General features: G+C 35.9%; 1 protein-coding gene across 1 annotated transcript; it reads right to left on the bottom strand.

Annotated features, from left to right (window-relative positions):
* Window positions 1-54,219: 54,219 nt before the first annotated feature.
* Window positions 54,220-70,361, bottom strand: LOC131152906 (replication protein A 14 kDa subunit B-like). The gene is made up of 3 exons (XM_058104860.1): window positions 69,951-70,361; window positions 55,833-56,091; window positions 54,220-54,593 (listed from the first exon to the last, which is right to left on the bottom strand). The coding sequence occupies exons 2-3, from the start codon at window positions 56,086-56,088 to the stop codon at window positions 54,529-54,531; spliced, it is 321 nt and encodes a 106-aa protein (XP_057960843.1). The 5' UTR covers window positions 56,089-56,091; window positions 69,951-70,361; the 3' UTR covers window positions 54,220-54,528.
* Between the last annotated feature and the right edge of the window lie 1,728 nt (window positions 70,362-72,089).

Here is a 72,089-nt window from a genome sequence, read left to right as displayed (position 1 = left end):
CTTCATAATAATAAGATCTATAAGCTCAGTGCAAACAATATTACAACTCTCAAGATAATCTCAGTGTGGCAATCAGAGTGTGAGAGTATGCTATGATAATATCTTTGAAACAATATATATAAATATATCAACCACAAATAGAGTTTCAAAGATTTCAAAAGTATAATTAAATATCTCAAAAAGAATTCCAGAAACTCAAGCACAAGAGATATTTAGAACACAAGCTTGTCAAAAATATTTTCTTCAAAGAAAACACAAGATAAGCTCAAAAGTCTTGCAATAAAAATGTAAAGACTCACAAGCTTATAAAAGTTTCCCCACAAAATAAATTTATGAATTAAATCAATGGGTAAAAACTTTTGGGCTTAACTTTTTTTAAAAATCAACAAACAATCACAAACAAGAGAGTAAAAGCTTGCAATAGAAATGTAGGTAATCTCAAGATACTCTCACTCAATATGATTTTGCAATGGAATGAGTAAAAGGTAAGGTATATAGGCTTGTATAAGAATGTGTAACTAAAAGAATTTCAGAGAAAAATTTTCTTAATCGCGGTGCTAATTAATCCTTAATCTTTGCAAATGAGGGTATATATATAGCCTATACCAAAAAATTGATCGTTGGGACATAGAGGAAATTATTAAATTTGTTTAATATACTTTTAATCCAATTTATCCTTAATTAACCTCAGTTACGTGGTAAAAAATATGGCAACTCAAGAGTTTCGGTCGATTATATTTTAAGTTCGGTTGATTCAATTGCTAAGTTCGGTCGACCGAGGCACTTTTGAACTATAGATATAGTTGACTGAATTAAGACAATTTTGAAAGCATTTGAGGTTCTATCGACTATATTTGACATTCAGTCTGCTATTCATATGGTTCGATCGACTCAATCATAAATGAACTAGAGGTTCAATCGGCTGAACAGTTGGGTGTCAGACATGAGGCAGTTCGGTTGACTATGGAAGATACTTTCAAAACCATTCGGTCGGCCGAACCTTGGTCAAACTATTGACCCCTGAGTGGTTCGGTTGACTGAGCTGAATATAATCAACTATGTTCGGTTGACCGAGTGACTTTTAATTATTTATTTGGGTCTTGATTTTGAGTGTAGTTTACTCCTGTTTGCATAATTATAATTTGTAAGATAGAGGGGATATGTGCAAGTGATGTGTAGGGACCTAGGGTCGATCTAAGGTCATTGAGCTTATAGTCCTACCATGCATGTAATGCATTAATTATTACAATTCTTTTAATTATTACAATCCTTTGATTATTATAGACTTGAATTAATTTAAACATAAAATACAAATGTAAACAATTTGGTTTTCATTTCCTCAGAGTCACCATGCGCCACCAAGTGATATGATTCTTTTCCATTTCATGCGTAGAGTGATCCTGCACACAAACTCATGACATAGGTTAAATATAAAGATATTTGTCATTATCAAAATGGGATATGACCAATGAGGTCAACATTCTCCCATTTTTTGATAATGACAAATACTTTGTGCAAAAGTGGGTATAGCCATAAAAGGCTCCCCTTGAGAGTATACATAAATGAATTTTAAAACTCAAGCATATAAGGAAAGGAAGATTTGCAATCAAGATATTTACCCAGTTTTACCTATCTCTCCTCCTTTTGGCATCAACAAAAGAGTTAAGGAAGAAAAGATAAAAGCTTATAGGCAAGCAATGGATAATAGTCATCCAAATACAAGATATGGTTTTGGAAAAATAATTTTTAGAAATTTCGGTAGCATGTCGTTTGAAAGTGGAGCATTTCCAAAAAAAAAAAAATGTATATCAAGGACTTGATTGATTTCAAGTTTACGATAATCCATAACAATCAACTCAAACAGTCCAGTATGGATCAACATAACTAATTATAAGTATAACTGTCAACATCCAAAAGATAGAATAATCATGTAGTGCAAAATGAATAACACAAATAATCTCAGAAAGTATGAAGTATAGCAAGGATAGACTTAAATTTTTAGAGCCGTAGTTTTCTAAGTTAAATAGCTCCCTCTCAGTTTGTGCACTCTATCATATTCTTAAGTGGCATCTCTACTATGCATTAGACCTAAGTCACGTTTAATCTGTATAAATCTATCCTCCTAAAGAGGTTTTGTGAGTATGTCAGCTCACTATTGATTAGTGCACACGAACTCAAGTGCCACATCCCCCATTTGCACATGATCACAAATAAAATAATGTCTAATTTCAATGTGTTTGGTTCGTGAATATGAGATGAGATTCTTTGAAATATTGATTGCACTTGTGTTATCACATTTGATTGGAATAGTGTCATAGTGCAACCTAAAGTCCATAAGTTGTTGCTTCATATAAAGCGTTTGAGCACAACAATTTTCAGCCACAATATATTCAACTTCGACTGTGAATAAAGCAACAAAGTTCTATTTCTTGGAGAACCAAGAAACCAAAGATTGTCCTAAGTAATGGCAAGTGCTGCTAGTGTTTTTTCGATCTACTTTACTACCGACAAAGTCAGCATCCGTGTAACTGACAATCTCAAATGAAGTATGCTTAGGGTACCACAAACCTAACTCAATAGTCCCAACAAGGTACCTGAGTATCCTCTTAACTGCTAACAAGTGAGATTCCTTAGGTGCAGCCTGAGACTCCTTTTATGTTAAAAATATTATTTATTTTTATGTCTCACAAGTTAGTCTCTATGTGTATTATATATATATCTACGCGCGCATATGCTGACAGAGAGTTTTGATGTATCTTTTTTTCTAGCATTGATTGTTCCAAAAATGCCCATTTATCCATAATTAAAAAAAATTAAAATGCCCATTGATTGCAACTAGAGAGCTTTGAAGCTAAGGAAAGGGTAGTTTGGGGAAAAAAGAAAAATCGTAGCAGCCAGCAAGAGAAAGCTAGAAGTCAAGGGTAGAGCGGGGGTCAGAATTGTCCAGGTCATGTCACTAATAAATGCCAATAATTGGGCTTGCATAGGCTATCATGACAACTTTGGGTGGAGAGCTATGATGTGAAATTTAAAAAATTCAAAATAGCTCAACTAATTTATCACTTTTATAAATTATTAAAAATTTCCTCATTATCGTCTTAAATTTTTATAAAATTACTAACATTTTTATCAAAATTATTTCACTTTTTATAACCTTTTAATTATAGAATTGAATGATTTTTGTCTTAAGTCAAATTTTATTTTTTTAAAAAAATTTAGTAATATTAAATCAATATTTATTTCATAATATTTTATTTAAGAAACATATAATATATATATATTATTTATATATATATATATAAAAAGAAATGTAGAGAATAGTGGAACTTTCGTCCATTTTATTTTTGTTTTTTTGGCAATTTATTTTTTTGACGAAACTTACTTATCAATCTCATTGGACTACAATGACATTTTTTTTCTTACTGATTTAGCATTCGCTTCTTATTTATTAAATATATAATTATTAGTTTTGTAATATCTGTCTTTCTTTTTTGCAACTTTAATTTTATTTTTTGTTATTTACTTTTTTCAAAAAATTAGTTTAAGTCTCACTGGATTGTCGAGCGAGATTTTCTCGCCACGTATCAACACCTGAATTGCCCTGACCCTTTAAATCTCACTGGACGGTCCAACGAAATTACATAAGGATCAAAATGGGAAATGTTTTCCTAATCAAACTATTTAATATTTTATTAAAAAATAAAAACAAAAATGGAAAAAACTCATAAATTTTTTCATCCAAAGGTTTCATTTATAGAGGGGATAAATATTACTGTTTCTGTGATACCCAGATTTTCGTACAATTTTTTTTACAATAATAAATAAATATTCACTCGTCATCAACAATATTCACCAATCGGCCACGTCAACAACCCTATTACCATCCATGTGACCCGACCCACATTGGGTACCGGGTAAAATGTCATTTTATTTATACAACCTAACAGCGGAAGACGGTATATACATAACAGTCAGAATTCAATACCTAGAGTATCAACATACATATATATACATCACTATCACAAACTCAAAAACAACTCAACTCTAGGGGAACTACACCTCCCATAGTCTAAAAACTCACCCTATGTGTCAGGGACTCAGCTTCCTATGGTCACTGAGTTCTATCACCTGGCCTATCCCTGTTTCCTGAAAAATTTAGATAATTTAGGTGAGACACATTTCATTAAGAAGGAATAAATTATTTACAGTATGTGGCCATATGAGTTCAGTTATAATAAACTTTACTTTTCATATCCACATTTCATCTAAGAAAAATACACTGATAAATATATTCTCATAATCATGCAGATATACAACACAAGCTTTTATAAGCTTTAAAATCATTTCTCAAATTCAATCAATCCAACACATATTTACTTACGAAATTCCTGAGAATAAGGAAGATTACCCACCCATATATGTAGCTTCCCTTTGCCCTAACACGTCATGCAGACAGGTATAGCCACATCTGACACCTATTAGGGCACTCACCATACTCAGTAAGCCCTTAAGCGACGAGTTTCACTTCACCTCAATTATTTATATTATTAACTCACATGGTTTCATTTCTCAATTCTACCATTCTTTATTTCTCAATTTCCATTATTTCTTTCATTTCTCACTTTAGCTCATTTTATCATTCTTTTACTTTCCATTTCCATTTTACTATCCAGCTCATGAGTATCCTTGGTACCTAGTACCAACATCGCGTCTGTAACTCATGGCTACCCTAAGGATCTTTCTTTACACGCCATGCTTCCCCCCATGGTTAAGGTTGTGCGACCCGAAGGTTGGATCTAACCGCGGTTGGCTGACTCGGTTAGATCAAAATATCATATCACATACATCTTACGTTTGTAGTACGACTGGTCGGCCTATACCCTGATCCGGACTCAGGGGGCACAACAACTCTACAAAACAGCTCAGTCATCTATCACGCTACATGCTCCAAGAGTCCGTGTGGTTGCACTACACCACTAGCAACGGTACCGTGCTCAATATTACAACCCATCATTAGGGTTTCCACAACCATCCATCAGGATTCACTACCACATACCCGCAATCATTATGCGGTATTGACATTTCATCAATCATATTTTCAGTATATACGTTTCAGAATTCACGTTCTCATTTTCACGTTTCAATATTTCCATATCAATATACATCATTAATCTCATATAAGTATATCTCAATTCATCTTAATATAAATGTTCTCATAATTTTCTGTACAATCATTTTATAATAGTATATATCGTGTTTCACGTATTTCAATATTTCTCAAAATACCCATGTCAGTAATTTGCAAAAATCTCATTTTTCATGCAAACCATTTCTACTCACATAAAAATACCATATTTTATTATTTTCCACTAATCACAACAATAATTCTCATTTCAATATTTTCTCATGAATTACTCATCGTTATATTTCACATTTTTCAATATATATCATATGCCACACAATTTTCATCTAATATTCATAATATATTAATTTCACACTCCAAAATATCACAATTTAATATTACTCAAATGTCATACAATTTATCTAATATTTATATCATAATAGTTTACAGACAAAATACCATATGCTCATTTTTCACATATAAATTCAAATAGTAGCTCTAAAAATACTGTTATAATTTATTTCCCTTACCTGAGTTATTGAGAGTCTCATTAGGACCCAAATCCTACGCCCTTGGCGCCTAAAACTCAAATCCTGTAATTTGCATTTTTCCTAAATTAATTAACTCATTTCCCTAAAATAATACCCAACTAACCTTCCTTAGGCTCCACATACCCCAAATTAACATTTAAACTATTATTTAACACTCTCACTTAATTTTTTGAACTACGCCTATAGGTCCCGAAATTACACCCGCAGGTCCCGAAATTACACCCGCGACGATCACCTAGGCCCTAAATTCTGAAAATCCTACTTCAACCTTAGATGCTTAATATTCTAGCATTTCTAAATCAATACAAATTAAATAATAAGTCCCTTAATAATCCCCTCATCCCAAATTTGGGGTTATGGCCTCGACGACCCCACGAGAAATCCTGTCACGCCCCGAACCCGGAAATGGAACCCGAGGGTGAAAATGTAATCTAACCTGTCTGTCTCCGATAAAACATCCAATGATACAGTACAAAGGATGAGGGTCCGATCCCGTGGGGTTCCCAAGCACCCTAACACAATCATATAAGCAGCGGAAAAAGGTCATTTTGTATATACATATGCAGTACCATACCAGAGTCTATACAAGAGCAGAACACGGCTCTATAAAAAACTACAAACGGGTGCCTAAATACATCTTAAAATGGCAACCCACAAAAAATCCCGTCCTAGCATTTACCCAAGCGCTAACCATAGTACACCGGCCACTATGCTCCCTACACCAGGACGTTAGTTCCGGTTACTCGAAGGACCTGTAAAAATGTACGCTAAGCAGGGGTGAGACACCTCTCAGTAAGGAAGAACACAGGTTATATCAGATTGTGGCATTTGAGTGTTTTCATGATGCAACATACACGCAGTTAAATGCAATCCAGTACTAGTTTACACAGTACATATATGCACACATACACATGATCAGCAATCCTGGTGTCGTCACACTCTTCGGCCCGAAGCCAACCCGTGACATAAGGCATTGGCCCATAGCCAACTCGTGAACACGACGTCGCCGGCACATGACTAGTCCTTGACTCCCATGGCATCGTACCGGCGCTAACTGGTGGATCCACACCCTTCGACTTGATTTGCCGATATAGGCTCACGCCCTTGGATATAGAGCCGGACACTCTTGCCTACGTGGCAGGTGATAAAAACACGCCCTCAGATATAGAGCAGGACACTCTCAGTACCTAGAACAATTCGGAACCCCGTTCTTACTAGCATTTCAATAGTCACACAGACATACATGCTCATATAACCAAACAAACCACACCCATTTGGTAATCTAAATCATGGTTTTCCAAACAAATACAGTTTAAACAAGTCAAGGCATGACCATCCCAATAACACAATACAAATCACCATATATGCTCGGTTTTCAACAAAACCAGGGATGCAGCTCGTCGTCCCCTTTTTCCCAAAACTGTAACAATGAAAAACCCATAGTTTTCCCTGTTAGATTCCCCTCAAATGAGTAGCCAAAACACACACAGGACCGTGAACCACAGTTCCACTGAGTCCGATTTCAAAAATAACCAATATAAACACAGTTTCCCTTACCTTTTTCCCGAATAGGAAATCCTGAACTCTTAGGTCCCTAAACAGCGAACCGAGTTCCAAAACCTACAAATCACAGTACAGAATATGCTCACAAGACAATTTCCTACAAAACTACTGGATCAGAAATGAAATCCGAGCCTTACCTCGATTTTACGCCGAAACCCAAAAATCTCTGAAACGGGATTCCGATCCGTAGAACTTGTAGAGAATCCTTCCACGATCCTCGTGGTAACTTTAGATTCCCAATTCCAGGAATGATCGGCGAAGAAATCTAGAGAGAGAGAGAGTAGGGAGAGTTTTAGAGAGAGAGAGAGATAGAATTTGAGTTTCTTAATGAAGAAGGAAAGGAAAATGATATTTATAGCCCTTTGACCTGGGCAAACTCGTCGACGAAATGGTGTCCTCGTCGACGAGGCTCTATAGTCCTCTCGTCGACAAGACGGGGAATTCGTTGACGAATCCTGATATTCCCGATTTCCGAAACTCCTCGACTTCTCCTCATCAACGAGTCTCTAAATTTCGTCGACGAGAAGGACAAAACTTTGTCGATGAAATATGACTTCGTCGACGAGGCCTACTCTTTTACCAAAATGCCCCTCTCTTTAAATATTTAAAATCACTTATCACGGTTTGGGTTATTACAATCTCCTCTCCTTACAAAAATTTCGTCCTCAAAATTTGTCATCTCTTATTCACAGACTCACACATACAATTGAACACATATACACCACTCTAGAGAAAAACTGGCGACCACTACAACGTAGCCCCATCATACACATACACATACATACCCTCACTTATGGCGAAGGAATACCATGGTCACATATACAACTGTCTCAGGAGTTCACAATACATACACTCCCGACGACTAACCACCTATCCCAACCCATAGTAGGATCATGTACAAGTGCTTAAAACAACTGTAGATACTTCAAGCGTATTTCCGTTTCTAGTTCCCAAGAAGCTTCCTCAACCTCGTGTTTCGCCACAATACCTTCACTAACAGTGTAACGACCCATAAAATACTGATATTTAAATATTAAAGAGAGAGGAAAATAGAAACAGGAACAGAAGGAGGCAGTAGACTTCGTCGACGAACGTGGAGCGTTCGTCAATGACATCACATTTTTGAGATAATAATAATATCAAGAAATTGTCAGAACTCGTCAACGAATACAGGGCTTCGTCAACGAGTGCATAAGGAAACTTGTCGATGAATACAGGCCCTTGTCGATGAGTACATAAGGAAATTCGTCGATGAATACAGGGTAACGTCGACGAGAAAATACTGAGAGCGGTTATGGAGCAGCCTGAATTTCGTCGATGACTACAGGGACTCGTCGATGAATTTATTGAAAGACTCGTCGACGAGGAGACGTGTCTCGTCGACGAATCTGGCAATATAAATAGCGGGAAACCGGGATATTTTGTCATTTTCAGCATCCCTCTCTCTCTCTCTCTTTCTCTACGTCTCCCTCTCCCTTCTCTCTTCGATTTCGGCCCCACCATTCGTCGGATCAACTATCCAAAGCTACCACGACGTTCTTGGCGGAATTCTCTACAAGTCTGCTGGAGCGGATCGTCGGGAAAACGAAGTTGGATTTCATCCCAAATTCCGGGTAAGGTATTTTATTCAGTTTTTGATTTCTTGGCAGTTATAGGAAATGATGTAGGCTAAGAAATACTGATGTTTTGTTCTGGGGAATTGTGTTTCCAAGATGTTGAGTTAGGAACCCTGCGGGTATAGAGCCAAAATTTTGTAGGGGCTTTTCAGAGTTAAGGTAAGGGAAATATGCTATGCTAGGAGTTTTAATAAAGTTAATAGCAATTTCATAAATATATGTTCATACCAGTTTACTATACAGTTTTCACAAAATATGAGTTTAAATGATTGTGTGGCCTGAGTAGATTTTCATGAGATGGAGGAATTTGTATAACATTTATAATATATATATATATATATCATACTATACTGAATGCATAGATGTAGACAATATGTACAGTTTGTATAATTTTTCTTAGTATATGGAATCATATAGAACATACAGATATAGATATATATTCACAGAGATTATACAGAGAAATGTACTTGTATATACAGTTTTTATATGAATAGTTTCATGGAATAGATATATACATATATACATATACATGCATACAATTTTATTCAAATTAGTATTTATATCACAGTTTCATACAGAACAGTATATGTAAAGTTATAGTATGCCATGTTTTCGATTACCATAACATACAGAGTATACAAACAGAGAATATAGACAGAGATACAAATAGATACATATATATATTGAGGTAGCATCAAGATGATACAGATACAGTATACAAAGTTTATAGTATTTATAGTACAGAAAGATAGCATTATGGTAATTTTGGAAACATGGCGAAAATAGTAAAAGAGTATATATGAATATATATATATATAGTATCAGATCCCTGTGGAAAAATTACAGATAGTTACAGTACAGATATAGATTACAGAGCACGGTACCGTTGCTAGATACAGATAGAGTGCAATCATATATCTCAGACAGTGTGTGGGTACCGTCAACCGTGCTCGGAGAGTTTGCAGCTCCCCAGTTCACTGGGTTGAGGGGGCTGATTTGACGAGGTAGCAGCCAGTCCTGCGCCTAGGAGAGTATGCAGTTTGGCCGGGCTGAGGTAGAGTAGAGTATATTGACTTATCTGAAGGGCCGACCAGAAGAAGTCCCGCCTACAGGCCGCACAACCCTATCATGAGGGGTCAAATCATGACGTACAGAGTCCTAGAGATAAAACACAGTTATGTATATGTATACAGTTTACAGTATATGACGAGTATAGTATGATATTATCAGTATGAAAAGTAGAAAATACAGACGATACAGTATATTTTAAATTGAGAAAGATAGATATGCTTGAAAGATGTATTTTACAGATTGTTGCATTACAATTCAGTTGCCATTTTTTTAAAAGTATTCTTAACTTAGCTGCCACACACTAGTAATAGCATATTTCCACTTACTGAGCGTCGACTCACCCCATTACTCTAACATTTTTCAGGTGAGCCAGTTAGGCGAGCAGATCAGGCTCGTGGATAGAAAGAGTGTTTGATCACCCTGGTTTAGGGTGAGTTTTTGACAGAGTTGGGTATATTTTTGAGTAGATGATGATAGAAGGGCATTTTTGTATGGCTATGGTTTGTAGACACTGGATTCTGGTGTTGTTTTGTATATATATGTAAATGGTTGCATGATTTGTGTTTCTGCAGCTTAGGTATGAATGTTGATACAAAGATATATTTATAAAAAAAAATGGTAAGAATTTTGAGGTCGTCACAAACGAAATCTCTTTGGTACGAATCTTTTGAACTTTACGGTCCAGAACCTGAACAGGTATCTCCTCATACGCTAAAGTATCCTCAATTTCCAACTCATCATAGCTAATAACATGTGAAGGATCCAACACATACCTCCTCAACATGGATACGTGAAACACATCGTGGGCCCTCGAAAGTGCTGGAGGTAATGCAATCTTGTAGGCTACCGAACCCACTCGCTCAAGTACCTTGAATGGTCTAATATACCTCGGGCTCAGCTTGCCCTTCCTCCCAAATCTCATCACCCCTTTCATCGGAGCAATACGCAGAAATACTTTACCTCCCACTTCGAACCCTAACTCACAGTGGTGAATATTTGCGTAACTCTTCTTCCGACTCTGAGCTGATCTAATCCTCTCCCAGATCAAACCCACCTTCTCAGACGCCTGCTGCACAAGTTCATGTCTTAACACCTGATGTTTACCAACCTTATCCCAACACAAAGGAAATTGACACCTCCGACCACACAAAACCTCGAACGGTGCCATCTCGATGCTAGGCTGGAAGCTGTTATTATAAGCGAACTCTACAAGTGTGGCATAAAATGTATCTAGCTACCACCAAAGTCTAACACACACGCTTGCAACATATCTTCTAATATCTATATCGTCCTCTCCTAGGGGTGAGCAAACAGTCGGTTCGGTTAAATTCGGGTAATTAACCGAATTAACTGAAAAATTCGGTTAAATAATACCATTAACCAAACCGACCAAATTGACGAAGGACACCAAACCGACCTCGACCGAATTACCCATTCGGGTAATTCGATTAACCGATTTTAATTAAAATCATTTAAAATTAATTGCTAGAAACATAATACAATTATAATTTTTTTTTAAAACCAAATCTAGCTTAATTAAATACCTTATTTATTAATTTTATTAATGAAAATAATACTTTACCATAGAACAAAGAATCCAAAACAAGAAAAACAATGACAAAAAATAATAATAATAATAATGCCGAGTATAAGCAAGCTTAATTAAACTCCTTAATGCACTTGCATAAGCAAAAATTATATTCATAAATTATATTTAAAATCTAATTAATTAGTAATTCGGTTAATCGGTTAACCGAAATTTTTTTTACCCTTAATCGAATTGAAACCGATTAATCGGAATTTTGTAGAATTATAACTGAATCGGGATTTTTACCCGAACCGAACCGACCTATTTTGGCCGGTTAATTCAGTTAATTCGATTTTCACCGAATTATGCTCACCCCTATCCTCTCCGACTGTCCATCAGTTTGGGGGTGAAACGCTGTACTGAAAGTAAGCTTCATCCCCAATGCCTCCTGCAAGCTCATTCAGAATCGAGAAGTAAACCTCGGTTCTCGATCCAATACTATGGACACCGGTACTCCGTGCATTCTCACAATCTCATGCATATACAAATATGCTAGCCTACTCAATGGATAGCCAACTTTCATCGTTATGAAATGAGCAGATTTCGTCAATCTATCCACGATCACCAAAATAGCATTTTGCCCGTGAAGTACTGGCGGCAATCCAGTCACAAAATCCATGGAAATATGCTCTTATTTCCACACCGGAATAGGCAAAGGATGCAACAGCCCTGCTGGCCTCTGATGTTCAGCTTTCACCTACTGACACGTCAGACATTGCTCCATGAACTGAGCAATCTGCCTCTTCATACCAGGCCACCAGAAGGTCTCGCGCAATTCTCGATACATTTTTGTACTACCCGGATGTACCGTATATATAGAACAATGCGCCTCCTCTAGAATCGTCCTTCTGATCTCATCGTTGTTCGGAACACATACCCTAGTTCCAAATCTCAGCACACCTCCCTCAGAGATGTTAAACTCCGTAGCCAGTCCCTATTGTACCTTTTCCATAACCTTTGCCAACTCTGCATCACTAGCCTGTGCGGCTTTTATACGCTCAAATAAATTCGGCTGGACCACCAAGTTAGCAATGAAAGCCTGATGATCACCAGACACCAACTCCACGCCAAGGCTTTCTAGATCTCGCCTGACATGATGCTGAGCTACAATTGCAATTACTACTGCATGCTCTGACTTCCGACTCAACGCATCTGCTACCACATTAGCCTTTCCTCGGTGATAATTGATCGTGTAGTCGTAGTCCTTGATCAACTATAGCCACCGCCTCTGTCTCATATTCAACTCCTTCTGAGTGAAGAAATACCTGAGGCTCTTATGGTCTGTGAAGATCTCACACTGCACACCATACAGATAGTGTCGCTAGATCTTCAGTGCATATATAACAGCAGCCCACTCCAAATCATGCGTAAGGTAGTTCTTCTCATATTCCATCAGTTGCCGAGAGGCATAAGCTACTACCTTACCCTACTGTATAAGCACACATCCCAGGCCTTTCAAAGACGCGTCGCTATAAATCACAAACCCACCATCCCCCGAAAGAATAGTCAACACTGGAGCAGTAACCAGCTGGTGCTTTAATTCCTGAAAACATTGCTCGCAATCACTAGTCCAGTCAAACTGTACTCCTTTCCCGGTCAATTATGTCAGAGGTCCAGACAGCTTAGAGAAACCCTCTACAAACCGACGATAGTAACCCGCCAGTCCCAGAAAACTTCGAACCTCCTACACATTCTTTGGCCTTACCCTATCGACCACAACTTCAATCTTGCTAGGATCAACTAATATACCATCCCCAGTAACCACATGGCCTAAGAACGCAATCTAACTCAATTCACTTTTCTTCAGTTTAGCATACAACTTCTTCTCCCGCAGAATTTGTAGCACTAACTTCAAATGTTCCACGTGCTCTTCTGTACTCCTCGAGTATACCAGAATGTCGTCAATGAATACCACTACGAATCGATCTAGGTACTCTTGGAAACCTTGTTCATCAGATCCATGAACACCGCCAGAGCATTCGTCAACCCAAAAGGCATGACTAAAAACTTATAGTGGCTATATCTGGTTCCGAAAGCTGTCTTCGCTACATCCTCCAATTTAACCCTCACTTGATGATATCCTGACCGCAAGTCGATCTTCGAAAAGACCCGCGTCCCCTGCAGCTGATCAAAAAGATCATCTATACGAGGTAAAGGATAGCGATTCTTCATAATTACTTTCTTAATCTCACAGTAATCAATGCACATCTGCATCGACCCGTCATTCTTCTTCACAAACAATACTGGAGCTCCCAAGGGCGAAACAATAGGTTGAATGAATCCCTTGTCCAATAATTCTTGAAACTGCTCCTTCAACTCCCAAAGTTCTGCTGGAGCCATCCGGTATGGAGCTTTAGAGATCAATGCCTTACCAGGCAGCATCTCTATCGTAAACTCGACCTTATGATCCGGAGGTAAACCGGGCAAATCATCTAGAAATATATCCGAAAACTCCTGACTACCCTAATGTCCTCGAGCCTCAACTCATTTCGCGACGGTTCCTACACACAAGCTAGGTACCCATAACATCCGTTCAAGAGTAGCCTCCTCGCCTGTAGTACCGACAAAATCTGTGGCGCTGAACGCACACACAATCCCACAAATTCGTACTCCTGTTCCTCAAGAGGTCAGAAAACTACCACCTTCCTACGACAGTCGATCATAGCATAACTGGAGAACAACCAATCCATCCCCAAAATGACATCGAACCCCAACATGTCATATACAACAAGATTTACTGGTAGCAGCTTTCCCTGAATTTCCATTGGGCAGTCTACCAACATCTTCTTATAGAAAGATACACTCCCAGATGGCGTAGTAACAGATAACACCTCATTCATGTTTTGGGTCTCAACCCCACACCGTCTCACAAAACTCACAGATACAAAAGAATGGGTTGCACCCGAATCAAATAAAATTGAAGCCTTATTCGAAAGCAATAATAAGGTACATGTCACCACGTTCCCTACATGCTCAGCGTCCACTGGAGTAAAAGAATATAGTCTGGACGGAGCTGTATTCGTCTGAACGGTTCCCCTAGGTATCTGATTGCTCCCTCGGTTCCCACTAAATGTAGGCACATCTCGCTTCAGTGCACGACAATCACGAGCCATGTGACTAGGCCGACCACAGTTATAGCAGTTACCTTCAAAAGACCGACACTCACCCTCGTGTCGTCTGAGGCACCTGGTACAACGACCACCAGTCTGGATCCCTTGAGAATCTTGGTGCTTGATATTTTGGCGGTAGCCCGAGCCTTTGTTCCTTTTCTTCCACAATCCCTGACGTGATCCTATATGAGAACTAGAAGGTAATGTCCTTTTCCTTGATTCCTGATCCACCTCGTCCTCTCAGATACCAGTCTCAATCACTGTGGCTTTATCCACCAACACCGAGAACTCACGGATCTGAAGCATACCCACCAATCTGCGGATATCCTTCCTTAGGCCCTTCTCGAACCTCCAAGTCTTCTCATACTCTCTCGAGATTAAACATGGTGCAAAGCGGGACAACTCCATGTATCGAATCGCATACCCCTGCACCGTCAAACTCCCCTTAGTCAGAGCAGAAAACTCACCTGCCTTCACATCAAGTACAAAAGCTGAAAAGTATCTGTCAAATAACACCTCCTTGAAATGGCTCCACGTCATTTCCTATGAACCGATTCTCTACTTCTCCAGTAGACTCACCGCAGTTCACCATCGACTCACTTCCCTAGACAGCTGGAAAGTAGCATAGAGGACTCGCTACCTATCCCTGTAGTGCAGGACTTCCAGAATCCTCTCATTTTTCTCCATCCAGTCCTCTGTTGTTGTTGGGTCAAGTCCTCCAGAGAACATTGGAGGATGCATGTGTGTGAACCTCTCAATGGTGCACCCCACAGCAGTAGGAAAGTGCTCACGTCTCCTCACACTCCGCCCAATCTCTTGTAACACCTGCCTCATCAAACCTCGAGGCACAGAAGGAGATTCATCACTCGCAGTCTCCTCGGAGCCACTTCCCAGGTCATTATCCTTGGGCTCCATTCTGCAGCACAATAGGAATCTATCAGTATCCTTACGACACATACAATTGACACCATGATCTACATTAATTGTGTCAACTACTTCCTGCCAGGTCTAGGCCTATCCTATCACACCGACACGAAAGTCATTAATGATCTGCCCTGCTTTTACTGGAATCGTCATCCTAGGAAAAACACGGAATACCGTCGACAAATCCCGGTCTAGCAACCGAACAACCTTCAACCAACTCTACCCATATCCACATCCTATACTCTAGTATGTACTCACAACTAAGCCTAACCAAGTCTACAAGATCTAGTAACCTCGTTAGCTCTGATACCAAGCTGTCATGCCCCAAACCCAGAAATAGGACCCGGGGGAGAAAATGTAATCTAACCTGTCCCCGTATCCAATAAAACATCCAAAGATACAGTACAAAGGATGAGGGTCCAACCCCGTGGGGTCCCAGGCACCTTAACACATTCAAACACAATCATATACGCAGCGGGAAAAGGTCATTTTGTATATACATATGCAATACCATACCAGAGTCTATACAAGAGCAGAACACAACTCTATCAAAAACGTACAAACGGGTGCCCAAATACATCTCAAAATGGCAACCCGCCAAAAATACAGTCCTAGCACTTACCCAAGTGCTAACCGTAGTACACCGACCACTATGCTCCTTACACCAAGACGCTAGTTCCGATTACTCGAAGGACCTGTAAAAATGTATGTACAGCAGAGGTGAGACACCTCTTAGTAAGGAAGAACACAAGTTATATCGTTGTATGGCATTTAAGTGTTATCATGATGCAACATACACGCAGTTAAATGCAGTCCAGTACTAGTTTACATAGTGCATACACGCACACAAACACATGATCAGCAATCCTGGTGTCGTCACACCCTTCGGCTCGAAGCCGGCCCACGACATACGGCGTTGGCCCGTAGCCAACCCGTGAACACGGCGCCACCGGCACATGGCTAGTCCCCGACTCCCATGACATCATACCGGCTCTAACTGGTGGATCCACACCCTTTGGCCTAATTTGCTGGTATCGGCTCACGCCCTCGGATATAGAACCAGGCACTCTTGCTTACGTGGCAGGCGATAAACACACACCCTTGGATATAGAGCCAGACACTCTCAGTACCTGGAACAATTCGGAACCCCGTTCCTACTAGCATTTCAATAGTCACACACACATGCATGCTCATATAACCAAACAAACCACATCCATTTGGTAATCTAAATCATGGTTTTCCAAAAAAATACAGTTTAAACAAGTCAAGGCATGACCATCCTAATAACACAGTATAAATCACCATATACGCTCAGTTTTCAACAAAACTAGGGATGCAACCCGTCGCCCCTTTTTTTCCCAAAATTGTAATAATGAAAAGTCCATAGTTTTCCCCGTTAGATTCCCCCCAAATGAGTAGTCAAAACACACACAGGACCATGAACCACAGTTCTACCGAGTTCGATTTAAAAAATAACCAATATAAATACAGTTCCCCTTACCTTTTCCCCGAATAGCAAATCTCGAACTCCAAGGTCCCTAAACAGGAAACCAAGTTCCAAAACCTACAAATCACAGTACAGAATATGCTCACAAGATAGTTTCCTACAAAACTACAGGATAAGAAATGAAATCCGAGCCTTACCTCGATTTTACGATGAATGCGTGAGTATGAGATCAAGTTAACGCTTGAGGGCTTACTGAGTAAGGTGAGTGCTCTGATATGCTTTAGTTGTGACCTTAGGGTTACTTATGTATCAGAGCCAAGGGGTGCTACTTGTAAAGGCGAGTAATCACCTCTATCTTTGGGTAATCTCGTGGGTTAAATATTTGCATGTGGTTGTTTAGGTTTAGAAAACAATTTCAATGTTAAGAGATGTTTTGCAAATGTAATTAAAATGATATCTATTTACCTCATGTTGGCCACACGCTGTTTTAATATGTATGTTTCTTCCCTTAATGAGATATGTCTCACCCGAATATGAATGTTTCTTTTTCAGGACATCCTCGAAGTCGGGCTTAGGAGTTTGAGGGTATTTTAGCATTTTTGAGGACTATATAAGAAAGGGTATAGGTTGAGCATATTTTGGGGATGTATATGTTTATATTTTATGTCTTTATGTTTTATGGCTGTTGAGTAAGGATGGTTGTAAAAATATTGAAATGTTCTAGAGATGTATGTATTTATGGAAATGTAGGTGATGGTTGGTTTTTATGGATTTATAGATAGAAAATAGAAAACTCTGGTATTACGGTATTATGGTATATGTTGTATGGAGATTATGTTTATGTTTTTCGCTGTGTATGTATATTATGGATTATGGATTATTAGGATTTTATCAGGTATAACGCGCCGAACCCGGGTTTAGGGGTTTAGGGCATTACATAAATACTATCACAAACTGATCCAAGTACTGATGAAAGACCCTATTTATTAAATTCATAAATACTGTAGGAGCATTCGTCAACCCAAATGGCATAACCAGAAATTCATAGTGTCCATACCGTGTTCCAAATGTTGTCTTCGGAACATCTTCCGCCCTAACTTTCACCTAATGGTACCCGGAGCGTAAGTCTATCTTCGAAAAGATTTGTGTCCCTTGTAACTGATCAAACAAATCATCGATACGCAGGAGCGGGTAGTTATTCTTGATAGTTATTTTGTTTATTTCCCTGTAGTCAATGCACAACCTCATCGATCCATCCTTCTTCCTCACAAATAAAACTGGTGCTCCCCAGGGCGAGACACTGAGCCGAATAAACCCTTTATCTAATAGTTCCTACAATTGTTATTTCAATTCTTTCAGCTTTTCTGGTGTCATTCTATACGGCGCCTTCAAAATCGGCGCTGCCCCCGGAACCAGATCAATAACAAACTCTACCTCCCAATTAGGAGGTAGTCTCAGCAAATACCCACTGGGATATCCTCCACCCTCAGCTCCTCTTTTAATACTACCTTCACACAGGCTAAATACCCCTGACAGCCTTCTAATAGCAATCTACGTGCCTGAATAGCATATAGTAACCGAGGTGGGGTGCACACACGTGATCCCACGAATTAGTTCTCCTGTCCCTCTAGAGGTCTGAACACTACCTTTCTTTGATGGCAATCAATGCTGGCATAGTGGGTAACTAACTAGTCCATTCCTAAGATTACCTAAACCTATGCATGTCTAAAACCACCAGAGTAGCTAACAAAAACCTCCCCTTAATACCCACTGGACAGTCCCTGAGTACCTTTCTGCATATCCCTATAGCCCCAGTCAGCGTAGCAACAAACAAACTAATATCTAACTGCTGAGGTTCAAACCCACACAACTTTACATATTCTCGGGCGATAAAAGAATTAGTTGCCCTAGAATCAAACAAAACAATAGCTTTAAATGACAGTATTGAAACAGTACCTGTCACCACATCTCCCACCGTCTCAGAATCTCTTGGCGTTAGTGCATAAACTCGTGCCGGAGCAGTATTCCTCTGCTATTCACCTTGAGCTGCCTAATGGCCTCCTCTATATGGTTGAGGAGTAGCCGCTACTGCTGGCGGTGCCTGACAGTTTCTCGCAATACGCCCAGGCTAGTGGCACTGATAGCAGATAACCTCCCTCACTCGGCACTCTCCTAGGTGCCTCCTTAAACGTCTGGGACAAGGAGGGGGCATCTGTCTGCCCTGTACTGCTCGATCTCCTTCTCCCTATCGTCGTCCCCCTATGCTATCATATCTCCTCCATGACCCTCGACTAGACCTTGCTTGAAAATCAGAAGGCGCGAGCCTTTTCCTCTAGCTCCGTGCTGCTGCGCCTCTCTGTAGGCCGCTCTCAATCACTACAGCCCTATCCACTATCTCTGAGAAGGTTTAGGCTCGAAAGCCTACCACCTGCTCATACAGGTTCTGCCTTAGGCCCTCCTCAAACTTCCTTGCCTTCCTCTCCTCATTTGGCACCAAATACGGGGCGAATCGGGACAGTAAAATGAATCTCATTGCGTACTACTGGACCATCAAACGTCCCTGTGTCAAATATAGAAACTTTGATGCCTTGGCACTCTTGACTGTAGCGGGAAAGTACCGCTCGAAGAAAATCTCCCTGAAGCGATTCCATGTCATCGCTATATTGTCTAGCCTCTGCTCATCCAATAACCTCACCGACCTCCACCAGGGCTTTGCTTCACTAGTCAACTTAAATGTGGCAAATAACACCCTCTGCTCGTCTGTACATAAAAGAACTGCTAGTATGTCCTTTATATCCTAAACCCAGTTCTTTGCTACCAGTGGGTCCACTCCTCCAGCAAAAGACGGGGGTCGCATACGCGTGAATAGCTCGATCGTGCAGCTCCGCTCACTTGAGCTCCTGGCCATATTAGCCATCACCTGTTGGGTGATGCTATGCAACACTGTGTCAGGGTCTCTACCACCCATACTGGAAGGTCCTACTCCATTACCTCTCGCACTCGTGTTACTGTTTCCAGGATCAATCTTGCAAAGAGAGCAACTAATCTCAGCATACAATTACTATCACACATCCAATACACTGCTATAATTCATAAATTACTCTTCCATAACCATTTATCTCCACACCCTTAATCCCCATTTAAGATTCAGTCCTACAACTCAAAAACAAGACCCAGCGATAGTATCCATGGTTTTCCTGAAATCATCACCTAAGTAAAAACACAGAAACAACCACGATACTCCTGTCTCTAGGCCGCAAAATAGAATCCCAAATTCTCACCTCATCCCTTAACAACCATTAACTCACATTTTAATCTACCCATCTCTTATTTCCCTCAAAATCCACTCTTATACTCTGGTATTGTATTCCACTGTTTACTAAAGTCTGCAGAACCTAGCACCCCAGGCTCTGATACCAAATTGTGACGCCCTGATTTTTGTATAATTTTTTTTTACAATAATAAATAAATATTCACTCGTTATCAACAACATTCACAAATCGGCCACGTCAACAACCCTATTACCATCCATGTGACCTGACCCACATTGGGTACCGGGTAAAAAGTCATTTTATTTATACAACCTAACAGCGGAAGACAGTATATACATAACAGTCAGAATTCAATACCTAGAGTATCAACATACATATATATACATCACCATCACAAACTCAAAAACAACTTAACTCTAGGGGAACTACACCTCCCATAGTCCAAAAACTCACCTAGTGTGTCAAGATTTCAGTTTCCTATGATCATGGAGCTCTATCACCTGGTCTATCCCTGTTCCCTAAAAAATTTAGATAATTTGGATGAGACACATCTCTTTGAGAAGGAATAAATTATTTACAGTGTGTGGCCATATGAGTTCAGTTATAATACACTTTACTTTTCAAATCAACATTTCATTTAAGAAAAATACACTGATAAATATATTCTCATAATCATGTAGATATACAACACAAGCTTTTATAAGCTTTAAAATCAATTCTCAAATTCAATCATTCTAACACATATTTACCTGCGAAGTTCCTGAGAATAGGGAAGATTACCCACCCATATATGTAGCGTCCCTCTGCCTTAACACGTTATGCAGTCAGGTATGGCTACATTTGATACCTATTAGGACACTCACCGTACTCAGTAAGCCCTCAAGCGGAGAGTTTCACTTCACCTCAATTATTTATATTATTAACTCACACGGTTCCATTTCTCAATTTTACCATTCTCTATTTCTCAATTTCTATTATTTCTTTCAGTTCTCATTTTAGCCCGTTTTATCATTCTTTCACTTTCCGTTTCCATTTTACTATCCAGCTCATGAGTATCCTTGGTACCTAGTACCAATATTGCGTTTGTAACTCATGGCTACCTTGATGATCTTTCTTTACACGCCATGCTTCCCCCAATGGTTAAGGTTGTGTGGCCCGAAGGCTGGATCTAACCGCGGTTAGCCGACCCGGTTAGATCAAAATATCATATCACATACATCTCGCGTCTGTAGTACGACTGGCCAGCCTATAGCCCTGATCTGGACTCAGGGGGCACAATAACTCTATAAAACAGCTCAGTCGACTGTCACACCACACGCTCCAAGAGTTTGTGTGGTTGCACTACACCATTAGCAATGGTTCCGTGCTCAATATCGCAACCCATCATTAGGGTTTCCATAACCATCCATCAGGGTTCACTACCACATACTCGCAATCATTATGCGGTATTGACATTTCATCAATCATATTTCAGTATATACGTTTTAGAATTCACGTTCTCATTTTCACGTTTCAATATTTCCATGTCAATATACATCATTAATCTCATATGAGAATATCTCAATTCATCTCAATATAAATGTTCTCATAATTTTCTGTACAATCATTTCATAATAGTATATATCGTGTTTCATGTATTTCAACATTTCTCAAAATACCCATATCAGTAATTTGCAAAAATCTCATTTTTCATGCAAACCATTTCTACTCACATATAAATATCATATTTTATTATTTTCCACTAATCACAACAATAATTCTCATTCCAATATTTTCTTAGAAATTACTCATCGTTATATTTCACATTTTTCAATATACGTCATATGCCACACAATTTTCATCTAATATTCATAATATATTAATTTCACACTCCAAAATATCACAATTTAATATTACTCAAATGCCACACAATTTATCTGATATTTATATCATAATAATTTCCAGACAAAATACCATATGCTTATTTTTCACATATTAATTCAAATAGTAGTTCTAAAAATACTGCTATAATTTATTTCCCCTACCTGAGTTACTGAGAGTCTCGTTAGGACCCAAATCCTACGCCCTTGGCGCCTGGAACTCAAATCTTGCAATTTGCATTTTTCCTAAATTAATTAACTCATTTCCCTAAAATAATACCCAACTAACCTTCCCTAGGCTCCACATATCCCAAATTAACATTTAAACTATTATTTAACACTCTCACTTAATTTTCTGAACTATGCTTGCAGGTCTCGAAATTACACCCGCGGCACTCACCTGGGTCCTAAATTCCAAAAATCCTACTTCAACCTCAAATGCTCAATATTCTAACCTTTCTAAATCAACACTAATTAAATAATAATAATCCCCTTATCCCAAATTTGGGGTTATGCCCTCGACGACCCCACAAGAAATCTACTCCGCTATACTTGTAGAGAATCATTCTTAGATTCTCGTGGTGGTGTCTGATCGTCAATTGGACTTATAATTTTCAAGAAGTTGAGATAAAAGTGGAAATTAACTTACCCGAGGAGATACGCCTACGCCGCTCCCACAACCAATCCGCTCCGGTAAAAATGACGACAACGAAAAATTGAGTCCAGTGGTATCTTTTGATTTTTGATCGGACGAGTATCCGTCACGGAACTGAGAGAGGGAGAGAGAACGAGAAGAGAGAGAGAGAGTACTGCGCGTAGAAGAAAGCAAGAAAGAAAATGAGGGGGGGGGGGAACCTGCGTAGCTCTGTCTGCATCCCAATACTTTTCCGGAAGCTTTGTGAAGCTTCAGGAATGATGGTATATAATAATAATAATAATAATAATAATAATAATAATAATAATAAAAATAATAAAAATAATAATAATAATAATAATAAATTAATATTAATAATAATATATTTTATTAATAAAAATAAAATAAAATTTTAATTATTATTATTATTTATAAATTCAATTAATTAATTAATTAATTAATATTATTTTTTGGAATCACCCCACTAATCTTGTATAGTCATTTTTACGGTTATTACAGTTTCAATTAACTTTTTTTTTTTAACAATTTTATTCTCTCCTTTAATAGGTTGATTTGTATAATAGTTTTTTCTTATAATAGGATGAAATTTTACCGTTATTTCTTATAATATAATAAAATATATTAAAAATTTTAAAAATAGTAGTAATTGTTTATATATTTCTCATTATTTTATTTAACATGCAATAAGAAAGTAATATACTTTCTCATAGTTAAATTTAAAAAATAATTGTTTTTTATTTATTCCTTGTTATGGACTCATAAAAAATTTTTTGTCGTTATTTGATTTTTCTATGATGTAATTTTTTAATTAATTCTAACTAATCTATTATAACTAATCTATTTCTAAAAATATATGTTCCGCAAACCAAACTCAAGATAAGGCTATTATGCTCAATTATCTTAAATACTTCTATAAAATTATTTTTTAAGGTTACATTTACTTTGCAGAATGTCTATTTTGAAGAATAGATTAATTCTAGTAGGTTAATTACAATTAGATACAAAAAATTATGTTAGTATTATAAAGAAAATAAAAATACAAAATATTTTATGAGTCCATAATAAGGAATAAATAAGGAATAACTATTCACTGATTTCGTCATGGAGATGCTTATTCATTTCTTATTACATGTTTAATGAACTAATTAGAAATATATAAGAAATAACTATTGTCTTATTCTCAAAATTTAAACTATATTCCATCTTAATTTAAGGAATAACTATTCCGTTGAGCCAAACAAGTAAGTATCTTATATTTAGGAATGTAATTATTACTCTTCAAAATATTGGTACTTAGTTTGATTATCGCAATTTTTAGAAAAAAAAAAAATTATAGTACTTGGCATAACATAGCAGCATATTTTTATGTTGCTTTAATGAAATTATTAGAACATATCTCCAAACTTGTGATAACGACACTATGTACATTTGTGAAATGTAGCATATAAAATGAAAGTTCATTATAACACTATAAGATCAAATATGCTACATGGATTTCTAGGAAAACTAAAGAGTGAGCACAATATAAGAAGTTAAGTATAATATGTACTCATACAAAATAAGATAAGAGAAAGGTAGTTAAGAGGTTTCAAGACATGTAATATTTTAGTCGAATAACGCATTAATCACGAGGGGAATCTAAGTAATGTTTGTGATAAAAAAAAGGGTCAAATCTAAAATGACTCAGACTAAAATCATGAATAAAGATTTGACAATCTTTCATTCATGCATAATAGGGGAAAAGATGATTCATGTAGTAACTCTACCTAATGGGACTTAAGTTTCAGTTGCTATTATTTGTTATTGTATTTTTTTTTCATAGACAATGTTGTGTATTTCAAGATTGACCTACTAATCCATGAGGTAAGGGTATTCTCTTAATTCCCACCTTCCTCCAAGTAGATTTATTATTGTTGTTTTTATATTTATTTTTATTAGGTATTTTATATGAACAACAATTATTATTTAATTGTAATAATGAAATTTGACCACAAAAATTTAAGGCAAGAAATTTGTCATTGAGAATAGTAAAAAATAGTAACCTTGGCCAAGTTAGGGCAACCCGAAGAAATATAGAAGACAAACAATCCAAAAATATTGAATTATCAATGAGAGAAGGAATATTAAAGTTTAACAAAATTCAAGTCACCCAATCACTCAGTGCACATTCAAACTCATTTTATTTTATAGGTGTCTTGCATGGCCGCGGCATAATAAAGCTTAACCTTTTATTCCGATTCAAGCAAAACACCTACAATAGTTAACATAGTCTATGAGAACTACAATATAATTATATATATACTGATACAAGCCCAAGTGAGGTTCCTTATATAAGAGATACTAACCCTACAAGATAAATATGAATAAGAAGTTCAAGCCATAATAAGGAGATAAATATAAATAGGGAATTCAAGCCACAACGAGGAGTCACCAAAACTCACTACTGACCAACCATGGCAATCGGCGCTTAGAGGGAGCAAACCTATAGATTCCCTAGTAACATAATGTAACGATCCTGTAAATTCTACTATAAAAATACTTAAATGTCATAATAATATCAACAAAGTCAACTCAGACCCAAAGTGGGGTACCGGGGATACACCTGTCCATAAATACATCCTATCAATGCAGCGGAAAACATAACACATCTCATCCTTATATACAATACCATAATTCTAAAGTCTCCATAAATATACATATAAACTCCTAAAAATCCATAAAATATCCCTAATTCCAAAAACACATACTCTAAACTACAGTAACTAGGCTTCCTCTACTTCAGAGCTCGCTTCGCTCGGCTATCTAGATTTCCTGAAATGTTTAAGATTCTTGGAGTGAGACACCTCTCAGTAAGAAGTTTAAATTATTATCAGTGTCTGGTAATATGAGTTTGTGTTCCAAATATACATCCATTATTTAATTAAACTTAACTGACGAAACATGTAACTTGAACTCACACCTATATATATATATGAAAACACATATTTCCTTTTTAAAACACGTCGTATCAAAAACATAATTCTCTGCAATAGTTAAATCATCATATATATACATATACATAAGGAATTTTCCTCTGAATGGACGTTCATACATCATCATGTAATAACCTCACATGATCGGGTTGTGCGGCCCGAAGACGGGACTTAGCCATGGCTGGCCTACCACCAGACTAAGTCAAATTGTATGCATCTGTAGTACGATTAGCCTACCGCAGCCTGGTCCGGACCCAGGGGCGGTAAACATCTCTCCGCAAGCCCAATCGACTTCTAATACCAACACTCTCCCTGAGTAGTGTGGTTGCACTGACTATCATTATCATAGTTACAGTACCGTGCTCCAAACATCAATGAAACAGTCCATCAGAACTCTACTACCATATAATATAATTCATATAATATAGTCATATAAAATCTGACATGTTCTCAATTTATTCTGTATATCATAGCATATCTCGGCACACTGCCATTTGTACATCATATCTCGGCACACAGCCATATATACATTATATCTCGGCGCACAACCATATATATATATATATATATGTATATCATATCTTGGCACACAACCATATATCATAATTCCATAATTTTTATACAAACCATATATCATAATTCCATAATTTTTATACAACTTTTCTAAAAATCAGTACATACTCATGACACACAATTTGAGTATTAAATCATAGTTTAATAACTGTCTGGAAGAATATATATACATTTTACTAAAAAATAAAATGAATCATCTTCCTTTAGGGTTTAATCAACTAATAATAATAATAATAATTCAAAATTCAATTTCCATATATTCGAATACCTAGAAAACATATATATCAATTTCTGTAACCACATATTATAATTTAACTAGTTAAATTCTAGAAAATGTCTGACATAATTTATTCCCCTTACCTATTTACTAAGAATGTGCCTACAAGGATCCTAAATCGATGCATGCGGCGTTCGGAGCACAAAATCCTGTAATCATATATTTTAGTTTAATTAGTTAAATCCCCCAATGATTACTATCCTAACATCCCTAGGCTTTCACGCTCCCATTAACCAGTTAAATTCTAAAACGGCAGACATAATTCATTTTTCTTACCTTAACTTTGGAGTGGTACCTAAGATCCCCAAACCACGAATCTGCTCTGATTAAAATGATGAGGATCGAAGTTAGGACCACGTGGTGGTGTTTGTTTTTCAATTTGATCAAAAATTTGAGAGAAATTGAGGAGAGAGAGAGAGGAGAGAGAGACGGATGGAGAGAGAGTGTGTTGGCGACAATAGGGGGGCTCTCTGTATAAATCAAATTCAATCCTTCCTGAAGATTGTTTATATATAATATTATTATATTGTATTAATACATTATTATATTATATTATTTAATCAATAATAAATATTTAATTAATTAATTTAAATTTTTTTTAGAATCACTACATTCTCCCCTCCTTATAAAAATTTCGTCCTCCAAATTTGTTAACTTACACTTATCTCAACTTCCTTTGGGAATCACTGAAACGTTTATCCGAGTCTAGAAAGAGTTGGCGACCGCCTAGTACAAATATATTAATTACCTTCAATTATGGCGGAGGAATACCGTGGTTACATAAACGGCCTCTGGAAGATTACAATTAGTAAAACAAAACTCCCTTATAAACCAATCATAACTTAAAACTAGAAACAACTGAGTTATAACTAACTATCCTACACTATGCAAGTCATGTCACGCCTCGAACCCGCGGATGGGTCCCAAGTGTGAATATAGTAATCTAACCTGTCTCTGTATCAATTAAACATACATGATACAATACTGAATGAGGGTCCGACCCTATGGGGTACACATGAGCCCTATACACATTCACATACATATCTGTTGACTTTATGAGTCCAATCTGGTTTTGATAATGACAAATCACTTAGTATTTGATCAGTGCATTGAGTTTGTGAACAAGAACTATATTAAGCATGCACAAAAGGATAACAAGTCATGGAAGCCATAAAGTAAAACATGCATATTTTGACAAGATCCATGGAACTCAAAGAATACAAGAATGAAGATGCAAGCGAAAAGTTCAAGAGCATCACAGGAATGGGTACTTAGAACTCATGTATTTACATTTTCATATGATTTAATTTGAGGCTCAAATCATAATTTATAATGACCTTAGGACTCATGCATTTCATGAACATCATTAGGGGACATTCATGAACTTAGAAAGATTCTTAAAACCTTGAACTGAAAAGAAAAAATTCAGAAAAGAGGAACTTCAGACGATCGAACTCAATGGTCAATCGCCTAGAGTTGCCACTTTAGAAGACCGAAGTTAACCTCAGTCATCTGAAAAATTTCTTTAGAAGACTAAAGATTAAGTTCAGTTGCCTGAAGAATTTCTTGTAAAACACAAAACTTGGTAGAAGCACCTCAGAAGACTGAACTCAAACTTCAGTCGTTTGAACTACAAACTTCAGTCGTCTGACCCTGTGTCCAGGTTAATTTTCTCAAAACTTTAAGGGACTTCAGTCATCTGGGCCTTTAACCTCAGTCGTCTGAACTTGCAGGAAAACTTAAAAATCTAATTTTTAAAAAGAGAACTTGCGAGATATTTTTTGATCCAACAGTCAAGATTGATTTTAAAGGTAAAACACTTATATATTGAACATCTAAACCCTAGTGTGCTAGCTAAGATCAAAGAGAAAAGAAGAGAACATTGCTTTTGAAAGAGAATTGAGAAACTTTAGCATATAGCTATATGATTGCCTGCTCTCTAGCTCATACTCATCAAGCTTGGGCAAATCAACTCAGAAAATCAAGGGGATTCATTTACACATCTTGATTGCAACTTGGTATTGAGGTTTGGTTAATCCGTTTAGTGTTTTTTGAAAAGATTCTCATATCATCATCTGTTATTGAATATCATTAGAGAAGATTGATATTGAATTTTCATATACATATAGATAGTGTTTTTGAATAGTTCATTACTTGAGAAAGTTTTTCTTTGTCCATTGATTAAAGAGTTATCATTAAAGTGTATTCTTAGCTAAAGACTTGATATTTTGGATACTTCTAAACTATTTGATTAGATATCCTTAGAAGTGCATAACTATATATATTAAGTTTTGATCTTTGGTAATATATATATACATTAAGTCAAATATTACAAAGATCATATTGAAATTGAAATCTTGAGAGAAATATTGTTTTGACAAAGTGTGTTTTCAAATCTTTGTAATCTTCAAAGCTGTTTGTGTATTCAAAGATTTAACCTAAGTTCACCAAAGTATTGATTTATATAAATATTTTTGGGAGATTTGATAAAAGGGATAGTTAGTGAATCATACTCTTGCATATAACGATTATATCGTTACATTCATTCTGAGCTTCAAGTTTCATCATATGATTATGTATTATGAATTTGAATTGTACTCACTAGCTTTGTTGGAAGCAACTTTGAGTGTTTTTCAGATTTTATTGTAGTCACGGTTCGGGTTGTGAACTGGGTTTGAGGAGAGAATTGTATCTCTTGTAAGCAGCGGAGTAGGAGGAAGTTGTACCTCTTGTAAGCAACGGATTGTAAGGGAAGTTCTGTCCCAATTTAAGGAGCAGAGATTATAGTTGAATCCTTGAGTGGGTTGCTCAAGGTGAGGACGTAGGCTGGGTTGGCTAAATCTTGTAAAATCGCGTTTTCCTTCTCTCTTCCCTTATCTTTTTTATTTCCGCAACGCTTCATTACTTACATTGCTTGTATGTTTGTTGAATAATTTCACACGAACTTGATAAGTAATTGGTTACATTTAGACATAGGGACTAAGTGGTGAATAAGTTTCAAAGAATTTTTAAAATACCCAATTCACCCCCTTTTGGAATTATACCTAAATCAATAATATCCATACTCATCAAATACGCAGTGGAAAATGTTCTTTTTATACATACATCATACCATACCAGAGTCTATACAGAACTAGAATATACATTCCCAAAATTACAGTACATACCCCGAGTGTCTACAAAATCCAACAATGACAACCCGGTTACAAAACTCGTACCTACACTGGTACTAAATGTAGCTAAATGACACCTCTGTTTCTGGACGCTAGGATGCTAGTTTCGGCTACCCGAAGGACCTGAAAAAACATTTGTATATTCGGGGTGAGACACCTCTCAATAAGGAAGAAAGCATGTTATATCAGTGTGTGGAATACGAGTGTTATTTCAGCGTAAAACATAACACAATACAATATAATACAATACGATACAATTCCATATAGTTCAATACAATTCTAGCATTTTCCACAAATTTGTTTCAGTGCATATAATACCAAACATACGGTCAGTGCTTGCAATAACCGAAACCTCACAGCGATATCATTGCCAGTACGGTGTAGCTCACACCCATCGATGACCATCCGGAAAGAATAGGCGATATTTCACACCCTCGGATATAGAGCCGGACACTCTCACCCATGGTAATTAGCCGAGACATGGCATTAGCGTATGGTAATTAGCCACCACTAGCTTCAGCGTACGGTAATTAACCGCTACTAGCTGATTTCGCAAAACCTAGAACAATTTTGGAGCTTGTCCCTATACTCATCAGTGTACGATAATTAGCCGCTACTAGTTGTTTTTACAAAACCTAGAACAATTTACATACAACCATTTATTCCACACTTATTTGAGTATACAACAAATCGTATCGTTTTTCATTTCAAGAATATAATTTAGTACAAATATGGGTACGGTCATCTCAATATTACAATTTTAATACAACATACGTTTTCTCCAGCAAAATAGAGATGATACCCAAAACCCCCAAATTTTTCCGAAAACTGTAACCCAAAGATCTTGCATTTTCACGTGATAGATTTTCCTAAATAAGTAATCAAAACATATATATGATTGTAACCTACAGGTTTATCGATCCCGATTTAAAAAATAACTGATATAAACATAATCTCCTTACCTTTTTCCTGAATACCAAAATACAAACTCTACGGCTCCAAAACTACAAACCGTGACACCAAAACCTAAACATCCAAGCACTATACTTCACTACAATTCATACTACTACATATATTCCAAAACGAAACTGAAATCGGACCCTTACCTCGGTTTTGGATCAAAACCTGAAAATCCTCGAAATGACTTTTCGATCTGCTAAAAACGTAGAGATTCCTCCCCTGATCAATGCAGTAGCGTCGGATCGATGAATCAGGCGACAAACAACGAAGAATTGAAGAGAGAGAAAGAGAGATCCCACTAGTTCTAGAGAGAGAGAGAGAGAGAGTTTTAGCTTACTTAGCAATGAAGTAATGAAATAGAATATTTATAGCCCCTTTGACCTGGCCAACCTCGTCAACGAGATGATGCCTTCTTCGACGAGTCATCCATACATTTCGTCGACGAACTGGCTTCTTAGGCGACGAACCCTATTCCGATATTTTACAATACGTTCGGTATCCCTTCGTCGATGAGGCTCTGAATTTCGACAACGAAGAGTACGAGGGCCTTCATCAACAAGAACAATGGCTTTGTCAATGAAGCTTGCAAAATTTACCTTTTTACCCTTTCGCTATTTAGTCAATATCTTGGGTCGAGTTCTTACAAGTCAATAACTAAAATAGTTATTTACCAGAACTATTGCCTTTATCTGGCTAATGCTGAGCCCCGCTGAACAAGTGTGGGTGTCTCTGACGCATTTTCTCCTCGAGTTCCCATGAAGATTCCTCAACCGCATGGTAACGCCAGAGTACTTTTTGGTGCGTAGTTCCTATTCCTTCCGATCCAAAATCTGAACTAACACTTCTTTATATGACAGGGTATCTTTAAGCTCTAGTGACTCATGACTAATCACGTGTGAAGGATCTGGGATGTACTTCCTCAATATAGACACATGAAATACGTCATGGATCCTAAACAAAGCCGGAGGTAATGCCACCCTGTAGGCAACTGGACCAATTCTGTTAATTCAGGTGTAATCCCAAGAGGGGGGTGAATTGGGTATTTTAAAAATCTTTAGAATTATTTTACCACTTAATTAATCCCTATTTCTATATTTAACAAATTAATTACAGGGGTTTGAAATTAATTCAAATTATTATCTCAATAAATTCTATTTTACCCAATTAATTATCAAGTGCGTATGAGGTTATTCAACATACACACATGCAAGATAGGTAATGAAATGCGTTGTGAAAATTAAAAGGTGTAATGGAAGAGAGAAGACAAACATAATTTTTACGAGGTTCAGCCAACCCGGTCTACGTCCTCGCCTTGAGCAACCCACTCAAAGATTCCACTAAATCCTTGCTCCTTTAACTAGGACGTAACTTCCTTTACATCCGCTGCTTACAAAAGGCACAACTTCCTCCTCACCTGGTTCACAACCCGAACCGTGATTACAATATAGAATTTCAAATCTGCAAAACAACTCAATATTGCTTCTAACAAAGCTAGCAAGTACAATGGAAAACATAACACATATCCATATGATAAAACTTGAAGCTCAGTATGTATGTAACGATGTAAGCGTTATATGAATGATATGCTTCACAAAATTTCCCTTTGATCAAATCTCCTAAAATAATTATATAAGTAAATGCTTTGGAGAACTTAGGGTTTTTGTTCAACTTACTAGATGCAAGAATACCGAATGTGATCTTATTATAAAATTGGTCTTGAATATTATGAAGATCTAATTTCTTGCTATCAAATAATTTGTGAAGTTGAATCTTTGAATAAATAAAAGACTTTGAATATTGTAAAAATTTAAATACTACTTGTCACAAAAAAATTTCTCACAAATATATATTGAGAACCTTTAGACTTTTCAATCAAGTAGATTTCACAATAACAAAATATTGAGTATTTGAATGAAAATAAGAACTTGAAGATCTTCAAATATTCAATGTTTAGAAAATCCTTTCACAAATAAATTTTTATGTATAAACACAAGATTTTTCTTTTTTTCTTTTTCAATAAGAGTAATAGATGTATGAATATAAGGTATGAAAAATCTTCAAGATATCTATATATTGAAAACACAAAGCAATCCTTTGTTTACCAAACCTCAATCACCAGAGCTTGCTTTCAAGATGTGTAAATGAAATCCCTTCGAAAAGCTAAGATGATTTGCCTAAACTTGATGAATATAGTTGGAGTGCAGGCAAACGTATTGCAATATGTTCAAGTTTCTCAATATTATCCAAAAATTTGGGGCACTAGGGTTTAGAAGTTGATTATATAGGTAATCTTGGCCTTAGGATAAGTCCTGACCGTTGGATCAATTTGATCAAGTGTATAACCCGCATGTTCTCTCGCTAAAGATCCAATTTTAGAACTTTTCGCAGGTTTAGACGACTGAAGATTAGGGTTCACACATCTGATGTTCCCTAAAGCTTTGAAAAATTAAACTGAACACAGAGTCAGACGACTGAACTTAAGGTTCAGAATTCTGAAGGTGTTCTGTTTGTTCTGAGTTTCAGCAATTAATTCTTTAGACGACTGAACTAATTCTTCAATATTCTAAGGAAATTCTTCAGACGTTTGAGGGTAATCCCCAGTTGTCTGAGCAGTCCAACTTCAGTTTTCTTTTTTTTTTCAAATTTTTTTTTGCTTTCTTACTTTGCTTCTTTATCAAATATTTTTCGGGGTTTTAAATAGAGTCTCTAAGTCAATGAATAATCCTTAAAATATTTTCATTAGATGCATGAGTCCTAAGGTTAGTTTAGAATATATTTTGAGCTTCGAAATAAATCATTTGAAATATGTAAATACATTCAGTTCTAAATATCCATTCCCATGATGATCTTGAACTTGCCGTTTGCATTTTCATTCTTTTACTCTTTTATTTCCATGGATTGTGCCAAGTTGTATATATTTTAATCCTCATGGCTTCCATGACTTTCTAACCTTCCGTGCATGCTAAATATTGTTCTTGTTCATAATCTCAATGCACAGATCAAATACTAAGTGATTTGTCATTATCAAAACAGGATTAGACTCATAGAGTTAAAAAAAAAATTTTCAATATCTTAAACGACCCAATATACCTAGGGCTCAGCTTACCCTTCTTCTCAAATGTCATCACTCATTTAATTGGTGCAATTTTCAAAAATACGTTATCTCCTACACCAAATTCTAGTGCTCGTTGGCGAATATCTGCGTAACTTTTCTGTCAACTCTGAGCTGTTTAAATTCTTTCTTGGATAAGATGACTTTCTCAGAAGTCTGCTGTACAATTTCCGGCCCCAAAATTTGTCTTTCACCAACTTCGTTCCAATAAAGTGGAGTTCAGCACCTCCGACCATATAATGCTTCATACGGTGCCATTTCAATATTGGTCTAGTAGCTATTGTTATAAGCAAACTCCACCAATGGCAAATACTGAATCCAGCTACCCCCAAAGTCTAGCACACAAGCCCGTAACATGTCTTCTAGTGTCTAAATGGTCCTTTCTGACTGTCCATCGGTATGGGGGTGAAATGTCATGCTAAAAGTCAACTAGGATCCCTAGGTTCTCTGTAAGCTCTTCCAGAACTGAGATGTGAACCGTGGGTCCTGGTCTGACACGATGGACACTAGCACACCATGAAGTCTAACTATCTCTTGGATATACAGTTCTTCTAATCTACTCATAGAGTAGTTAACTCTAATTGGAAGAAAATGGGTAGTCTTCATCAATCGATTAACGACTACCCAGATGGCGTTTTGTCCATGAAGTACTGGTGGTAATCCTATAAAGAAATCCATAGAAATATGCTCCCACTTCCACTCGAGAATGTGAAGTAGTTGCGCCGGTCTCTGATGCTCAGCCTTCACCTACTGGCATGTCAAGCACTGATTTATATATCGAGCAATTTCTTTCTTCATATTACTCTACCAAAAAGACTCCTGTAGATCCCTATACATTTTTGTGTTTCCCGGATGCAATGTATAAAGGGAATGATGCGCTTCCTCCAGGATAGTTCTTTTAATCTCAGTATCAGTAGGTACACATAGTTTGGTACGGAATCTCAACACTCCATCATCTAAGATATTAAAATCTGTCCTTTGTCCACTCCGCATCTTATCCACAATCTTGACCAATTCCACATTTTCATCTGAGCAACTTTAATTCTTTCCTATAAAGTGGGCTGAATTACCAAATTAAAGATGAGTGCCTCGTGATTTCCCTCTACTAGTTCCACACCAAATCTTTCTAGGTCCATCCTGATCTAGTGTTGAGTTACCATTGTTGATACCGATGTACTTTCTGACTTACGACTCAACGCATTAGCTACCACATTAGCTTTCCCTAAGTGGTAGCTGAGGGTACAATCATAATCTTTAATCAACTTTAGCCACCTCCTTTGCCTTATATTTAACTCCTTATGTGTTAAAAAGTAGTTAAGGCTTTTATGATTTGTGAAGATCTTGCATTTTCCATCGTACAGGTAGTACCTCCAGATTTTCAATGCGAAAACTACTACTGCCAATTCCAGATCATGCATTGGGTAATTTCTCTTGTATTCCTTGAGCTTCCGAGAAGCATATGCAATAACCTTCCCTCGTTGCATCAGTATGCACCCAAGCACTCTCCTAGATGCATCACTATAAATCACAAAATCACCATCTCCTGATGGGATGGTCAAAACTGAAGTAGTGACGAGTCGCTGTTTTAATTCCTGAAAACTTTGTTCACATTCAACTGTCCATTCATATTTTACACCCTTCCTGGTCAACTTTTCCAGAGGGCCTGACAACTTAGAAAAACCTTTTTTGAATCGGCGGTAATATCCTGCCCATCCCAAGAAACTTTTGACCTTGTGGACATTCTTCGGTCTAGTCCAATCAACTACTACCTTTATCTTGCTCGGGTCCACTGAAATCCCATCCCTAGATACCACGTGTCTGAGGAATGTGACTTGTTCTAACAAGAATTTAAACTTCTTGAAATTGGCATACAACCTTCTTTCCCTCAGCAATTGAAGAACTATCCTCAAATGATCCTCGTGCTCCTCGTGGCTCTTTGAATATACCAGAATGTCATCAATAAAAGCCACAACAAACTGATCCAAATACTGATGGAAGATTCTATTCATTTGGTCCATGAATGCAAAAGGAGCATTCGTCAGTCCGAATGGCATAACCAAGAACTCATAATGGCCATACCGGGTTTGGAACGTTGTCTTCAAAACATCCTTTGCTTGACCTTCACTTGATACTTGGATCGAAGATCAATCTTAGAGAAAATCAATGTTCCCTGGAGCTGGTCAAATAAATCATCAATTCGGGGTAGCGGGTAATTATTTTTAATCACCACCTTGTTGATTTCTCAGTAGTCAATACATATTCTCATCGACCTATATTTCTTTTTAACAAACAATATTGGTGCACCCCACGGGGACACACTGGGTCTGATGAACCCCTTATCCAATAACTCCTGTAATTGTTCTTTTAATTCTTTCAATTCTGTTGGAGCCATTTTGTACGGGATCTTAGAGATCGGCGTCGTCCCTAGAGGTAGATCAATAGAAAATTCGATTTCACGATCGGGAGGCAACCTCGACAAATCCTCCGTAAACACATTAGAAAAATCCATCACTATCGGGATATCTTCTAAATTTAATTCCCTTTCTGGCTCTTCCTTCACACAAGCTAGGTACCCCTGGCATCCCTTCAGAAGCAATCTCCTTGTTTGAATAACTTCTAACATCTGTGGTAAGGAGTGCACGCCTGTCCCAACGTATCGGTACTTCTGCTCATCTGCAGGTCTGAAGACTACCTCTTTCATATAGTAGTCAATACTGGCGTAGTTGGAAACTAACTAGTCCATCCCCAAGATCACCTTAAACCCATGCATATCGAAGACCACCAAATTAGCAGGTAGTGACCTCCCCTAAATACTGCTTGGACAATCCCTAAGTATTATACACACCACTACGGCTCCTATTGGTGTAGCCACTGATAAATCGACATCCATTGGCTAAGCTTCTATTTCACATAACTTAATAAACTCTCAGGCTGTAAATGAATGAGTCACCCTTGAATCAAACAAAATAATAGCTTTACATGACAAAATAGAAATGGTACTTGTCACCACATCGCCTGCCGCCTCTGTGTCTCCCAATGTGAGAGAGTAGACCTGTGGCTAAGTAGTGTTTCTCTGCTGGCTGTCTCAGGGTGCCTGGTAGTTCCCCAGAATTATCTAAGAGCAAGAGCATTACTCGATGGTGCATGAAAATCTAGCACCATGTGGCCGAGTCGGCCGCATCGATAGTAGGTAATTACCCTAACCAAGCACTCCCCTAAATGTCTCCTATAACACTGAGGGCAAGTAGCGGGTGCTGGATTACGCTGAGGAACTCGATGTACCACTACCTAGCGCTGGCCCATATCGTATCTCCTTCACTGCCCCTGACTAGTACTTGCCTGAATTCCAAGAGGCGTGGACCACTTCCTATGACTCTGTCCACCTGTACCCCTCTACCGACTGGTCTCTACTACAATGACTTTATCCACCAGCCCTAAAAAATCTCACACCTACAAAACTGTTACCTGCTCATATATTTCCTGTCTCAACCCTCTCCCAAATCTCTACATCTTTCTGAACTCGTCTAGGATTATAAATGGTTCAAAATGGGATAGTTCCATGAACTTTACAGCATACTATAGCATTGTTAGATGACCCTGGGTCAGATTAAAAAATTCCTCCATCTTAGCATCTCTAATAGAGGTGGGGAAGTAGCGGTCGAAAAATATCTCTTTAAAACTTTCCCAAGTCAGTGATTACGCGTCTAAATTGCGTAATTAGGTGTTTTAATTCATTCATTAAGGATTATATTTTTAATTAAAGACCTAATTATTCTCAATATTTTAACATTGTGTTATATTTATAATATTTGGGTTTTATTGAGTAATTTATGAATTTTTTGTATTTTTTTTTATTGCAGGACGACTATTGGAAACTAAAACGGACATTACTTCGAAATCTAGGCGTAACTTTCTCATTCGAGTTTCGATCGAGGCAATTCAAAATGTTGTGAAAATCCGAGAAGTGCTCTATAATTTTTATGTTTTGAGATTTGAGAGATACGAGCTTTAGGAAGGTCAAAATCCTCCTTGTGTGCTGGGAAACAAAAAAAAAAGGAAGAAACAAGACAAGAAAAGAAAAAAAATTATGATTTGACCCAGCTATGCAGCCGGGTGTGGGTTCCTTTTGGCGCTGGCATGTAGGGTTATTTGGTGGGGGCTTTTTATATTTTTCTTCCTTTTCTTTCTTCCCAGGCAGCCTCCTCTCTTAATTCGGCTATTTCTTTTTCTTTCCTCTCTTTTCTCTTCTCTTCTCCACTCCCCATCTCTAACTCTTCAGCCCCTCTCTTCTCCAGCCCCCTCTTCTCTTCCTCTTTTCTTGGCATTCTCTCCCTCCTCTCTTCTCTCCCCTTTCTCCTTACTCTCCTCTTCCTCTTGCTGCAACCCGAACTCCCTGCTGCCCTCCTCCTGAATTGCCGCCATCCTCCATAACTGTTGCTGTGTGCTGAACTTACCTGCAATCCGAGAACTCCCTGTTGCTCTTTCATTCCTCCTGCTGCCCCCAGTTGCCGCTGCGTGCTGCCACGCTGCTGCTGTGCTGTTCTCAACCCGAGCCCACCACGGTTGCTGCTGCCTCACTCCAAACGGCCAGCCACCTTATTATTTTTGTTCTCTCTCTCTCTCTCTCTCTTTCTCTTTCTTTCTCTTTTTCTTTCTTCTCTTTTCCTTTAGTTTTCTTTTGTTCTTGCTTTTAAATATTTGAATAATTGTTATTATTGTTTAGTAGAATTTTACTTAAAGTTTTAATTTTTAAATCTTGTTTGGGTGTTATTATTAAAGTTTATTTAATTTCTTTCTTTCTTAATTAATATTAGCATTAGATTTAATTTTTACTTGATTAAAGTTCGATTGGGTTTCTTAAAAAAAAAAGAGAGAGAAAGAATAAAATACAAAAAGAAAAAAAATCTTCTTTAAGAATTAAATTTTGTTGGGTTCTCTTTAATTTAAGTGTGGTTTGATTAAAGTCCAAATTTTTATCATATTTTTGTTTATCATTTAATTGTTAAAGAGTTAAATTTTCATTCTTGATTGTGTTAAAGTTTATTTCTTTTTGTACTGATTGAAGTTGTTAGAATTGCATGCTTTAATTACATAGGAAAGTTATCGTCTTTAGTGTTTTTGTCCAAAGTTCAAACGTGGATTTTAATTTTTGCCTAGTTGATTAAATGTAGGGTCATTTCCCATATTTCGTTTTTAAATTTAGTTTGTGTTAGGATTTATAATTTAAAATTGCATGTTCTTTTAATTCGTCAAAAAAAAAAAATATCAAACATCTCAGAAAACCCGAATCTGAACTGTGTTCAGTAACCCTTTTTGTTTCTTATTTTATGTTGGAATTGTGTAAAATTTAGAATTAAATTGCATTCCCTGAAGAGACAATCTGGCCTTTGGGCTAAGTATTACACAACTGAACTCCTATACTTGGGATAACTTTTGAGCTGCTCATTTTTCAAGTGAGTCAGTCAGTGCTATAGGTACTGACCTCTGCTCCTCCAGGAGTTTCACCGCTGACCACCATTGTAACGACAAAATAAATAAATAAATAAATAAATAAAATAAAAAAATTATTAATTAAAAAAAATTTATTATTATTAATTAATTATTATTAAGAAAATTAATTAAATTAATAAATTTAAGGATTTTGGATATATATATATATATATATAAAAGTATATATGTTTTTATATATATATAAAAGTATATATATTTAATTATATATATTTATATATATATATATATATATATATATATATATATATATATTAAAGAATGGATAAAGGAGAAAGAAAGGATAAAGGAAAGAAGAAAACAAAAAAAAGAGAAAAGAAAAGAAAAAAAAAAACGAAAACTTAGTGTGTAAGTTTTCTCGCTGGAACAAAACAGAAGGAAAGAGGAGAAAAAAAAATTCACGCGCACAGAACAGATAAGAAAGGAAAGAAAGAAAGAGAAAGAAAAAAATTAAATATATTCTCTCACTCTCCACTCCTCTTTCTTCTACGATTTTATGGCCGATTCTCGCCCAATTGGAAATCCGAAGATATCACCGAACTCCATTCTTCGCCACCGACATATCTACCGAAGTGGATTTGTCATAGGAGTAACGTGGGAATATCTCGTGGGATAAGCCAAATTCTCATTCTTATCTCAATTTTTCCTAAATTTTAAGCCAAATGGGCAATCGGATACCACCACGAGAATCTAGGGATGATTCTCTACAAGTCTAGCGGAGTGAAATTCTCGTGGGGTTATTGTAGAAATAGTCCAAAATTAGGATAAATGTGTTATTTATAAATTAATTATCATTTAATTATTATAAATTAGGAAATGTTAAAATAATATTTTATTGGGGTTGATTTGATTGAATCAGGGTTCGGGTGAGCGTCGCGGGTATAAGTTTGGGAGCCCTGCAAGCGTAATTCAGGGAATCAGGTAAGGGGGAATAAAATTATATCAGTATTTTATTAAAGTGAACCAATTATTTACGAGCATACGAAATTTATTATTTATTTATATGATTTTCAGAATAGTTTGATTACTGGAAAAAAAATGATTATTTGGTTTACGGTTATATTTGGGATAATTGTTTATGATATTAAATTCGTGTGACATGGGAGTAATTTTCCTAATAAATTGGATATGAATTACTGTGGTATTTGGGTTTGCATGTGGGGGTGTTTGAAATGATTATGGTAAGATGAATGAGTTGTTATGTTTGATTCCTGTGTGAAAATGATTTAATGCGTTTGTGTGAACTAACTGTGTGGTTATTCGTATGCATCTCAATATAACGTTGGCATGAGGAGGTTGTTATATTGCCTATATATAAATGATGATGTGACGTTGGCAGGTCGAGGAGTTCGTCATATCGTTATTTATATGGGGTAAGACATTGGCAGGTCGAGGAGCTTGTTCTACTGATGTATGACGGGTAGGTCATGGGGATTGGATACTGGTGAATAATGGCGCTTGTGTGGGCCATGTTATATACCCTGTGTGGGTAGTGGTGCCTGTGTGGGCCACGTTATATCCTGTGTGGATAATGGCACCTGTGTGGGCCATGTTATGTACCCTGTGCGGTTAGTGGTACCTGTGTGGGCCATGTGTAGATAAGAAGTACGTAGGTGCCTGTGTGGGCCACGTACTGACATGTACGCAGTTGCTCTGTGTGGGCCACGTACTGAGGACATTGGAAGATGAAGTATGAGATGCATGATTCCTGTGTGGATGTGTTGTGTGCATGTGAATTTAATTATAGCATAAAAATAATGGTATAGCATATTGTGAATGCATGTGTGTGCATGCGGCGAGGTAAACATACCACCGGGAGCTTGCTGAGAAAGGCGAGTGCTCTGTTAGGTAGTTTCTTGGTATCAGTGCAAAGGGATGCTACTTGTATGGGCGGGTAGACATCCCGATCCTCGGAAACCTTCGCTTTAAAATAATAATTATCTGTGGACTAGCGGCAAGATAATACTTCACCTAAGGGCTTACTGAGTAAGGTGAGTGCTCTGGTAGGTAGTTTTTAGTACTAGAGCAGAGGGAAGCTACTTGTATGGGCGGGTAATCTTCCCTATCCTTGGGGACTTTCGCTTGCATAAAAATTATATACTTGTGCATATTGAATGTGTGTGTGATATTGGATGTCGGGAATGTTATTAATGGTACATTTTCTCAGTTGTTATTGATGTTATATAAGAAGCAGTTTATTTTGAGTTATAAATATTAAAACTCATTTGTTACATGCTGTTATAATTTATTCCACCCTTACTGAGAAGTGTTTCACCCTAGTGGATTAACAATTTTTCAAGTTCTTCTGGAGACCGGGTTTGAAGGCCTAGGCTGGGACTGTTTGTGATAGTTTCTTTTTGGGGTATTGTGAGATACTAATATATGTATAGATATATTTGTACGGAATTACGTTTTAAATGCTGGTTGTGGATACAGTTATTTGGATGTTATAGTGTTGATTTTTGGTTGTTATATAGAACTCTGGTATTTATTTGAGGTTATTTATTCATATGCCGCTGCGTGTATGTTAATTATGGTATCAGATACAGGTGATTGAAACACCTGGCACTCGGGCCCCACTTGGCAGGTCGAGGCGTCACATTGTGGTATCAGAGCATTAGGTTATAGATTCTGCAGACTTTAAGATTGATTAATACCAGAGTATAGGTACGAATAAGGATAAGAATAGGAATGGGTAGATTAGGATGTTGATAGGAGATTTTGAGTTTTGTTTCGTAGCTTAGAGGCAGAAATCCCTTGATGGACTTCTGTGTGTTTCTGAATCCGGCCAGTTTCAGAAAACCCCGGTAAATCCATTGACGGTGATGTTTCTAAGCAGAGAGACTGGAACTCAAATCAGAACTTGAGAGTTAGGTTGATTTGGGGATAAGTTGGTTGTTTGATGTTTTAATTTTGGATTTAAATGTCAAATTGATTCGTTATCTAATGCGATATGAAGGTTCGACAGACAACCATATATATATATCATATCTCGGCATATAGCCATATATCATTATTCCATAATTTTTATACAACTTTTCTAAAAATCAATACATACTCATGCCACACAATTTGAGTGTTAAATCATAGTTTAATAACTGCCTCGAAGAATATACATACATTTTACTAAAAAATAAAATGAATCATTTTCCTTTAGGGTTTAGTCAAGTAATAATAATAATAATAATAATAATAATAATAATCAAAAAGCCAATTTCCATATATCTAAATATCCAGAAAACATATATATCAATTTCTATAACCACATATTATAATTTAATCGGTTAAATTCTAGAAAATGCTTGACATAATTTATTCCCCTTACTTGTTTACTGAGAATGTGCCTGCAAGGATCCTAAACCGACGCTTACAGCGTTCAGAACATAAAATCTTGTAATCATATATTTTAGTTTAGTCAGCTAAATCACGAAATAATTACTATCCTAACATCCCTAGACTTTCATGCTCCCGTTAACCGGTTAAATTAAAAAACGACAAACATAATTCATTTTTCTTACCTTAACTTTAGAGTGGTGCCTAGGATCCCCAAACCATGAATCTACTCCAATTAAAATGACGAGGATCGAAGGTAGGACCCCGTGGTGGTGTTCATTTTTCAATTTGGTCGAAAATTTGAGAGAAATTGAGGAGAGAGAGGAGAGAGACGAGAGATGAGAGAGACGGTTGGAGAGAGAGAGAAGGGGGGGCTCTCTGTATCAATCAAATTCAATGAGGAAGGATTGTATATATATATATATATATATATATATATATATATAAAATATTATATTATATTATTTAATTAATATAAATAAATTAATTAATTAATTTTATTTTTTGGAATCACTACACATAACATATTATAGCCCAACGTCATTGTTGAATGGGAAACATGGCCTTAGAAATGGTTAGTATGGAGAAATACGGTTCCATCAAAGTTGAACAAAAGGGAGAATAGATAATGGGATATTATCAAACATGACATCGTTCTCACATGTAGCATTGTAAGAAGTCACAACAAAAAAAGAGATAAAATAAGGCGAGGAGAAGATCTAAGAACTCGGTTTGGTACAACACCAAACCGTTGACAGTTTCGTAAGACTTATGTAAATCGTCGACGATTTTTTCGGGAGAGGTTTGGTTTGAGACCAAACCATCGACGATTTTAGAAATCTCAGGAAGAAAATCGTCGACGGTTTCAAACTACCGAGAGGTTTTGAGGAAGAGATACAAAGATTTTAGTTTGGTTAAAGGCCAAACCTTCAACGTTTTCAGGAAAACTGTCAATGATTTCATCCCAGGCTGAGAAGTTATAAATATCACCTAAGTCATTTTAATATCATTTCACTTCATTTATCCTCCCTCCCTCCGCTAGGTTTTCATTTCTCCGGGGTGTCTTTCTCTTTCTCCTACGGCCTCTTGGGGCTTCGACACGGCCTCTAGTCACCTCTCTCTTTCTCCTCGACTTGCCGACGACCTTCTCCTCGTCATATTAAGGAACTTGGGGTTTGTTCCAGGGAGCATGGTAGGCGTATTTTCAAGAACAGGTAAGGAGAATAGATTATGTCAGTTTTTTCTTGAATTTGAACCGATTAAACTTGAGTATATGGACCTTGAATGTTGTATATGATTTTTTGAATAATTCAGGCATATGAAATTAACGGTTTTGATTATTATACGTATTTGAGGAAAACCAAAGTGAGTAGGTTAATTATCTCTGTTTCCCAAAAAATATATATTTTGAGTTAAATAAAATCATGGAGATGATCAGACCTAATTTTCAGTAAAAATATATTTTCCCGGGTAGTTTATCGCATTACGAATTAACGTTCAAATCGTGTGGCATGAGAATGATTTATTTTTATTGCATACTTGAATATGAGTTTTTTATGGTATTATCTAGTGAGAATGTGATTTATACTGATTTATGGAAATATTGGAAATGCAGCTTATTTGTGAGATGTGAAATGATGGTTTTATATCGAGATGTGAAATGATAGTTTTATACCGGGATATGAAATGACGATTTTATACCATGTTGTGAATGGTTGGAAATACTGATGTGAGATGTATGTTAAGAAAATGAAATCATGATACTGGTTTTATTGCTTAAATTACATGATATGGTTTAAGAACCCTGAGGACTAGATGTATTGAGAGCACGGTACCGTAGCTAGTGAATGAGTTAGTGCAGCCACATTGTTCTAAGAAGTATTGGTAATGGAAAGTCGATTTGGCCACGGAAGGGTTGAATACCTTCCCAGAGTTTGGACCAGGTTGAGGTAGGCAAATCGAACTTGTAGACAAGGTTTATTGACTTAGCTTGGTGGTAGGTCAGCCAAGACTAAGTCCAGTCTTTGGACCGCACAACCCGATTATGTGGGGTTATTACATGATGATGTTGTTTGTCCCAAAGGGTGTTTCTTCTACACATATGTGTGAATTTATGTAAATGGTGTTATTTACTGAGCCGATTTATATTATGAAGGAAAATGTGTATTTTCAACTCTATAGGTGTGAGTTATATTGTACAAATGCCATATTTGTCAAATAAAGTAAATTAAAGAATGTGTTTGATTTCACTGAAACTCATGTTAGCCACACGCTGATAATAATCTATTCCGTCTTAGTGAGAAGTGTCTCACCCCAATAAATATATCAACTTTTTAGGGCCTACAGGAAATCGAGCCTAGGAGCTCCAGAGCAGGGCTTGGACAATCTCGCTGAGGGTGAGTGTTGGTGGGACATTGGTCTATTTATAATAGATGTTTTGGGTTTTCTAGGTTGTAATATGAATTTTGAGTATGGTAGATATAATGGTTGTGAGGTAGTACTCTAGTGCGTATGGAATGGATGGTCTTTTTGCTTCTGTTGTATGCATTTAAATTATGTTATGGAAAGAATGCACCCGGGACCCCTTTTTGGGTTCAGGTTGTCACCATTATGGTATCAGAGATATTATGTCATTCTATGTGAATCAATGTATTATTGTTATTATGTTAAGTGATATTTTGGGGCATTACAATAGTGGTATATTTAGCCAAATTTTCCAAATCCCACTCTCGCTTTGGAGTAGGGCCTAGAAAACCCCAATTGAAAAATTATATACGTCAAAATCATGATGACGACAACTAGGACCCCGTGGTGGTGTCCGTTTGTCGATTTAACCACATATTAACGGCGAAATTGAGAAAATGGAAAAAAATTACCTTTCCCCAGGAGCAGTACCTAAGCCGTTCCCATGAAAAATCTACTCCAGTAGAAATGTCGGCAGTGAAACCAGGAATCCAACGGCACCTTCCGTTTCCCGATCCGTCACAAACTCGCCGAGTAATTGTGAGAGAAGGAGGGAGACGGAGACGGAGTGGCTGGCACGTAGGAAAAATATTCACAGGGGGGGGCGTGCAGCTTTGCTCCAGGTTCTTCTTCTTTCTTCTCTCTTCTTCTTCCTTCTTCTTTCTTCTTTACTGACAAAATGAAGATAAGAAGAAGAAAGAAGAAAGAAGAAAGAAGAAAGAAGAAGGAAGAAGAAGAAAGAAGAAAGAAGAAGAACCTAGAGCAGAGCTGCACGCCCACCCCCTGTGAATATTTTTCCTGCGTGCCAGCCACTCCGTTTCCGTCTCTCTCCTTCTCTCACAATTACTCGGCGAGTTTGCGACGGATCGGGAAACGGAAGGTGCCATTGGATTCCTGGTTCCGCTGCCGACATTTCTACCAGAGCAGGTTTTTCATGGGAACGGCTTAGGTACTGCTCCTGGGGAAAGGTAATTTTTCCCCATTTTCTCAATTTCGCCGTTAATATGTGGTTAAATCGACAAACGGACACCACCATGGGGTCCTAGTTATCGTCATCGTCATTTTGACGTATGTAATTTTCCAATTAGGGTTTTTTAGGCCCTACTCCAAAGCGAGAGTGGGATTTGGGAAATTTGGCTAAATTTAAGGGTATATTTATTTATTTAGGAATTATGACCCTAGGAAATATTTAAATAATATTTTATTCAAGAATAATTTATTGAAATTAGGAATTTAATTTCAGGGTCCGAGTGAGCGCCGCAAGTATTTTTCGGAGTTCCTGTTGGCGTAGTTTAAGAAACCAAGTAAGGGGAAAAATATATATTAAATCAGAATTTTTATGAATTTAATGAAAAAATAAATTGTGTTATATGTACGTGTACATGTTTCGATATGGGTAAAATGCCAACTGTTTAAATTATATTTTTTTCCAAGTTTAGGGTTGTTTATTAGATATGTATATGCGAAAATGAACTGATGAAAGTGGGAAATATTTTCAGGATAATTAAGTAAGAAATGAAAGGTATTTTTAGTATATAAACATTAAATGTTGGTTGGCTTATTTTACAGCCAATGTATGAATTTTACTGTTAAATTGTGTGGCATGAGATTCTGTGCAAATATATGTTAAATGTATGAGATGCAGGCTAAGTAAGTAAAGCAATGAAAATAAAATATGATATGGACAATGTTGCCTGTGTATGTTAAATGCAACCATGTAAATGTAAGACAGCTGAAAGAGAGCCATGTTAGCAGATCTAGCACACTTCTGTGTAGACTAACTGATGACAGCTAAAAGGAGCTGTGTTAGCAGATTTAGCACGTTTCTACGTAGACTAACTGATGATGGCTAAAGACCAACTGTAGTACGAAGTAATGAAATGAAATGTTATGCAATGAAATGACGATGAAATGGCAATGAAATGAAATGACAAAGGTAAATGATGTAAATGGGAAAGAGTCACTTAAAGTGAAACGAAATGCAACGTTAAGTTATAAACAGGAATGAATGTGCATGAATGTATAATGACAGAAAAGAATGATGTATTATGATACTAGAAGTATGTATGTATGTAGAACATGTTACGATTGGGCGAGGCGTACCTTTCTCCTGAGGGCTTGCTGAGTAAGGCAAGTGCACTAGTAGCTTCAGATGTGGTAGTAGCTACATAACGTACTAGGGTAGAGGGAACCTACTTGTATGGGCAGGTAGATTTCCTTATCCTTAGGGCCTTTGCCGATAAATTATTGTTGAATGCGTGAGTATGAGATCAATCTACCACTTGAGGGCTTACTGAGTAAGGTGAGTGCTCTGATATGTTTTAATTGTGACCTTAGGGTTACCTAAGTATCAGAGTAGAGGGGTGCTACTTGTATGGGCGGGTAATCACCCCTATCCTCGGGAAATCTCATGGGTTAAACATTCGCATGTGTTTGATTAGGATCAAGGAATGCTTTTGAAAATTATGTTAAGGATTTTCAAATGTTAAATATTATATTATATATAAACTCATGTTGGCCACACACTGCTTTAATATATGGTCTCTTCCCTTACTGAGATGTGTCTCACCAGAATATAAATTTTTTTTTTTTTCAGGATTTCATCGAGATCGAGCTTAGAGAGCTCGATGTTCTATAACATTATTGGGAAATAGTAAAAGAAAATGGTATATTTCTATGTTAATTATGAGATCCGAAAAAAATTTATGTTACGTCCTTATATTTTAAGTCTGTGGAGAAAAGAAAGTTTGTGAACATACTAAATTATTTTGGGAGTTATGTAGATTAAAGGAAATTTAGGTGTTGGATGATTTAATATGGATTATAGTTAGAATTAGTAAACTCTGGTATTATGTTATATGGAGATTATAATTATGTTTTCCGCTGCGTATGTTATGTTAATTATGGAATATGATTTATTAGAGATTTTATCAGGTTAAACGCGCCGGACCCGGGTTTAAGGGTTCAAGGCGTTACAGATGGTATCAGAGCAAAGGGGTAGTAACCCCCGATCCTCGGGAACTCTCACTTATGAATGATTGTGGCGAAGTAAGACTCTTCGCCCGAGGGCTTGCTGAATTGAGGGATGGCGATATGTAACGCCTCAATCTCAGTGAGTGCTCTGATAGGTACCCGTTGTTGCCACGGGCGCAAGGCCCCTAGGGGAAAGTGACAACGCCCGAAAGGGGGATATTATACAATCAAAGTCAGTTATTCCATGAATAAGTTGGCAGAGTTGTATGTGTAGGACATAGTTAGACTTCATGGCGTACCAATGTCCATTGTATTAGATCGAGACCCACGGTTCACCTCCTAGTTTTGGAAAAGCTAACAGAGAACTTTGGGATCTCAACTGACATTTAGCATAACATTTCACCCCCATACTGATAGATAGTCAGAGAGAACAATCCAGATATTGGAAGATATGTTGCGAGCGTGTATGCTGGATTTCAGCGGTAGTTGGATTCAATATTTTCCATTAGTTGAGTTCATTTACAACAATAGTTACCAGACCAATATTGGGATGACACTTATGAAGCGTTGTATGGTCGAAGGTGCCGATCTCCACTGTATTGGGATGAGGTTGGAAAAAGGCAAATTTTGAGACTAGAAATTATTCGACAAACTTTTAAGAAAATCAAGCTTATCCGGAATAGAATTCAAACAACTCAGGGTTAGCAGAAGAGTTATACTGATACTCGCCGGTGAGAGCTAGAATTTGATGTAGGGGTCATGATATTTTTTAGGATTGCTCCAATAAAAGGGGTTATGATATTTAAGAAGAAGGGTAAGTTAAGCCCTAAGTATATTGGGCCATTCGAGATTCTAGAGAGGATTAATCCAGTTGCTTACAGAATAGCGTCACCCCCAGCTCTATCTAGGATCCATGACGTATTTCACGTGTCTATGTTGAGAAAATACATCCCAGATCCTTTGCATGTGATAAGTTACGAGTCTTTGGAAGTGAGTGACACCTTATCATATGATAAAGTGTTAGTTCATATCCTAAACTGGAAGGAGCAAGAATTGCATACCAAGAAGATACCGTTGGTGAAAGTTGTTGACCCTATTGGACATACCCGGTTTTGATTATGACAAATACTCAGGTATTTAATGTCTATCAAATTTGTGTGCAGGTTCATATTTGCAAGATCACTTGATGGCATGAGAAGACTTAAAGTCTAAAGACCCAAAAGATTTATTCTTATTGTAATTTATTTTATGCTCATTCGGGTCTGTAATAGTAATTTAGGAAAATGTCTGTAATAATCACTGCATATCATGCATGTAGATGCAATAAGCTCAAGACCTTAGGTCCTTGCACATACACATAAGATGTCCCTAAAATCACATATATTATCAAGGGATTTAATTGAAGCAAAACTGGACTTATAATGTAAAATTAGTGAGGCTTCAGGCAACTGAATTACTGTGTTCAAAACACTTGGGGTGATTGTGACTAAATCATTGACCAATTAGCAAGTTGACTTGGTTTTGGACGACCGAACTAAAATGAACGTACTGTCCTCGGTCAACCGAACCATGATTCTGACTTTTCCCACCAACTCGGCAGCCCGAATTTCACTTTCCAAAATGCCTTGGCCTACCAAACACATGAGTTCGGTAAACTGAACTCAGGACCAGGCGATCGAACTGCAGACACAATGGAAATCGCCTTAAGTCAGCAAACCGAACCCTATTTTGGGCACCCGAACTTCAAAAATTAACTTTTTTTCATTATGTCTATTTGGGAGACTGGACCGTGGATCAGACACTTGAAACTCTTGGGTTATTTTAATTTGTACCGCGGTCAAGAAAGGTTAAATGGGGTTAATTTTCTTAAACAATTTTAAAACAATTTTAATAATTACCCCTATGTCCCCAATGGTCAAAATTTAGCCCTTCTCTATATATAGGGGCTCATTTGCTTAGATTAGAAAATAATTAACAAACTAATTAGCAAAAAACTCTTTGAAAAATTTTCAAATGCTATTTTCTCATACTAAGCCCATACACTCAAATACTTCCATTCCTTTGAGAAATCTAGTATTGTGAGTGTTTTATTCATTGAGTATTATTGCTAGAAACCCTCACATGTTCTTGTGTATTTGATTTTTATTTGAGGGCTAAGCAAAGATTTTTCCCCTTGATTTTATATAGTAAATCTTTGGTTTGGAAAAATCTCATAGCCTTGTGGGTCTTTGCACTATTGTTGCAAGATTCATTAGCTTGTATTTTTGTGCATAAAAATACTTTTACAAGCTTAGATTTGAATATCTCCTTGTGCTTGATATTGAGAAAATTATTTTTGAGATATTCTAAATTTCCATTGGCTTGAATCTTTAAAACCCTAAACTGAGATTGAGATTTTATCATTACTTAGTTTCAAAGACTTGCTTGTAGATACACTCTTGTGCTTGATTTGAGATAATCACTTTTCTGAGTATTGATTGCACATATACACCATTAAGCCTATTGTTCTTACATGATTGGTGTGTTTTGATTATTATTAGTACAAATCTGCTTGATTAAGAATCATTTTATTTGTGCGCATCTTGTATTGAAATACTGTTGTATTCCAGGCGTGGCCTGAGGGGGCGGTAATCCAGCCTGAAAGGATTGGTTGTAAAAGTTGAAGTCAGCCTTATGCTAATTGACCTGGTTGTATTTAGGTGTCGTTCCACTCGTTAAGTGAGCCCATAGTGTAATGCTTGTGCTGGTGAGCCAAGGCGGGGATGTAAGCAGTTTGCCGAACCTCGATAACATTTCTAGTGTCATTTCTATTTACTGCTTTATCGTGCATGCTTAATTAAATCACTTGTACAGTTTAATTTCTGCCGAATATATATATTGATTATTTTATACGCACTAAATTTACCTTAAGCTTATGTAATACTGGTGCTAGTGGATTGACCTAGGGGACTAAATTTTAAAATACCAATTCACCCCCCTCTTGGGATTACAGTAAAGCTAACAAAAGTGCTCTGGATTAATCATGCGGTTGAGGAAGTCTCATGAGAATTAGTATGTAAGAGGTACTCGCAATTATTTGACAAGGCCCAATGCTAATCAGGTAAGTGAAACTATTCAGGTAAGAGTTTGATTGTGAATGTAATTTGTGTTGTGCAAGTTGTCCAGTTAAGTTTAAGTGATTGTAAATCTTTATGCTTCAAGTTTTATGTTTCGAGTGGTTTTGGGAGAATTTTATTTGATTACTTATAATCTCCTTAAGACCGTTATTGTAACCATGGTATTCCTTCACCATAAGTGAGGGTTATTAATAAATTTGGGATGGGGCCGCTATGTGGGTGGCTACCGACTTTTCCTAAAGTCAGATGATCGATTCGGTAATTACAGGAGTGATGATAAGTATGAGTAACAAATTTTGAGGACGAAATTTTTATAAGGAGGGGAGGATGTAAGAACCTGGTTTGATACAACACCAAATCGTCAATAGTTTTGTAAGACTCAGGCAAACGGTCGACGGTTTTGTCGGGAGAGGTTTGGTTTGAGACAAACCGTCGATGGTTTTAGAAATTTCAGGAAAATCGTCGACGATTTTGTCCCGTGTTGAGAAGTTATAAATAACACTTAAGTCATTTTAATCTCATTTCACCTCATTTCTCCTCCCTCCCTCCGCTAGGGTTTCATCTCTCCCGCGTGTCTCTCTCTCTCCTACAGCCTCCCGGGGTTCCGGCACAGCCTCCAATCACCTCTCTCTTTCTCCTCGGCTTGCTGGAGGCCTTCTCCTTGTCGTATTAAGGAACCTAGGGTTTGTTCCAAGGAGCGTGGTAGGTGTATTTTTAGGAACATGTAAGGGGAATAGATTGTGTTAACTTTTTCTCAAATTTGAACCGATTAAACTTGAGTATATGGACCGTGAATGTTGTATATGATTTTCTGAATAATTCAGGCATATGAAATTGACGGTTTTGATTATTATACGTATTTGGGGAAAGCCAAAGTGAGTAAGTTAATCATCTCTGTTTCCCGAAAAATATATTTTTTGAGCTAAATAAAATCATGGAGATGATCAGACCTAATTTTCAGTAAAAATATATTTTCCCGGGCAGTTTATCGCATTACGAATTAACGTTCAAATCATGTGGCATAAGAATGATTTATTTTTATTACATAATTGAATTTGAGTATGGTTATGGTATTATACAATGAAAATGTGATTTATATTGATTTATGGAAATATTGGAAATGCGGCAGATTTGTGAGATGTGAAATGAAAGTTTTATATCGAAATGTGAAATGACGGTTTTATATCGAGATGTGAAATGACGATTTTATACCGGGATGTGAAATGATGGTTTTATACCGTGTTGTGAATGGTTGGAAATACTGATGAGAGATGTATGTTGAGAAAATGAAATCATAATACTGGTTTTATTACTTAAATTGCATGATATAGTTTAAGAACCCTGAGGACCAGATGTATTGAGAGCACGGTACCGTAGTTAGTGAATAAGTTAGTGCAGCCACACTGTTCTGAGAAGTGTTGGTAATGGAAAGTCGATTTGGCCACGAAAGGGTTGAGTATCCTCCTGGAGTTCGGACCATGTTGCGGTAGGCAAATCGAACTTGTAGACAAGGTTTATTGACTTAACTTGGTGGTAGGCCAGTTAAGACTAAGTCCAGTCTTCGAACCGCACAACCCGATTATGTGGGGTTATTACATGATGATGTTGTTTGTCCAAAAGGGGGCTTCTTCTACGCATATATGTGAATTTATGTAAATGGTGTTGTTTACTAAGCCTATTTATATTATGAAGGAAAATGTGTATTTTCAACTCTATAGGTGTGAGTTATATTGTACAAATGTCATATTTGTCAGATAAAGTAAATTAAAGAATGTGTTTGATTTCACTTAAACTCACGTTAGCCACACATTAAAAATAATTTATTTCATCTTAGTGAGAAGTGTCTCACCCTAATAAATATATCAACTTTTCAGGGCCTACAGGAAATCAAGCTTAGGAGCTCCAAAGCAGAACTTAGACGATCTCGTTGAGGGAGAGAGTTGGTGGGACACTAGTCTGTTTATAATAGACGTTTTGGGTTTTCTGTGTTGTAATATGAATTTTGGGTATGGTAAATGTAATGGTTGTGAGGTAGTACTCTGGTACATATAGAATGGATGATCTTTTTGCTTCTAATGTATGCATTTAAATTATGTTATGGAAACCCCCTTTTGGGTTAGGGTTGTCACCATTGTGGTATCAGAGATATTGTGTTATTATATGTGAATAAATGTATTATTGTTATTATGTTAAGTGAAATTTTGGGGCGTCACAAAAGAGTTGTTCAAAGACCCACTTAAGTCACTTAAACCTAACCAACCCAACAAATGAAATCAAAAAGTTAGGTGTTAGTTGGTGACTTCGGTATATATGGCTCAGGTTTCCAACATAACTATAAAATAATACTAATAATAGTAATGCAGGGGCCAAAAAAATGTACCGTCATCGCAATCCAACCCACCCATAACCATAATGATCTAAAATATATCCTTTATGGTTTGACTTAAGATTGAAAATTTACCAAATTGACAAGGTTGGGTCAATTGGTGTTTCGTACCAACACAAATCATGAGCACTCCTCCTAAGGAAATTGATAATTTGCATAAATTAATTAAATCCCATAGTTATTGGTGTAATGTTGCTGAGAATGCAAATCAATGTACTCAGTAGGCTTGATATAATGGAAGTTTATACATGTGCACCCCTCCAATTTGAGCTGATAATTGACACTTCTCAAATTATTTAAAAATTCTTTGGTGGAGTTGCAAATCCTTGGAGACTATGAAATCATAATTTTTAAGAAAACGCTTTTTTTTTTTTTTGGGATTTGTCATAACATGAACTCAGAATAAACAAGATATAATGAATGCTAGAGAATAATTATTTTAACTCTTGAGTAATTTGGTTTTGAGATATAATGAATGCGCATGACGAAAAAGCAGTCTTCAAATCATGTTTTTGCTACATTTGAATTTTAAAAATAATATCCCATTGCGACAGCTGAAAAGCAGTGGACAAGCAATCAACAAGGCAAACACAGATGAACACAACTGAAAAACATAGTACTCCAAGAGATGTCCCAAACACATGAATTGTGGAAAATTGTTGCATCTGAAAAAAGCAGGTCCTCTTTAACAGGCTCAAAGGAAAATGGGGCTGCGCTCCAGATGGTCAAAATGGCAAAACAAAAATACTTCTTACACACAAAACCTACTGATAGTAAACCATGCCCACGTACAAAAATGTTTGAAGAACAATAAGTGTCTCTATATCATGAGGTGCATGGCTATACAAAGAGACGATTGCTTGTTCCAGCTGATTCATCATGAACATAGCTTTGTTGTACCTCCTTAAATAAACAAATGTTTGAACTCCCCATTTGCAAGTACACAAATCTGATTGTAATTATGAGTATCTGCCAGAGAAAAACAAAACAAGAAATATATATATCAGAAGCCAAACCACACAGTTTGTTTCATTTAAGAAGCTAAAACAAAAAGATATTGGATTCCATTAGTTATCTAATAAAAAATATATTTCAGTGGAACAATAGAAACTCCTCACCCTAGCACCTGCAAAAGTAAGGTATGCGCTACTAAAATGGTTTGGGCAATTGCAAGTTGCAACTAAAACCCAATAACACAGCAGTGAAAGGTTAGCTAATTGTTGTCGGCGACGATAAGAGAGTAAAGGGTAAACTTAGGACAACTTGAACCGAGTCAGGACTTTGTGGCATTCTTATCTTTCTCATGATATTGTATTAGATTGTGCAAAATGGCAGAAACAAGATTCATAGTTAAGTCCACCTAATGCGACTTAAGTTTTGATTGTTGTTATATCCTGATAATCAAGAATCTTTAATATACTTCAGCATCATATATATTTTTTTATGATTGAATCGTTTGTCAAGAATAAAAGCATTTCTAGAAATATCCTGCTGAAATAAAGAGTGCCCAATGGGTGTCCACAACCAGATAGGAATAAACTGTTAATAACTTGAATATCCACCTGTCAAGTACATGTATGAAGGTACAGGAGCACTACTAGATTGCAACACTTGATATCAATACACTTTTTAACTGTGGTGGGCATCGTAACCAGCCCTCTTGATGACACAAGCAGAACCATTGATGGAGACTTCCAAAGTATAGGTCAATTCCAGTCCACCAAGAAATGTGGTTTTATAAGAAACATAATTTAATGAAATGAAAAAAAAAATAAAAAACATTGGCACTGCTAATTGGGTTGTTGAATACATCTAGACAAAAGCACGACCTGTAAAAAAGTCAGCTGGTTCTTCAAAAATAATCTAGTTTCATGGTCAGGTAGGGAGAGCTTTTAAATAATTTTTCCAGTGATGCAAGTTCCATGTGCAGCTCAAAAGTTATTTGAGTTAATAAAAAGGGTAGTATTCCAGCATCTTGCAAGTTCCATCTGAAAAAAATTCAGTTGAAAGGCGAAATTTGGTTCTTCCAGCAAAACTATTACCTAATCTAAACACAGTCCAAATGCCATTTTTCAAAAGGGATCCCATTTCGAGGAGAAAAGAGATAGGGAAGCAATAAACCAGGACTGCTTATTTAAGCAGTTCCAAAACAGCACAAAAATAACAGAAGCCAAATTCCATTGGGTTAAGAAAGAACAAACATCATACCGAATGAATCGCCAAAGTTGGTCCATATTTCAGCACGGATGGATTGGTTACTGTCTGCAACACCAATTACCTCAACAAAAGTTGTTAGAGCAGCAGGTGGGGAGCCTTTTACAACTATCTGCTGATCATCTGTAGATTTACCAATTATGACACCACCATCAGAACGAATGACTTGAACCACTGCTCGAACCTTCCGTCCCACATACATACGCAGCAAATCCATGTTCACAAAAACTGCAGGGTTTGATGTATCCATTTCCTGCAAAATACACAAGGGAGAATCTTTCAGTGGTATAGAGAATTGGTGGATGGTAACAAAAGCAAAAGAAAAATAGTTCAAATTAAATCACGATACAATTCACTTTTTGAAGTATGAATATGTATTTTCACTCACAAATATTATCCTCGATGCATTTGCATAGAAAAGACGGAAAGTATCAATTTAAGTACTTTTCTTTTTCAAACTTAATTTGTAAGCGAAATTTATAATGTACGTAGATACACAATCGAACATCTCCAAAATCTATGGGAACGTCAATAGAGAATGATTATTAAATAATGATGAAGGTTAAGTAATTGCTCACACCAATCTTGTGAAGGTGTGATGGTGTGAGAAGCGAAATCACATATAGCAACCAAGTTCCAACACTTCTTAATTTTTCTTAAAAAGACAATTATTTAATATGAAACAATAGAAGGTGTTACATTATTGAATATTAGAATATTGAAGCCACCACTCATAAATTTTTGGTATGATAAACACTTAGAGATCATTAAGGGATCATTTGGTATCACTGTCAAAAATTAGGGAAACAAAAACTAGAAACGAAAACTAAAAACTAGAAACAAAAACTAAAAACTAAAAACTAAAAACCAACAACCTGTTTGGTTAACATTTATAAAACTAATACAACTTAAAAACTTAATTAAAAATACTCATTTTCATCTTTAAATCAAAATATTATAAAGATATGATTAAAATAATAAAATTACAAATACAACACATTAAAACAATTACTATAATAAAAATAAATTTATTATAGTTATTTTACTTAATTGTTCTACTTTCAAATTTTACTTTAAAATAAAATTTTCATTGGACATGACGTTTAAAAAATAATAAAAGTATTTTGTAATTGGATTTATTATTATTTTTGAAATTTATGTATATTTTTCTTTTAATTATATTTAAATTCATATGATCATTTAAATTTGATTTTAATTTAAAAGTGTATAAAATGAATAATTTAATCCAAAAAACACTATTTCTGGATATTAAAAATTTTGGCAACAAGTTGCCCAAACAATTGAAAACCATTAAAATCTAGTTTTCAATTTTTTGGCAAACAGCTAAAAACCGGCAACAAAAACAAAAAACTGACAACAAAAGTGTTTTTATAATCTGTTTTTTCACTGTGGAGAAACAGAAACAAAAAATAAAAAACAACAACGATACCAAACAGGCCCTAAGATTGTTATTAGAGGAAAAGGATAAAAGATGATGGCCATTTCACTCATGGAGGTGCTAGGAGGCCCAGGACCCTTAGTCAATGAGGGGAAATGCTACATATCTTAAGATTTTTTTTCTTCTCATGAGATCAAGTTTTTATAGACATTTGCTTATCAAGATGGATAGCATAAACACTTAGCATTAATAAAAAAACAAAAACAAAAAAAAGGCAGACTTTTAACTGCCATCTGCATCCATTTCAGTGCAACTTATAATTGTCCTAGTGGGCTTTCATGCTTTGGAGTTGCTTGATAATCAACTTAATATCCCTCTCAAATGTAAGTAAGTGACTAAATACTAATGAATCCAACCTTCTCGCTTTCTGAGATCAAGTTAAAAATAATTTGATAACATTAATCATGTTGTAAGATTCCTAAATTAATAGCTGAAATCATACAATTTATTTACACAACAAGACAAAACTTAACACTACGTGTCCACAATTCGTATTTCATAGCTCATAATATATCAACTCCAGCAACAACTTATCATTAATCCTACTCAAAAATTTCAAATAGAAATAAATCTAGATCCCTGAACCAGAAAATTATAAAAAGTTTTTCACAAAAATCATAAAAAAAAAAAATGGTTTACACCTCTGCGGCAGCTCCCTTTATCTTTGCCCTTGGCTCTCAATTTGAGGGCCATCAATTCATTTTTTTGAGTGCCTGAGCGGGCACATCTTTGGATAAAGGTTAAAGGATATGACTATCCTCAATGAATGTTATATAGGGTTTTAGCCTTAGGAATCTAATTACAAAATTAAATAAGAATAATAAGATGAGAAATAGTAGAGTAGGTGGGCTTTAGTTAACCTAAATTAATTCATTAGTCAAGGACTTAAGGGCCTCCAGTTTATACTAGCACTAGGGGCCAGGGCATAATTGGTTAAAAGTTGGTATGCCTAGAGGCGGAGAGACAAATTGCAGAGTGCCTACTTCTCTTTCTCTCTCTCTCTCTCTCTATACACACACACACACTCATCTCAAAGAATGATTGGTGCAGATCTATGTGGGAGTCATAGAGGGATAGATTGGCAAGTTGAGTTATCACTTTTGAGTTTTCTTTACTTCGCTTTGATTTCTTTTCTTTTTTTTTTAAATCTTAAACTATCATGAAGCTTTTAGTCTTTCCAAATACCCCCATCCCCACCAAAATAAATATATAACTAAATAAATAAAGCCTCTACCATTTAAATTTAGGTGGCAGCAGCTCCGAAAAATTAGCACCATCCTCATATGTATCTCTCAAGGGCAGTGGGTGCTATAGCCCCCAGTAAAATGAATCTAAGCCCGCCATTGATTCTACAAAATATATAATCAAAATAATAGCATAGTAACATTAAGAGAACAACATTGAGGGATGCTGGACGATCATTATATTTCTCCATAACAATAGTATCGTAAGAGTCAAGACCCACTAAGCCACTAACACATGTCGTACTTCACACAACCATTAACAAATAAATTTACTAAATTTCCAAAACCCATGGTGGTAATATAATTGTTTCAAATATTACAGAACCAACCATGGGATCATTGTTATCAGTTCATGTAATATCAATAAACACTTTATCTCCCTTCTTCCATTTCCACATCATCTTCAGCAGATGGTGATGGCTCTCTCTCTTTCTCTCTATCCCCCTCCCTTCCTCCCTCCCTCTCTCTGGAAACGAAACATTCTGCAATTACATCTTTCTTATGAGATAAAACATGTAGGAAAAGTATAAACTTCTCAATTTGCTAACACTCTGCAATTACATTTTCCATCGACAAAAGCTCTCTCTCTGGAGACAAAACATTCTGCAATTACATCTTTCTTATGGGATAACACATGTAGGAAAATAAATGGGACCAAAACTAACTGAACACAGAAGCGTTAAGTTCTCAATTTGCTAACGCTCTGCAATTACATTTTTCATCGACAAAAGTGAATTCTCATGGGATAAAACATGCGGTACAGAGAAATAAATGGGAACAAGCTAAGGCCCTGTTTGGAACTTGGTAAACATTAGGGAAAGGAAAATTTGAAGGAATCCACATTTTTATGATTGGTTGTCAAGTGAGATAAAACTATATATATAACAAATTAATGAACAAAAAATTTTTGATTTCACACATTATTAGCATTTGATTTTCTTAATTTTTTTTATCATATAAGAATATTTTTTTTATTTTTTAATAATATTTAGTATCGAGAGAACATATAATGGAAAATAAATTTCCTTCTTATTTTCCTTTCCTTCCTTTTCCCCAAACAAAATTCTTAATCCAAATGGACCCCAATCGTACAAACAAGTACTTAAAGTTCCCAATTTGCTACTATTCATCACGACTCCAATCACCTACTACATCAATGTTTCCTCTTAATATAACCCTTGGACATACCATACAGTTATCAGCAAATAGGGGTGTACAATAATTAATGAAAAATCGAAAACTGACCCAAAACTGGAGGAAATAATTTTGGTTCGGTTTTCGGTTTCGGTTACAGTTCTTCAAAATAAAAACTCAGTCTCAGTTTAGGTTTCGGAATTTAACCCGAAACCAAACCAAAAGACCAAATTATTAATAATATATGTCACATTTTTATATTTTGATGTATTACATATATCTAAAAAACTGGTTCTATAATTATTTATTCATTTATATTAAATTATTTCTTTAATAACAATTCTTCAAACTCCACTCAATATTAAATTATTATAAGCCTTTCGATTTTTCAGATCTTCTCTCAAGATTTGGATACAACTACTCTAGTTAAGAAGGAAATGGTGAGTTTTATGGAATGAGGAACCATTCTTACCTTACAAGTTTACGACATGGGACAAGAGCCAAGAGGCTCCTATCAACTGCACGTGCTGCCTTCTTGCAATTGCACCCCCCTAGTCCCTTATCCCATTCCCACATTGGAAATGCTAGAAAATTTCTGGCTCTAAGCTCCCTACAAATAACCATTAACCCCCAGTACAGATTGTGCCCTGCAATTTTTGGGCTTGCCTGCATTTCTCCACAGGTTCATCAACCCATGATCAATGCCTGCAATTTTTCTGCAGGCAACAGATAAAGCAGATTTTGAAAGAGTTGAAAGTCATCTGTGTACTAGTTTTAAAATATTAAGAATAAGATGCTTTGGTATTCGATACGACAACCAAAACCAAACCAGTAAACCGGTTAACTTTGCGGTAGGAGAACTGTTGGTTTTGGCTATCATTTTGAAGAACCAAGTTTTTCAGCTCGCATTTGGTATAGGGCAAAACTGAACCGAACCAAAACGAACACCCTTATCAGAAAAAACACACTATCTTAAGAGCAAAACAACAACAACAACAACAACGAAACCAAGCCTTAGTCCCATTAGGTGGGGATGGCTATATGAATCCTTTTCCGCCAATTTATGCGATCATGTATCATTTCTTTTGATAGATTCAAGGATATTAAATCCTTACTCACTATCTTCTCTCAAGTTATTTTAGGTCTACCCCTACCCCTTCTATTGCCCCCCATAGTAACTAAGTCACTCTTCCTCACAGGTGCACTATGTGGCCTACGTTGCAAGTGTCCATACCATCTGAGTCGTTCCTCCTTTATCTTATCTTCTATAGGAGCTACACCTAACTTACCACGAATATGTTCATTCCTTAATTTATCTTTTAATGTTATACCACTCATCCATCTAAGCATTCTCATCTCGGCAACTTTTACTTTTCGGATATTATGTTTCTTTATCACCCAATATTCTGATCCATATAGCATTGCTGGTCTTATACCAGTCTTATAAAACTTCCCATTCAATTTTAAGGGTCTTTTACAATCACAAAGCACACTTGAAGTACTTCCCCATTTTACCCAACCTACTTTAACTCTATGCATTACATCATCTTCAATTTCTCCTTCAGCATGCATAATAAATCCAAGGTATCGAAATCTACAAGTGCTATTTATTTCTTCATCATCAAGTTTAACTTTGTCCCCAATATTACTCCTATCATTACTAGAATTACATTTCATATATGCTGTCTTATTTATATTTATCCTAAAGCCTCTAGATTCCAAAGCTTCTCTCCATAATTCTAACTCAACCTCTACTCCGTCCCAAGTTTCATCAATAAATACAATATCTACAAACAACATACACCATGGAACCTCTTTTTTGAATACTCTCAGTCAATTGGTCCATCACTAGGAACTGTGCACATTTGTGTGTGGCAATTGTGTCAACAATATAAGCTAATGATGACTAAAACTAAAACTTCCATTTTTCCATCTGTCTTCCCCTTCTACATCTGCCCCTCCGACTCACGCAAAAGAATCATTTACACAACACGCTGAATTTTCTTAGGTTCAAAATTCCAATAAATTTGCAGAAATAGGCACCAACTCAATCTAACTAGCAACCATATAAATTCACACCAAAGATAAATCCAGCCATTCATAAAACATAGATATAGTTTAGGGAAAAGAAAAAAAAGAAAGAAAAAGGAAGCACATAAAATACACAAAGCGGCATGCTAGGGTTTGATTAAATCAAACAAAATACTCAAAACACAACATTCATTTCTCTTTTAGTTTCTCAGCAATCAAAGGGTGGGGAATTTATGGGTTTAGAACCTAACCTGATCAACAGAATTGATCTGCGCTGAGAAGCCTATATTAGATGTAGATTGCGAGAAACAATTCAAACAGAAAAACAAAGCCCTGAAAAAGTCGCTCTTCTAAAAAGGAGTGCGCTCTTGTGCTGGGAATGCCTACTCCTTGATAGGGTTTTTGGCAATTGGGCAGAGTTGCTTTCAAAAATTTGCCATGCAAGAAACTTTTGGGTGTTGGAGGGGTGCACAAAAATTACTAAAAAATAAAAATTGAACTGAAACCAAATCGTTCTATTTCTCAATTCAGCTTTTAGATTTTGGTTTTTAATTTTGACTTCTAATATTTAAAAAAATATTTTTGGTTCAATTTCGATTTTGCAAGAAAACAACCAAAAAATCGAAAAGCCAATATATTGTTATTTTTCTTCTAATAGAAAAAGAAATTCATTAGATAAAGAAAGAATGTACAAACAGGAGAAAAGCCATCTCCTTCATGAAATCCCCAGAAAACAAAACAAAAAAGGAAAACACAAAAAAACAGCAAGCTCAAATCAGCACGCCCTTAGAAGTGACTTCCAATCTCACTGAACATCAGTCAAACACATCCCCTTAAAAGTTCCACTCCCCACACGCCACAAAGAAGCCATAAAAAACACTTTCTCCCGCACCAACAAATATGGGATCTTCTTCCCTAAAAAAAAATACATTGATTACATTCCTCCACAAGCCCCATAGAACTGCAAATAAAGCACAATTCCATAATGCAATACTTTCCGTCTTCCTACCAAACCCTACGAAAGATATTTCCAAGAACTCCTCCACTGTTCTCAAACAAACCCAACTTTCTCCAAACTAACTAAATAACTTATTCCAAACCTTCCATGCAAAAATCGCAATGCAATAAAAATGAGAAATCGATTATGAACAATCCAAACAAAGCATACAAATATCAGGTGATAGGGCTTTTGAAGGTCTGCAGCAAGTCATTAGTATTTATTCTAATAAGCACAACCAACCAAAGAAACACTTTGATTTTATGGGGGATTTTGATCCTTCAGAATACTTTGTAGAGTGGGAAGGAATGATTAGTACCAAACAAAAAATCAAAGAAAGATTTACACGAAAAATAATTCAATAGTTTCCCTATCATTCAAGGCTCTCCTAAAATAATATTGTTGTATTTTACATTTTTTTTTTGTTTATGTATTTATACAATCGTAATTTGTTTACGTTTTTATTTATGTGTAGAATTTTTGTTGATCTCAAATATGCTGATTTTAGTTTTAATTTTAATTGTGGTGTAGGCAGGAAGCGTTGGGTATTTGCTTTTCATTTGTTCACCCCGGATTATCAAGAGAATGATGAGAGATGGCATGTTGCTTCCAAACAATCAAGTTGGAAAGAATAAAGAAAACATAACAAAATAAATAGAAGTGTTGCCACTTTTTAAAAAAAGATAGAAACAAAAAAAAAAATCCCACGAAGTCTACAAAAATAGAGAAAGATGCAAGAATATAATTGTGAGCACAATAGATGATTGATCAACCATCCTAAAAATATTAATTCAATCAGCACCACTACTCTCATCCATTCCAAGAATAATTACCATAGTTATGTGTGTGCATGCTTGAAAGAAAGAAAATTAAGGGAAAAAGGAAATCAATTCCCTTTTAGTCATTTGATAAGAAATAGTAGCATGCAAGAATGGCATTGAAAAAACCTAGCAATTTTACTCCTAAAGGGGGTGTTTTTGGGTTCCCTAGTTTTAAATGTTTTAAAAGATAGATATTGAGGAGAAAAAGAGATGAATTAAGGAAAGACTCAGTTTGCATAATGATTTTTGGAAGAATATGTATAAAATAAACAAATGTTGAATTGAAATAAAAAAATGTGGAGACCTATTTAAAAATTAAAAAAAAGGGTCCAATTTGCATGCTAACTTTAGAAAAACATATTCGAGAGTACTATATTATCAAAGTTTACGATTTCACGATCAAAAAAAGGGAGAAAGCCTTTTTTAGAATATTTTATTTGAAATATTGGTGGGACTCCTCTATTATAAAAAAAACTTTGATACCCAGGTTAGATAGGCTCTTAAAAGACAAAGATTCTTGTTTCTTTTGGCTTAATCTTATTGGTTGAGGCATCAAGCTATCAACTTCCATCAATCACTTGATCTTTAGGAAGAGAACATCTTGCCTCATCATGAGAGGAAGAAACACTATCTAGCAAGGTCTTTTCCTTATCTCATCATCAGCTATGATTTGATTATCAAAAGTAAAACAAGTTAAAATTAAAAGGAAATTACTTTTACTGGCATCTTTAAATGCTCTGTTTTTGGAATTTCCCTGATTTTTTATAGATCTTCAAGATTTTAGTGAATTATTATTAATTATTTCTATATTAAATTAAATTATTTTTAAAAAAAATTTATACATTTTATGAACTATAATTTCCTAAATTATTAAAATATATTTTTTAGTTATATCTACACTAAATTAAAATATATACTTTCTATTTTTGCTATATTTTATGTGCCCTACAATCTAATCATTATAACAGTTTTCTGATTTTCTGTATTATTATGATTTTTGATGAATTAAACCTCATTTTCCCTAATTCGCACTAATTAAATTATATTTATATTTCTTATTTTTATTTGTACTTATGCATCCTCATTTTTTTACAATTATAATATCTTTATGATTTTCTGTATTTTTATGATTTCTTTTGTAAATTGAACCTAAACTTTTTCTAATTATTTCTAATCAATTTTTATGTTTTTTATTGTACTTATGCAATATGCACCCTATTCTTCTAATAATTCATTTCAGTTGATTTTTCTTCATTTTTATAATTACAAAAAGATTTAATGAATTTTCTAAATTAAAATTCATTAAAGTAAGAAAAAGTGGACGGAACACATGGTGCAATTTCATGTGCCCCTTTCTTCTTCAACATAAAAGCAATTTTATGCACCATTTTTTGTTGTTGGTCACTGTTGAGACTCGCTTGATGTTTTTATTATATGCCCAAAATTTCTCTTTCTCATGATTCATATATTCTCTCTTTCTTTCTATTTTTTTTACTCTCCCAAACAAGCTACAAAGACTATCGCAACGCAACAACATAGGAATACGTTGAAAGCACTACATTGCTCCAACGAGCCTTCATACTCCTTCTCACTCTTTTTCTTCCTCTTAATTTTTTTTTCCTCCTCAAACTCTTTTAAAAACTCATTAAAATTTCTCTCTTAATTTTCCTTCACTCTCTAAAATTTTCATAACCTCCGATAAGCTTGTGTTTTGAACTCAAGCAACCATTGTTGTTGCTACGACCTCCAATTTTTCACTCTAGTCTCTCTCTAGAAGTTACTTACGTTGCCGTTCTCTCTCTCTCTCTCTCTCTCTCTCTCTCTCTCTCTCTCTCTAACTTCAATTTCTCTCTTCTTACACTCTGTACATGCTCACTCAAAGTTATGCATGCACCATACTTCAATTGCTTTATTTTCACATGTGATCAATCACGCACATTCTACATGACCATTCTCTTCTCTCAATCCTTTTCTTAATTTTTTTTCTCTCTTCTTTGTATCTCTTTCTTCCATAAACACACCATTGATAAGGACATTGAACTTTTCATGCATATCCATCCTCACACACTTATACACTTCTAATTTTATCCTAGCACATTGCTTAACAAATTTGAGTGCCAAACACCTTTTAAGAATGTGGGCATTGATGATGATGGGTCCCACATGCTGTGCCAATTTTTTTTCAAACAAATAGTTCTCAAAGTGGGAATTGGGAATTTCTTGTTGCGTGGAGGTGGAGTGGGATTGTTGTGCTAGCTCCCATTAAAGGTTTTGGAATAAATGCCCTAGTTCACAAGGGATGACACCCTAATGAAATATGGATTGAGAGAGTCGTAAAACAATGGTGGATCGAGAAATAGAAGTTGAGGGGGGGGGGGGGAGTATATGAATAAAAATATTATTGAGAATGTTTTAGGCCCCATTTAAAACTTGAAAAATATAAATAAAGAAACGAAAAATTTGAAGGAAGCCACTTTTACATGTTTTGTTATCGAAAAAAGTAAAATAAATAAATAAATAAAATATATCAAATAAAAAAAAAATCTAATTTTACGCATCATTAACATTTAATTTTTCTCTTACATTTTAATCATAATACAATAAATTTTTATTTTTTAATTTATTTAATATAATAAAAATATGTATAATAGAAAATGAATTTCCTTCTTATTTTTCTTTCTTTTCCTTTCCTCAAACAAAATCCTCGAGCCAAAGAGACTAAGTATCTTTATACTAATTATATTTTTCATTAAAATTTATCTAAATTATCTAATCTATTAACATGAAAGAATATTTTTTTTTTTTTAAAGGAGAGGTTTTCTTAATTATAAATTTATAACCATGAATAAACTCATTTCAATAACAGTAAAAAATAGTTAAAAAGAAAAACATTACCAACTATTTAAAAACATATGAAGAAGAATTACCACTGGAGTCCTAGATTGAAACTTTTTTTTTTTTTTGCTTACTCGGAACTCCAACCTAGGCAACCATTCAAACCCTCCTAGGTGGCACCAAACCAGGGGAGGAAGTGATCAGCCGTATAGTTACTTCCTAGTAAATTAGGATTGGCATTTGTGCATGATTCCCAAGACCTCCTATTATTAGAAAACCTTGCAACCTGCTCATATCCAGTTAAAACAATATGTGGAACTACTTTTCAACTTTCATAAATAAATTTGCAAACAGAGCAAGCTACAATCCCTCAGCCAAAAAAATAATAATAGAAAAATAAAGAATTAGAGTGCACAAAATTTTTATTTAAAATAAAAGTGCAGAGTAATAAAATCCAACCCAAGTATAAGAATAAAAGTTATTCCTCTACAAAAATACTCCAAAAGATCAAAGCACTATATTATAGGTAAAAAAACAAGTGAATCTTTTACAATATCTAAAAACAATATTTACCATTATAGAACAACAATACTTGCCACAATAATATCTTTTAATTTTTACTCTTCTATAATTTCTATTATTTTGGTTATATTTTAACTAATTGTTTAGGTTTTAGTTTTTTTTTTTTTTACTGTTCTAATATTGGGAATTTGAGTATTTGAATTTGAAATTTGGAAACCAAAGGATACCCAATGAATAAGGAGGGCTCCAAGCTGGGAAGAATTTTAATGGGCCAGGGGCAGGCAGGTGGGAAAAGGGGGCCCAAGCATATGGAAGTTTACTTCCTCAATTAAAAATAAAAAATTTGTGGGAGAGCTCCCCCCCCCCCCCCCCCCCAGATCCGCTCCTATCGTAGAAGTTGTAAAAATCATAGAAAGACAGGAGAAGGAGAGGGAGGTGAAAGGATTTAGATTAGAAAAGAGGGAAAAAGAGATATAGGGGATTAGATCATACATAAACGAAAATGAGAGAGAGGGAGAGAGAGAGGGAGAGAGAGAGAGAGGCATTGGGACCTATTTTAGCACAAGACTATTGTATTGTTGTATGAAATTGGTTGAGATGTTCATTACAAGATGAGTTCATCATATAGTTACATTCTTGTTCTCCAAATCAAACCTTGGAGTTGCAACTTGCAAGAAATTCCCTAATCCTAGCCTTGGAGCATACTGTTAAATTTCCCTATATTAGCAAATAATCTTAACTAAAATAGGCACTCCTTGATTATTGACTCTTTATTATATTTGAACTTTGCTCCTTTCCTTCTTCTCACATGACCCATGTTTGGAATATTTCTAGGGTCAAGCCTATGGGCAATCTAAGCGATGCATTTTTCTTGTGCTTGAGGCGAGAGATGCACTGTTCACCTAAGTTTTTCATTGCCTCAAAGTGTTAGGTTTCTTCCGGCTCATAACTCATCTCCATATAGATAGAGACATTATTCACCTTGCTACGCTTGGGAGAGTACTTTCCAAAGCAAATGAAATGCAAGAGACTTGTTACTCCTTAGCTTCCCTCGACTTACTAATGGTATGTTGTTGTGACGACATTTCACGTTGAACAATGCCTAGGAAAACAAGTATAACCCTCTCAAACACCTTGCTTAGGCAATATTTGACTAGTGCTCATGTAGGCGACCCTCTGTAGGCAACATACTATGCACCTAGTCTAGTGCGCTCATGAGTTGCATCCTTTTGAACTTAAGGGTTTTAATTATTAGATTTTTCTCTTCACCATACTCTATTTAAACCCCTTCCCCTCCTCTCTTTCATAGCTTTAGTCTTTTTAGATTTTTGGGCCATTCTGTCCGATTGTGGGTAATTCAGTCGTCTCCCTTGCCAGTGGGCAATTCACCCTGTCCCAAGAAAAAAAGTGCTCCTTCCACTCCTTCATCATCAATTGCACCTCTGAAGGCAATATTGAAAAGGGTAATCTTGGGGTTATCCATCCTTGAGGGGGCTTCACTCTTGGATGATGAGGCGAATGTGAAATCCCTCCTCGCGAAGATTAGATGGATTGAGGCGATGTCTACCACCTTTGCGATGGTCAATAGGTGGATCCCCAAGCTCTTATAATGTAATGGGTTCCAAATCCTATCTAGAGGAATTGTACCTTCTAAGTATTTCTCAAATAACCCAACCAAAATACAGGGATGAAAGCTGCATTGTGAGCCTCCACTATTCTGTCCAATGTAGAACAAAGACATGGCTCTAAAATATTGCAACAAAACTAGAAGGAGAGTAAAGGTTGCATCCATGGTAGCATGGGCAATGAAGAAGCATCCCCTTGTCCCACATCGAAAAAACTTAAGCTAGGGTAGCCTTGTTTCTTCCACATAAAGTAATAAATGCACCCCTATTATTACAAGCAAAAAGGTCCGCAACTATGTTGCAAGGCGTGACTTAAAATGTAGAACAACAAAATGAAAATCAATTTTTTGCATTTGGTTCATCGGTCGGAATATTTAAGAAGAAACAGTATATTGTAATAGTTAGAAAAAAAATGAAAAGTACACATTGAAATGAGTTTAATATGATAAAATGCGATGCTACAATTGTAATCCAAAGGTATAAATCTTCAAGTACAATGATGAGCATGTGCTAAATTGCAGGACCACTTCAAATCTAAAATTCTAAGAATAACATTTGCATACAGCTTATTAGGGTATTTTGAAACAAATTTATTACAAAAACCCAATAGAAAATTTTAACTTCAAAACTAATGGCAATATTTTAAGCATATTTCGTAGCCACAACACTTATCATATGGACTAGTTGAATTTCTCTTCCCCTACTAAATGTAAAAATCCATAACCTAACCCAAAGAGTAAAACAAAATTTTGCACCAAGAAACATACACTACAAAAATCTAAGGCTTTTCTGACGACAATTGGATTCACTATAGTTGTTCATTGTATAGTCAAATTTATTCTTTATTTAATTGTTTTCCCTTTTCATTGAATCAGCCATCTTCTTTGTGTGGTAGTATGATTGCTTCTGATAGATATCATCTCAGGTACCTTTACTTTAGCAGAAATTATATCAGTGAGCTCTGTAGTAAAAGCCCATCTAAGGATTGCTCTGGTTTTTTCAATACATCGAATAGTAGTACGCCTTCCCTATCAATCCCTAGGAGGACCAATCATTATCATTTTTCTGATCATTTCAATTTTAGTACCATCATAGAGAGTTTTGTAACCCATTTGACTCAGACCCAAACCAACAGAAGTGCCAAAATTCATTTCCTTCCCTTCCCACCACCATTAACAATCTTTTACTTAATTTTATCTCCCCCATTCCATAAGATGTTTAACCCTCGAAAAAATTGTGAAGAAACATGGACGCTCATATCTCAAAAATAAGTTACCCAAACGTTGCACGATATGGAAATCCATGCACTTGAATCAACCAACATCAAGACAAAGAAAGATGCATTAAACCCTAAAAACCGAAGAAAAAGAAGAAGAAGAAGAAAAAGAAAAAGAAGAAGAAGAAGAAGAAGAAGAAGAAAAAGAAAAAGAACGGGAAAAGTTACCTGCAATTTTCAAAGGTTGCAGAGAGCAGGGATGGAGTGAGCGGTGAGGCGATCAAGCTGCTGTGCGTGAGGGAACTGAGAGAGTGGGACGAAGTGAGCAGTGAGGCTGTGCATGCGCAGGGGGCTTGAGAGCAGGGAGCTAAGGAGCAGCGATCTGAGAGTAGCGAGCAGGGGTTTTCGATTCGTACCCCGGGGGTGGGTGGGGGGAATTTTTCGTTTGGAAATTAATTTGGAGGGGCGCCAAAACTTGAGGAGTTGCTCAAATAATGTTTTTATTGGTAAAAGGCATGATTACTTAAAATCTAAATAAATAAAGAAATTATCCTGCAGGAAGTGTTAATGAAAATCCCCAAACCTGAAATAACCAAGGCTAGTAAGCAGACACATGCTTGTACTGAGTTTTTGTAGAACAAAAAAAAAAAAGACAACGTGAAACATATTAAAGTTGATCAAGATCAAGATCATTAAAATATCATACTAAAAATTGAGAACATCATCTTCCTTCAACTCAGACCATGATTATTGTTAGCAAGAAAAGAGAGAAATCATTAGAGTTTTGAAAGATCTCTAAAGGAAGACGAGATCTTTGTCAAATGTACGATTCAGATGATAGTTCAGATGTCATCATATCTCAAGTCAGATTGAGCGGACTAGTCAGAAGGGTTATATCAGACATTTGTCCAGAACCATATCATATCTCATGCCTAGTCGAAAGGATAATTCGTCGAGTCATATCAATTGTTTTTATATTGTATGCTTTAATCAAAAGTTACTTTATTAAAAGTTGTCGGTATTTTGTTGTTTTGTCAAAAGAGTCAGTAAGAATTAATGTGCTGTCCTTTTGCTTTTATTTAAAGTAACTTTTACTTCAATTTTTACTTTTTCTTTATGTCAACATCGGTTTGACATCTACTTTTGAAAAAGCAAGTTGTGTTTATTCGTTAGTAGTTATCTTTGTGTTCAGAAAGGAAAAATTAAGATACATTAATAGAAGTATATTCAGTTCTAAACCTCTCTCTCTTTGAGTCTTTCTTTATATTCCAAACATTATTGTGTGAAGGTTGAAGCTCTAAGGAAGCCCAAGGAAACTCGTTGGAAGGAACGTTCATAGAGGTTCCATTTAGACATCAAGCATAATAGTGGGATTCAAAAGACTACCTGATACAGTTTCGTGCAGAGTTGAAAGATAATTATCAAGACAAGGTAATAAACTTTTATTAATTAATTTTTCTTTCCCCCTTGGTTATTCTCGTCTCAGTTTTGAGTCCAATAGGGATTTGCGAGAAAATGGTACAACAACCCGATCACAAAAATTTCAAGAAAAACTTTTGGGACCATAAATCAAGCAGATTTGATGTTGTATGGTATTATTGTCAAAAATTATAGAAATGAAAATAAAAATTTAAAAATAAAAACTAAAAATTAGAAATCAATAGTATTAATATTTATAAAACTAAAATAAATTTGAAAACTTAATTAAAAAATACTCAATTACATTTTCAAATCAAATAATATTATAAAAACAATATTAATAATAAAACAACAAAATAATGCATATTTTTAAAATACTATAATAAAAATATAAATTATTGTAATTATTTTACTTAATGTTATACTTGTAGAATTTACTTTATAATAAAAAAAAAATTTGGGCGTGAAAAATAGCAAAAATATTTTGTAATCAACTTTATTGTTATTTTTTGAAGTTTAAGTATATTTTTATTTTAATTAATTTTAAATTCATATGATTATTTTATTTTTTATTTAAAATATATATAAAAAATGAATAATTTAGTTCAAAATAACTATTTTTGGATATTAAATTTTTTGACAATAAGTTGTCAAAATAATAGAAAATCATAAAATCTAACTTTTAGTTTTTTCGCAAAAATCAACAATAGAAACAAAAACTAGTAAGATGAATAAATGTGTTCTTATAATTTGTTTTTTTCTTATGCAAAAATATAAAAAATAAAAAATAAAAAACAACAACAATACCAAATAGTATTGAATATCCTAAACTAGAACTTTATCCCAGAGTAAAGTGGATACATGGTACAACATAATGAGTGTCTAGGTAAATAAACATATTGTGATTATAAATACATAACAAAACATAAGGATACAATATATGTTCTT

Source organism: Malania oleifera, chromosome 1 (genome assembly GCF_029873635.1).
Source record: "Malania oleifera isolate guangnan ecotype guangnan chromosome 1, ASM2987363v1, whole genome shotgun sequence".
Taxonomy (NCBI): Eukaryota; Viridiplantae; Streptophyta; class Magnoliopsida; order Santalales; family Ximeniaceae; genus Malania; species Malania oleifera.
The sequence above is the reverse complement of the archived record's forward strand: the minus strand, read 5'-3'. Positions and strand labels throughout refer to the sequence as shown.

Excerpts from the sequence above, each read along its gene's own strand:
- LOC131152906 (XM_058104860.1), bottom strand. The coding sequence starts at position 56,088 with ATGGATACATCAAACCCTGCAGTTTTTGTGAACATGGATTTGCTGCGT. Across the intron at positions 54,594-55,832 it reads CAACTTTGGCGATTCATTCG|ATACTCATAATTACAATCAG; the intron begins GTATGATGTTTG and ends TTTCTCTGGCAG.